This window comes from Ambystoma mexicanum, chromosome 1p (assembly GCF_040938575.1).
Source record: "Ambystoma mexicanum isolate Mex_15411 chromosome 1p, UKY_AmexF1_1, whole genome shotgun sequence".
NCBI classification, from domain to species: domain Eukaryota; kingdom Metazoa; phylum Chordata; class Amphibia; order Caudata; family Ambystomatidae; genus Ambystoma; species Ambystoma mexicanum.
The window spans coordinates 250,698,086-250,769,400 of NC_090921.1; the positions used below are offsets into that span (position 1 = coordinate 250,698,086).

The 71,315-nt window shown below is 48.7% G+C and overlaps 1 protein-coding gene across 2 annotated transcripts; it reads left to right on the plus strand.

Moving 5' to 3' along the window:
• Positions 1-11,341: 11,341 nt before the first annotated feature.
• Positions 11,342-55,567, plus strand: PER1 (period circadian regulator 1). Of its 2 annotated transcripts, none has more exons than XM_069646470.1 (23): positions 11,342-11,488; positions 21,917-22,466; positions 23,059-23,157; positions 23,246-23,400; positions 24,387-24,508; positions 25,050-25,251; positions 25,961-26,012; positions 30,552-30,694; positions 32,266-32,344; positions 32,951-33,057; positions 33,186-33,339; positions 34,007-34,115; positions 34,275-34,406; positions 34,567-34,675; positions 35,156-35,312; positions 35,541-35,668; positions 36,540-36,740; positions 42,396-42,644; positions 44,233-45,053; positions 45,397-45,577; positions 46,201-46,396; positions 46,824-46,974; positions 54,367-55,567. In XM_069646470.1, exons 2-23 carry the CDS (start codon positions 22,147-22,149, stop codon positions 54,559-54,561), a joined length of 4,062 nt encoding a protein of 1,353 aa, XP_069502571.1. In that variant the 5' UTR covers positions 11,342-11,488; positions 21,917-22,146; the 3' UTR covers positions 54,562-55,567. The 2 variants fall into 2 exon arrangements, with proteins under 2 accessions (XP_069502571.1, XP_069502572.1); XM_069646471.1 differs by having other exon boundaries at positions 11,347-11,488; positions 22,077-22,466.
• Positions 55,568-71,315: the final 15,748 nt, after the last annotated feature.

The following is a 71,315-nucleotide window of genomic DNA, read 5'->3' on the forward strand; positions in this document are numbered from 1 at the left end:
CACTGTGGGGGCGCGCCCCACAATTTGGATACTGCTGGTCTAGGTAAACAATCATGCGAATACCCCTTTCCCTCATGGCTACCGTTACTGGTCATGACTTTTCTGAAAGCCCAAGGTGCTGAGGTGAGACTGGATAGAAGGCATTTGAATTGCCATACTTCTTTGTTCCACAGGAAGCAGAGATATTTGCGGTGCTCTCGCGATCACATTCGTCTGATAGGCGTCCTTCAGATCTAACCTCACCAGCCAGTCCCCCTTCCGGATGATGTCTCGTAGGAGGTGCACTCCCTCCATCTTGAAGTGTCTGTACACTAGCCACCCTTTGAGCTCTTTCAGGTTGATCACTGGTCTCACTTTCTCTTTCCTGTGTACCAGGAATATGCTGCTTATGAAGGCTGGTGCTGCCCCATCGCTGCGCTCTATCGTGCCCTTGCTCGCCAATTGCCTTAATTGTCTCTAGGAGTTTGCTCTCTTCTCGCGCCTGCGCGAACCACCGAGGGATAGCACGCTGCACGGGTACACCTATAAACTCAGTCTGTAGTAGCCATGCATTGCTTGAAAGCATTCAACAACTTTATAAGCATAACAATGTCCTGCCCACCACTGGTGGGTAGGTTATTTTACTCCTCACCTGATTGCGCCCCTGGATGGTGATAATAACCTCATCCCCTGCATCCTTTACTGCTGCGCCCACACAACGGGAAGAAGGTGTCTTGTTGACTTGACTCCCAAAGATAGGCCGTTGGGTTCTGAGGCCTCCTTTGCGAGTGCAAGCGACTGGATGCACTTCCTCTGCTGCGACTGGCCCCGGCTAAAACCCTTTATCTCCCCATTTCTTTTGCAAAGGCCTCTCCAAATAAAAGTCCTTGGGCGGCTTTGCCTGCTTCATAGAAGGCCAGATCTTCCAGTTTTGTGTTTATTTTCAATAGTGGGCCTCTTCTCTTGGACAATAGGGCGCAATTTGCTTTCCCCAGAGTGGACACCGCTCTCTGAGCCCAGTTGGCTAGTGTGTCGGGGTCCACAGGCTCCCCTGTATCTTTGGCCCTTTCCGCAAGGTCCTTAATCTTGGCTGTGAGGTCGGAGGCTCGGCCCGGTCGCACGCTTCATAAAGGCGCCTTTCAGCTTTTCGAATGCGTCAACAGCCTCAGGAGGCTTTCATTTTCCCTCCTTGACAGGACCCGGGGGAGTCAAAGAGCACTTTCTCTTACAGGTCTGGTCTCTCCCCTTATTCGTTGCCTCACTGACAGGCAGCTCAGAGGACGTTCTGTTGTCATCTTCGAGACCTCTTTTCTTAAAGCCCTCCCCAATTAAATACTCCAGGAGTTCCAGCCTATCTTTGAGTGGGCGCACCCCTTGGGATACAGCATTGACCAGTGAATTTCCACACTCTTTAATCTGAGTGTCAAGTCAGAATCGTCCTCGGAAAATACCTGGTCTATGCTCCCAACGCTCCCGTCATCGGCCTCCATTGTATGGGTATCTATTATCAGTGCCTGGGTGCCTGGACTGAGCAGGCTGAAGGGCGTGTCCTCTGGGACTGGGAGATGGGGGCGGGGCAATGGGGCTATGCACTTATTTATTGCTTATGGGTGGTCTTTTTGGTGCTCATCCTGCAGGTTTATGCTACCCTTGTGCTTGATCGGCTTGACTTACTAATGCCCAGCACTCTGATGTCAGTTCTACGCTCCAGCCCTAGAGCTTCCACTGATAGTATGCTGATATCTGCTCTGCAGCTCCCCTAACTCGCTCTCAGCAAGCTGTTGTTACAATCCTAGGTGCGCGGCAAGATCCACGTGTTTCCTATGCGCGTGCTACTTGCTCTTGCAGGGGCCGGAAAACTGCTCCGTTCGGCTGTGGGTCGCCAGAGCCTGTGTAATGACTTCTCAGAACGCAGCCGAATACCCTGGAGTGAGTCCGATACTCACGGGCCTGCTCCGCTCACCTTTAACCTAACGCCCGCTACAGACTCTTGCGCCTAATCAACGCAGCACGTATCAAGTCCCAATATCACATTACAGCACAGATATAAGCGCATAACACACGATCAAGAACAAATACCACACAAAATCTCTGTGAGCAGAAGAACGTTGTATCCAAAATGCACATATAAACTATCACACACTCTCAATGGCTGGAGCTAAAAGATGTGCAACCTTTCTCATGGAAGAGCAGAAAAAGAAGAGGAATGCACCTGGGCAGGAAATAGCTCATAGGGCCCAGAGACAGGATATGGACATAGGACTACCAGAGGCACTGGGGTCCATGGGATATGACGTTTTTTGAAACATTTTCTGTTTTGACAGGCTGGACCAGTGAGCATTGCATGAGATAATGGTAGCTATCCTGTGTGAGAGTTGGACACTGGCACAGGCTAGGCCGGCCACTTAGCACATGTAGAACTTGATAAGGGGTTTCTCCTAGCTTAACACCAGATTTGGAACCTGGCTGAACTCCAATGTAGGTCCTGGAGCACATGAAAACAGATAATGGTCCTTTTCTGCGAACCGAAGTACATCATGGCAGGGGTGTTGCTAGGTCTGGAAGAGACCCGGGGCTAATGGCTGGTCCGTTGGGACTCTGGGCTAGCTAGCCTTTTGGTTGTAGCCAATGAGCTTCTATCCGGGGCTAAAATCAAAGACCCGGGGCTATTTCCCCCTCACCCCCGCCCCGCTAGCAACGCCTTTGTGCAGTGAGAACACAACGGTGGTTAGTTTTAAAAACCTTAATTGGCACCTTTTTGACCCAATGGTAGTTTGCATTTGGCAGACATAAATATAATAGCGCTCCATTCCTGATTCATCCCATGTTTTAGCACTGTAATATTAAGTGTTATCATTATACAAGGTAATGGCACTCCACTTATCGATCTTGGAAGGAGGAAGACCAGAGTGGGCTTTGCCTGTATTCGGATGTGTCCTGGAGGCTGAATACAGGTATCGGAGGTGAGCGCTTAACACACTGAGTTGTCTTATCACCTGCTGATTGGAGGAATAGTAATCTAGCGATGCTCCATTTGTAGGAGGGAGCACATCATCAATCCGGCATTGTTGTTTGGAGCAAGAGCTGAGTAGCCATGCACCAAGATGTTCCTTGCCCAGGAAGGGTCTGCAGTAACTTAACGCAATCCTGAGCAGCGCCGATGGGTTCTCATGGCCGCTCTCGAGTCTGCCCCTATTAATATTGCTGAATGGGGAGAAATAAAATTGCTTTATGGTAACCGTCTTCTCAGATATCAATAATAGTTTAAGCACAGTCCTTTCGGTTTGAGTCACTATCTTTGCTATAATGACAGTCTTCAGATTTGCCAGGATGTGAGTTCAGATCATCTTGAAAAGGACTTGTGAGGTACTGTATATATTCTCCATTCCCCTATGGTGGGCGTTTCCCATGCTGTGTGTGTCACAAGCCCCCCCACACTCCAGTGAACACAAACATTGTGAAGGTCATGATGGGATCCTCTGAGGAGCAGGAGTAGACCTGATCTGCTCCTGTGGAAATCATTGCTACACAGAAAGCCAGGCAACAAGGACCCACAGAGCCAAACATTCAGCCCCCATCCCACTACCTACTGCAGATCCTCAGAACCACAGCTAGTCTCTGACCTTGCCCGGGTTATACCCCGTTTTGCCAACCCTCTCAGGTCATATGTCTTTTGAGATTGTTTTGGTTGGGTTGCCGCCATTAAAATGGTAAAAGAACACCCTAACCTATGCCTTTACCTTCTGGGGTCTCACCTGCTTTGATGAGAATCTACACAGCATCCTTGGACTGGTCCTCACGGCAACAGGCATCCATGAAAATGTCAAACATGCAATAGGGCATTGCCAGGAGGGCCTGCCCCCACAGCAGGGATAGAAGTTAAGAGTTAATGAGCAGAAGCTAAAAGGAGCTCTTGGATATCCAGCATTAACAAGTGACTAGGAACCACCACTGGGGAAAGGAGGGCGGGCTAGTACAAAGAGTTCCTCAAATCTAGCTTCCACGTAAGATGCAAACCTATCATTCTGTCCAGTATTTATGAACCCTTGTGATTTTAAATGTTGTATAGATGTGTCCTAATGTTGATTTATAGATTGCCCCAAACACACAGAGTTAAATTCACATGGGTGTGTTTGTATAGCATCACTTGGCCTGGAGAGCCAAAGGTAGCTCCTGGTAGCTGTTGGTGTCAAGCTGACCAGGCTCTTCTAGGATACAAGCGGGAGCTGAGCCGCTCCGGCTGCCCTCAATTTCGAACCCTGCACATGCCAGTCAGTTTGGGGCAGTGTTTTGCCTGCGTGGGCCACTTCCCTAAGTGAGTGGACTGTGCAGACGCTGTTTAAACTGTAGTATTCACTCAATGCATCGAAGTGCGTCATTTACAAAATATGGTCCTATAAATACACTCTCAGGTACTACCTAAACAGCTGTTTGTGACAAATCATGAATTGTGATTTGTGAATGTGGATTCATTTTCTGTAACGCCTGGGAAGATGCGGGAGGGTGTGTTGTCCCCTGGCGCTCAATGTGGCTTTGTTAGATGAATATATAAGAATGTATTCAGGGGACAGAGTACAGGTGAACAGGTAGTACAGAGGCCGATGTCCACAATGCAGTGCATGCGTTAGTGTGTAGGTAACAGAATGCTCAGAGGGCACAGAGCCGGTATGTAAAGCAGTGCAGGTCAGCAGGCGCTCAAAAATGAGAGTGCAGGTCAGAGTGCTTTTAGAGAGCAGAGTCCAGGAAACCATTGCGCGGGACAGGGGGAAGGGGTCAGGGGGGAGTTTCAGAACACCTTGCAGTTTAGTGGCGCGTGCAGGGGCCACTGTGCACGGGACAGGGCAGTCACAGCGCACTGGGCAGTTTGGTGGATCCTCGGCGGGCACAGGGCAAATGAATGCCACTCAGAAGGCACTGTATACAGTATGGGATATTAGTCGCCATGTTGCAAGTTAGTGGTTATTCAGAGGCCATAATTCAGTTCGGAGGTTACTCAGATGGCATGCTGCGTAGAGTTGCTCCACACAGCACCCACTTTCTGTGCCAAGGGCCAAACAGAAATGACTAGAGTGAGCACCAGGGGCGAGGAGGTCGTTTGCAGGGAGCTGTTATGATAACAGCACATACGTTCTCTTCAGTATTAATGGTACGTGGTTGGCAATGTCACCAATTCCAGCCTATCAGCATGCTGCATCTATTCAGCCTCCACGGCCTCCCTCTGTCAGTCAATGCAATTATTCAGACACAGCCCAGGACGGTGCTCTCTGGCTACTGGGGATGGAACCTTTCACTTCCTCCTGTGTTGCTCACCCGCGTCCTCCAGCTTCCGCCTAGAAGGAACACTGCATGCCTGGAGTCATGGGTGGAGAGACCCTCCTTATGCAACGCAGGGTATTTTTGAATCAGGACTAGCATGCGCCAAGCTCCCAGTGATTTCATCTCCAGAGAGGAGAGCCCCAACCCAACCCAAGCCTCTTGAGCATTCTTCTAGCGCGTAACATGCATTTGGCTTCCGGAGGACCAGACTTCGGGGATGGTCTGCTACGGTGAAGGATTGTTTCTGACAAAGGAGCGCCACGCTCTAGCACTTCCTCGCGCAGCTACTCATCTCTTTAGACTCGAGTGACAAATACCATGGGCGTTTGTTTAGGTGATGTAACCAATGAGTGACAATGGCCTAGCACATTCTTGTGGGACGCAACAGTCATTTGGACTAAGGAGTGACAGGCCCTGGCGTGGTCATGTAGATTGCCACACTCCTTCACACATTCTCAATGCGCGCTACACTCAGAAGTGAAAGAAGGCTGAGTGAGCGGGAATATCAGAGCATAATATAGCCTTACAGACTGAGGGAGGGGTCTTTGACGTCAGGGAAGGGTCATTATCCCAGGCGATAATAATCCCTCCCTCTCTCTATAAGGCTGTTAGCACATGGTGGCAGTAGCGATACATGTTTTGGATTTTGGGTGGTAAAGTAAAAAAGGTTACTAAAAGAGTGAGTAAAGTAAATAGTTGAGTTAGTAAATTAAATGCGGTTTTATTTTGTAGTAGTAAAGTAACATGGTAATCTTCATAAATAAAGAATTTCAATTGCATCTTGGCTGAACTGGTACAGGTTTAACATGTGCGTTGTCGCGTTACATTGAGAACACTTTAAAACTGGGTAATTCCTTCCCAGCCCCCATCAAACAGCCCTGCAATACTGGTTTATGTTCTTTTGCGTTGCCCTTACTGAAGACTTATATAGACTGACACAAATCTCTAATCCCACACCCACCCCCACCCCCACCTCAGTGCCCACAGTGAGCCAAGAACCAGGCCAAAGTATAGGAAATATATTTCTATTTATTTGGATGAAAGGTAATAGAGATCACACTAAAACGATACATGCCACTTTCTTTGCACAAACTTCTTGCTACACAAATAAATCACACAAGTTGGTCCGGAAAACCACGAAATCACAATACTTTACTTTATACAGAGTACACTTCAAGAATTAATCAAGCTGGTCAATGAAGAAAAGCAATTTACATATGTAGGGCTGTGCACTTTCAATTTTCCTGCACACTTAAGGCTAGCAGATTGGTTTATAGATTGGTACAAATGCATATGGCAATTATGATTTCACCCATACTTTTGATATCAAATAAACAAAGGGTGATTTAGCTGTTTGTTTTCAGACCCCCATCACTGTAAGGTCTGTGTTGGGGAAGTTGTACAGTAAAAATGGAGATGATTTAAACATTTTGGATTTCAGATCCCCCTCCACTTATACGCCTGTGGGGAAGCTAAACAGAAAAAATAGGGATGATTGGAGAATTTTGGATTTCAGACCCCGCTCCACTTAAAGGCCTGTATTGGGGAAGCTGGACAGAAAACATAGGGATGTGAGCTTATAGCCCATTGGATAACGTGCATGCAATGGATGGGATGCAAAATAACTCTGACACCAAATAATCAAACCAACTCAGAAAGATAGCAGAGGTTTGCTGTTTTAACAGATATCAACGGAGGTTTGCTTGAGTTCTCTCAGTACATTTCACATAAAAACACCTTTATATACTAAAACGTTGTCATAAGTGACGTCATACTATGTGGCATATAAGGAAAAACCTATGAGGGGTTGTGATAGGCTCAAGGGGAACATCTAAGTATACGTTCTATAAGGGGTGGGATTGTAATTGGATATCTACTGTCAGATGGATAACTTATGCCTGCCTCTAAAACATGTCATCTTAAACAATATTAAGTACACTGTTTATCATTGGCTCTCAAACTGTAAGGCCCTTCATTATATGGCCCTCTACAGTTGGATGGCATGCTTGTGCCATGTCTGGAAAATTCGGTTCACTTAGCAGCATGTGAGCTCAGACCCAGGTGTCAGGAGGTGGACTTGACTTTACCTCCCACCCAATTAACCCAACGTCTCTCATCACCCATGCCTTCTGCCATGACGATTGTCTTTGAACTTGGCCTTGAAGAGTATTGTTGTCTCTGGGAATATAAGAGAGTGCGAGCACGCACTATCCTAGTTCTAGACTCCATGCTCAACTCTATTTCTATACTTGGCTCACGTGACAGGAGACCAAGATTTGGACTATTTTTCAGCATTTAAATGTCTTAAATGAATAAAACATGGCAGGCATGGTGTTCTTTCTTTGCACCTTAACTGCCTTTGAGAATAGATAACCAGTGTTGGCTGCTTTGACTTTGACTCCAGGCCAAACAGCTTCGCCCCACATATCCACGATCTGAGCTAATTCCTGCAGCGATGCAGCTCTCGGCCTTTCCTTTCCATGGTTCCAGGCATACTAAATTCATGACACTGATGTCTAGCTCCTATACAATGGCGGCTCCACCTGCAGTCTATTCACTACATATAGCCAGCTTCTAAATTCACTTAGTCTACTTGCGTTGCTGCATCTGTACAGTTATTGAACGGCTTGCATTTTCTGCAGTGCGTCACACACGTGAAATCTTCCTCTCACATATGAAAGTTTACTCAATTATTAACTTCGCCATCAGTTCTATAAGGTTCATGCATTCTCTTCAGCCAGTGTTCTTAGTGCGTCGTTTGTCTCTTTTAATGTCACCAGCTCCTCTTTTACATGTTTCATATTCCTTCGGGGAGTTCCTCCCTCAGATTATTGTCTCTTCGAGAATACATCTGGTAGGGTTTTCTCAGAGGGTACGTTCTTTCAAATATTCACTGTGGTATGGTCACAACTGCTGGTGTCAAGCAAGGTACAACCTCAGGCTTCCAACATAGAGGAGGTAGGGGTGGGATTTCCTGCAGAGGCATTCAGCTGCTCCTCTACAGATGATTTGAGAATGTTGGATTTCAGATCCCCTTCCACCTCTGGTAGGGTAACTAAGAAATAATCCTCTAGTTAGGATTACCCAGTTAAATTACAGTTTATCGTTTTCAGCGCACGCTCGGATTGAGTTTTGTTAATTTCGAATTGTAACAAAAATTACCCTGTGTTGTTCTGCCAAGGGTAAATAATTAAATTCATATTTTTAGTTAAATGGGCTAAGGATCTACACAGTTTTGCCTCCCACCCCGCCCACTAAGAAGGGAAAGGATTTAAGGCAAGCAGACCACCCCCACCTTTGGTTTCAATTGGCTCAATTCTACTTACATTGAAAGCCTCTGTTTAAAGTTCAGGAAAGCCAGCTGCATTTTAGGAACCTCTTGGAGAACAGTGCAGGTGTCCGGTCACTCCACTCTCAAGGATTGTCCCCAGCTCTTCACCATAGGACCCAGACACCATGTAGGCCTCCCCATCAATAGACAGTTCCACCAAGATACAAGCTCGGCAATCTCTTCTGGTGTTTCCTTGTGGCCGTCAGATCGTAATTTTCATCAGATCTCCCCTTTCCTCATAGTGCATCCAAATTATATACCAGTGGTGACATTATCAAGATTTCAATACCGGGCGATGCCCTGCAAGAATTATCGCAAACAGGATTGGACAGTTACCCTTCGCTCTACCACCAAGCCCAGCCTCTCTCTAAGGATTAGTTTAGTGGTCTGGAGCATACTCATGGGAGTTCCCATTTGCAATCCTCTTTTGTTGTCATTTCAACTTTTGGCAAAAATCTAGATATGTGTCAAAAACTTTGTGATTTACTAGTAACTGCCATAATATATATTATATATATGTATTCCATTTCAGCTTATGATGGGGAATATAATAAAACAACAGCCGGGTTTGCACCATGTTGCACGGCCGTTTGACAATTTTTCTGCCATTTTTACATAAGGCATAATAGTTAGGAACATGCAATTTATTCCCTACATTCCTAATTTTACCCTCCACCAGTTTGCCAACTCTCAAATTCACAACATGTTCAGAGCAGACAGGAATACCTTTTAGCTGGTCATTTCAATTTCCTAAGTTGTAGGTGGATGATTTCAACACAATTGCCTGGAAATTATCTAAAAAATGAAACATATGCAATTAGTGTGACTTGCGGTTTCTGGGAAAATGCAACAATTGTGATTGTCCATTTAAAAAGGGAATCGTCATATGTGCAAATACGAGCTCTGCTTCCTCTAAGCCATTTGCCATTCCTAGCCAGCTTGTGCTCTACATTTTTTTATTAGCCTCTTTGTTGCTTGAATTCACAGTTCATCCTTGATTGCAGCCCTTGTTCTCACACATCCCCTACATTCCGGTCATGCACTGGCTTCAATATTTTGCCTGCACAGAACTGCCCTCAGAGACAGCAGGTCTAGGGAAACTTGGCTTTCAACACACTTTAGGGAGGCCACATTTTATTGCAGTTGTAAACAGTTGGAATGAAAAAAAAAAGGATTTCGGTGTGGGGGATCCTTTGTGAAGTTAGCCCAGAGACCCACAATATGTCCTTGAAAGGAATTCACATATTGCATTTTCTAACTTCAGCTTTGATTCTTTGTCATACGGTGTGTATTACTGATCAGGGTTCACTTTGTTTTTGTGCCAAAAGTGCAGGGCTGTTTCTCTCAGTCATTAATAAAATACACTTTTAATTATCTGCGGTGTGTTATTCTGCTGAAAAGTGGGTCTGAATTGTCACAGTGCATCACCTTTTGATGGATGGCAGTTTCAGTGAAAATGTGGCATTTATTTCTCAGCCAGTAATGTGATGTGATTTCCAATCTGCCCACATAGTCTGCCTAAATAGGCCCCTTTTCAGCGTGCAGGTTTATGAATGCTGGAAATCCATTTCCCCAGTGGGCCCTTCAGTTCTGTTGGCTTGGGGCCTTTGATTAAACCCACAGCATGCATTTGGTGTAATGTACAAGCAAGTATTAAATGGCATGCTGCAGCAAAAAAGGCCTCCCAGAGTGAGTGTCTTCTTGAAAAAAAATATTGCCTAGAAATTGCATTGTTCTTTCCCTGGCTGCTTCTGAAGACAGAATATTCATAATGCAGTGAATACCAGTAGTTATTGAATGCACCCTAAACATTCTGATTGGCTGAGAGGTCAATAACGATCTCCATGAGCTAATAGTCATACTAGCTTCAGAAGTGAAAGGCTGAGTGAGATGCTATGCCAGTGTATAATAGTGCTCTCGTTACCCACCAGCAACAGGCCATAGCACGCTCATTGATATACATACCTCTTGGCAAATGTGCCAGAACTCAATCATATTAAAACAGGGCAGAATATATGTTTACTGTGGAGCGGGGATACCCCTAAACAGCTCACATTGAGTACTATAATCGTTTTGATGCCTCTGCTCGGGAGTGGCCACTCCCTTCCCCTCCCTCTTTCCACCTTCCTGTAGAGACTGCTACTGGGGCATATGCACTGATCCTTGACATTTGTTTGGGGAGTGTAACAACTATCACTTTAACTTAGGCGTGACAGACGCCTAGCACATACTTTTATACTGTACTATTCGTTTTAAAACTGGGATGACAGCGCCCTGGCCTCTGTGAAATGCATATGCGGCACGACACTCGGATCGAAAGGCCCGCCCCGCCCCGCCCGCTCTCCCCTCCTAGTTGAAGCATTACCGAGACTCGGCTCCCTCGGGCTCTGGGCTCTCTGCCGCAACTGGCGCGGGACCAGGGAAAGCGCATGGCGAGCCTGCTGCCGCGCTGTGCTTGTTGTTCTGCTGAAGCTCGCCCGCTCATTGGCGGACACAGAGCAACGCCCCACCCCGACCGTGCCGCAGCTCCTCGTGGAGCGGTGCCTGCTCGGAATTCTGCGTTCTGATTGGTCGCGCTGGGAACCAATGAGCGCGCTGAGAGCCCTGCACCGGGCCGCACCACGATCCACGTGCGGCAGGCAAAGCCAGGCGCTGACATCACCTAAAGGAGTAGACCAATAGGAAGGTTGGACGGCCTCTTATGCAATGAGCCTGGCACATGTCTGCCACGGCGGGCACGGCAGGCAAGAGAGGAGGTACCCGAGCTCTTGAGACTCATTCGGAACCTGGTGCTTCTACTGACTAGACGTGCCAGGAACACAGCTAGAGACTGCCAGAGAGGCGAAGAATGCCAGAGGACAGGTAGGAATAAGCTCTGTGCCCCCTTCGCCATCAGCACTCTACCGTTCTCCACCTGTTTCACATTTCGGCCAGCACCCACCTCTCTCTCTCAATCCGCCTTCCCGTCGCTGCGAGCACACCGCCGGGCTCCACCTGCGGCTGCCATGCGTTCCATCTGCTCCCCTGGGCCACTGCCAACACACTCCATGTCTCCCCATGGCCCTTGTCCCTGCTCCCTGCTCCGGTGGTGCCTGGACTGTGCACACCGCACCCACCCACCTGCCCCTACGACCCGCTGCACTGCTTCGTCAAGTCGCTGTAGGCAGGCACAGACACCCCCCCCCCGCAGCAGGCACAGACACCCCCCCCTCCTGCAGCATGCAAACTCGCGAAGCCCCCTTCACTGATGATGGCGCGATTTATTGTGTGCTTTTCTACTTTGAGACTGTAACTGTGTGTTGTTTATTTATGTTAATTTGTAAATGCGCCATATGCCACACTAGCCATCGGGTAAAGGATGGAAGGGTGGGGGCGCAGGTGGGTAAACAGATATTTTAACGGTGGTGGACTAACCCCATACTGACAAATAATAGACACGATAGAATAAGCGCCGACAAAGTGATGTACTGTCAGTACGAGCAGTAGTTGTGCATAGTCAAGGCAGTGTCATTGTATGTGTTTGTTGGAAGGTGGTATGGGGCCAGAGTGCTGTACTGTCATTATGAGTAGTAAGTAGCTGTGTATAGCCAGTGTCACTGTATCTGTTTGTTGGAAGGTGGTATGGGGCCAGAGTGCTGTACTGTCATTATGAGTAGTAAGTAGTTGTGTATAGCCAGTGTCACTGTATGTGTTTGTTGGAAGGTGGTATGGGGCCAGAGTGCTGTACTGTCATTATGAGTAGTAAGTAGTTGTGTATAGCCAGTGTCACTGTATGTGTTTGTTGGAAGGTAGTATTCGGCTCTCTTCGTGTGTGGCAGGGGCCAATACTATTGTGCATCTCACCAGCGCAAGGCTCCCCAGAGAGTCACCACTGTCCGTGCCTCCTTAAGCAGCGCCGATCTTCCTCTGTGCGGCCGTGCCTTTACTCTTCCCTTCTCTAAGAGGGGAAGAGACGAGCCCAGCCGTACAGATTCCTGGCGCTGCTGAAGCCTTGTGTGCTCTTGGCATTTTGGCGTGTTGATGTTTTCGACACAAGTCTACCTAAGAGCGCCACCACCTACCTCTGTGATATTGATTCTCCTATTTAATTAGTTACATTGAATAGCACTGTCCTCTGAATTTAATTGTATCTAGGCGCTTTATGCGAGGTGGCTAGTTTGGTGATTGAGCAACTTGTGAGTGTCATTGTGTGCAGGATCTAAAGCACTAGATGATGTTGCAAAAGTGGAGCTACACAACGCGGAAGGGGACTGTCCATCAGAAGATGGGGGTCGACAGGTTGGGGGTGGGGCGCAGCGGGGCGAAAAGCACAACATGGTATACTGTACTTGAGGATGTGCAGGAAGCGATATGCAGTCTAGGGGAAGCTGTGCAACCCTGGGTGGGGCTGTACAGGACTCATAGGGGGTGCACATCACTGCAGGGGGCAGTACAGTACGCGGGACGTAGGTGCAGTAATCATTGGGGGTGTAAAGCTTAGGAGGGGGACTGCAAAGCATAGGCTGCCCATCACAGCAGAGAATGGTACAGTACGGGCGGGTCGAGGGGGCGGATGTACAGTAATGGAGGAGCTGTATCATACGCACGGGAGGGGGGCTATTTCAGAGTAGTCAGGAGTGCTCTGTCGTGGTGGGTGGAGGCGCTGCAGGCGCCCTGCTGTAATAAAATGCGCCCCGCTCCTGTGCTGGCGCCGGGGTTCCAGCAAGAGAAAGGGGTGCTTTTTTCACACTAGAGCACTGATGCCAAACCAGCATGGGGGCAGCCTTTCAGGGGCATCGGCAACTTCCTGCTCCACCATGGGAGCGGTGCCACTGCTGGCTGGGCAGCTGGGTCAACTCAGCCTTTCATCCTTCCTAAGTCCGCTGTGTGGGCTAATAACGTCTCCTGTTATGTCAGCGGCTTGAGACCTATGGATGTGTAGCGCTATATGAGAACTGCATGAATATTATTATTATGAGGGTGTAAAATGAAGGGTTGCGCTGCAGAGGAGGGGGGTGCCGGGGTGTTGCACTGAAGGGGTCACCGCAGGGGCGTGGCTGGGCATGAGCGGGCGTTGCGTAGGAAAGCACAGGCGTATTGTACAGCGCTTGCACGTGCGGGACGGCATGGGTTGGGTGGGGGTGTTGTACCCTACTGGTGCTGCAGCATTTTTCTCCTCGGCATTGCTATGTTTGTCTGCCATCCTACTTCTGGCTCGCGCCTTCTCTCCATCCCTCCTATGTATGTAATGCTATCCCCCTCCTCCTGTTTTGCGATTCGCGCTCCTCCTTTTCTCCTACTGCGCTCCCGCCACTCCTTCCCCCCGCTACCATCCTCCCTCCTCGCACAATGTTTACCATTACCTTGCTGCATGTCACACACGACAAGGCACCCACCCGAATGGTTCCAATATACAACCAAGCTATGCAGAGCATGTACAGCAGACCAACACACTTGCTTTTTCTGGACTGACACTGCCCCACTCCTTCTAGCACTCCGTCGTGTAAAAGTGCGCCTCTGTACTGCTCCCCACATATAGGACGGCCTCCTTTTCATATGCCCCGCGCCTGTATGAATGTCCTTCCTGTGGAAAGCCCCGCCCGCAGAAGTGTGCCCTCTCGGGGTTTCTAGACCCTTCTCATGATGGGGTGTTGTGGTGATTTTGCCTCGTCGTTGTGGGATTGTCTCCATGCGACTTGTTGGCCCCTCCCTCGCAGTGCCATTGGATCGTTGTGCCAGGAATGTCACATTGTGGTGGCATTCATGTATCGTGACTGGATTTGAGGCTAATGATAGGTTCGGCGTCTCCCTGTTCGAACTGGCCCACCCATGTCTTTAATAATAACAATCCGGGTATTATATAGCGCCTCTTGTCAGATTTCTTCGCTTCTATGTGATGCAATAATGGGTGTTATGTAATATACAAGTGTATAAATCGAGGCTCAAACTGCACTCGGTCGTAAACACAGGCCTCTCATGAGTGGCGGGGGGGGGGGGGGGCAAAAGAGTTGCTTTGATTGCTGGGCGGGTTGCACCGCTCACTGAATTTGCACTGCGGGTTGTGATTTCTGTTTGAATTCCGCCGGACCCCGCCCCTTCTGTGGGCGATGAATTCAATGCTATTGTGAGGGATACATAGAAGTGATACGTGCTATTTAAAGCAGCGAGGGTGGGCAAACGCGCGTTGGCGGCATAACGCGTATTGTTATTATTTGTCATGTGTTTATGAAGTCACACTGTTGTTAGCGGGGAGTGGGGGGATGGGGCGGCTGCCCCCCTCCCCCCCGTTCTTCATGGGCTGTGAACTCTAGTGCCTCATTTCTACTAGCTTGTCGCATACGTGCTAAGAGAGCCGCTGCATCTCAACTAGACCCCCTTGAACCCCCACTTCACCACGTGACTTTGCGCTGTTCCGTAGTGGAAGCCGCGAATAGGTGCGGTTGCGTATTTTCTGGCTGGAATTAGAAATAATTGCTCGTGCAGGCGTGCGCGTATCTGCGCGTCTACCCTCCCAGCGCATGTGCAGGATCCTGTGTTTACACGTGTGTAGAACCCAGGCCGCTATTCTTAATGCACCCCCCCACCCACCCCTCTTCCACCTTGATGCATATTACGCGGTACAAACCTTGCCCCCCGGCCCCCCCATCATGTGAGATGTGATTTATTATACGTGTTGCCGAGTCGGTCCTTTGTGTCCCGGTTCCACTTTTCATGTAACTTGCTCTTCATCGCCCCCATACTGGAGGAGATGCCCTGTCCGACTGCCCACCTGTGCAGTGTGGCAGAAGACCAGCCCCAGGATATTTCCCGAATAGCTGGTTAAGTCACTGCCCTGAATCATGGGGTTCCCCCAGCCACCCTCCCCCGGCCCCTCATTTATCTGGATATCGGTGTATTTTCAGACCCCTGTTTGAAGCCCAATATATTAACAGATGAAAGCGCTCCAGAAAAAGCTCTGGCGGGGCCTTTGGAGCTGAAGGTCAGAGGCTGGGCGGGGAGCGAGCTTTCTCGTGCTTTCAATGACCATCCTTCTCCGCTGACCTTTCTTTGCAAAGGGTGACCTACTGGATGCTTCAGGGGCTCCCCCTGCGCCCCCACTGGGGGCTTTGCTAGCCAGGGGGTTTGTGCAGGCGAGGCTGAGTAGCGGCTGCATTCTGTGGGGCCCTCCGGATTGAAGAGAGCCCGGTGGCCATCCCTCCCTCCCTCCTGACCCACCTCTGATACTATAGGCTCAGAGTCTTCGTAATCTCAAGGAGCTGCGTGCGTCCCTTCCTCAATCCAAGGGACGTAAACTCCGCGGCCTGCCCGGTCTCAGGGGGCCTGCCCCCCCTGTTTTGTGGGGCGTGCTGCTCTCAGTGAGCAGGCCGTCTGCCTCAGAGCCCTCTTCTATTTCCTGTCCCTACTCCTCCATCCTCGGGCCCTCCTTCTGGGCCTGTCGGTTGTCATGGAGATGGATGGCTGCCTCGGCCTCTACTCGCGTCTGCTGAGTGGTACCCGCATCTGATTGTTTGATTAGCCGTGCCGTCTGCTCCCCGACTGAGACAGGTGTTTGTCCCCCCCTTTCCCCTCCCTGGCTGCTCAGCCAAAGTGGGCACATCGGATCTACCAGTGGGCCTGGTACTTGCCCACTCCCTGCATAGATGGGCTCAGTAGGAGCCCATGTAATCGCCCAATGTGCTGTGACGCCTCTCCATATCCCCTCGGATTTCTCAATGAGTTGGGTACCCCCCGCCCTGTGACCCGGGGCGCACTGTCAGCAGCTCTCTGGCATTCTGTGAATCACGGTGTGTCACAGGACAGGACTGCAGCAGCTGAATGACCCGATAAGCAGGGCTTTGCTGTGTTGCTAAGCAGGTTAATCGCTGCTTCCTGGCACTCTTCCACGAGGCCTCTTCATGGCCAGGTGTGGCACGGCAAGTGTTTGGGGCATGTGAAGCCGGTGTTAGTTGGTGGCATAGGAAGTCTGGTCTTTGCTGTGGGTACTAAATGAGTACTAACTGGGATTATATGCGGGCTGGCGGTGTGTGTGTGCGGGTGGTGGAGGGTTCTTTCGCTGTGGAGTGACTGCTCTGTCCAGTTCTCTTAGTTCCTGGATTCGTGTTCAGGGGTTTCAGGTGTATGGATTATGACCCATGTGAGTTCGCCCAGAGAAGGCCATGATGGCGGCACATCATGGCCGGTGCAAGCTCCCCCAAAGCAGGCCAGAGCGACTTGCTGGCTGATGAAGGTAGCATGGCTGGTGTTCTGCTATGAGCGCCTGCAAGAAGGCCAGTGTGGCTTCTTATGACTGAGCGAGCTCTCTGGGGAGGACTCCCGGGCAGCTCATTATAACCCACATGGCTCATTATGGCTGGTTAAGTTCCCCTTGGCTGGGCCCGAGAGACTCTTCATTGTTGGTCTGAAGTCCCCAAAAGACCAGGCTGGCACATCATGGCAGGCCTGAACTCCTCCAGAGGGTGGCAGGGAAGCACATCATGGCTGGCGTGGCCAGGATGACTCATTCTTGGCAGAACTTGGGGCACATTGACCAGTATTTGCTTCTCCAGAGGATGCCACCGTCTCTCAGAAAGTTGTGGATAAGCTCCAGAGAGAGGCAGAATGGCTCATTAAGGACCGCATGAGCTCCTCCAGAGGAGACCAGAGTGGCACATTATGACTTGTATGAACTCAAGAGGATGGCAAGGCGGCACAAGAGGAAAGGCTGATGAAGCCAATTAGAAAGGATGAAAGTCTTCCCAGCCCCCATGGGTTCATTTCTCCCAGTCCCTGGAGGCGCATTTCCCAGTCTGTGGTGGGAGGGGGGGGGGGTTAATTGTTCATGCCCTTGGAACAGTCGCACCAATTGAATGGTCCAGACCCCCATGGCGAGAATGCCAGCATGTTGCCGAGCCACGCTCTGTCTCCAATATCTGCTAATGGCCCACTAAGTGATGGCGCCTTGACTTAGTCATGTCTGCAAGCAGGGGCACAGCTCACCTGGCTAGCTGTGCATCAGCCCAGGCCAGCAGAGAGCATCCTGCAGTAAACGGGGGCGAATTACCAGCGGCAGCGTCTGTGTTGGTTGAACACAAGGGTGTTTCCTGGAAATACGCCTCGGCCCAGAAGTACCTTTGTCCAGGATGCAGAAGCTCTAGCTACGGCATCCTCCATGGCTCACGACTGCCTTCTTGGCCTGTGGGCTGCCTCCACATCTTCCCTGGTTCGTGGGCTGCTTCCACATCCTCTATGGTTCTGCATCCACCCCCTCCATGGTTCAAAGGCTGCCTCCAAGGTTTGTGGACACCCTCCATGGTTTACGGGCTGCCTCCACATTCTCCATGGTTCGCGGACATCCTCCATGGTTTACGGGCTGCCTCCACATCATCCATGGTTCATGGGCTACCTCATTGCCTTCTATGGTTGATGGGCTCCATCCACCACCTCCATGGTTCACATGCTGCCTCCAAATTTCCCGGGCTGCCACCAAGGTTCCCTGGCTGTCTCCACATCCTTCATGGTTCGTGGGCTGCCTCCACATCCTCCATGGTTCATGGGCTGCATCCAACCCCTCCATGGTTCACAGGCTGCCTCCATTGTTTGCGGACATCCTCCATGGTTTACGGGCTGCCTCAACATCCTGCATGGTTCATGGGCTACCTCATTGGATTCTATGGTTCATGGGTGCAATCCACCACCTCCATGGTTCACGGGCTGCCTCCACATCCTCCATGGTTCGCGGCCTGTCTCCACACCCTCCATGGTTCGCGGACTGCCTCCACACCCTCCATGGTTCCCGGGCTGCCGCCACAACCTCCATGGTTCCCAGGCTGCCTCCACACCCTCCATAGTTCCCGGGCTGCCTCCACACCATCCATGGTTCCCGGGCTGCATCCACACTGTCCATGGTTCCCGGGCTGCCTCCACACCTGCCATGGTTCCCGGGCTACCTCCACACTCTCCATGGTTCCCGGGCTGCCTCCACACCGTCCATGGTTCCCGGGCTGTCGCCACAACCTCCATGGTTCCCAGGCTGCCTCCACACCCTCCATAGTTCCCGGGCTGCCTCCACACCATCCATGGTTCCCGGGCTGCCTCTACACCCAACATGGTTCCCGGGCTGCCTCCACACCCACCATGGTTCCCGGGCTGCCTCCACACCGTCCATGGTTCCCGGGCTGCCCCCACACCGTCCATGGTTCCCGGCTGCCTCCACACCCGCCATGGTTCCGGGGCTACCTCCACACCCTTCATGGTTCCCGAGCTGCCTCCACAACCTCCATCGTTCCTGGGCTGCCTCCACATCCTTCATGGGCTACCTCCCCATCCTCCATCGTTCATGGACTGCATCCACATCCTTCATCGTTCATGGGGTGCCTCCACATCCTCCATGGTTCCCGGGCTGCCTCCACACCCTCCATGGTTCCCGGGCTGCCTCCACACCCTCCATGGTTCCCGGGCTGCCTCCACATCCTCCATCGTTCACGGGCTTCCGATGCAGCCTCCATGGGTCATAGGTCGCCTTAATGGTACCTACCCTTCCCTCTGCCCGTTCACCCTTAACCCTCTGTGCATTCTGACACCCGGACCCCTTGCAGTTGGCCTTTCCATGCAAGCACAGTGGTAGGAGACGGTTTGGCAGCACCTCCCTCACATATGCGTTCCAGCTAGCACCTTATGCTCTTTCCAACATGTAGATTTAGTGTCTACGATGGATACATTCTCATTGTATGCAAATTAGACTAAGTGAGTTTATGAAAATATATTGTATGAATAAATAAAACACATAATTATGATACAGCACGATAGGCACGCACACAATGTGACAATTGGACACACAATAAAATGTACAAATCAGGAACGTTTAGATGGAGAAACGGGTACTGTCGAAGGCTTTAGCGAGCAGTAGCGTGCTTGCTGTGGCCTAGTCCGGGACCATCCAGGGGGCCTGAACAGCATTGGGAAATGATTTTGCCCCCTGATCCAGCACCCTGTTGGAGGGAAGCTCACACTAGGATCGGGAAGAGATGGCTCGTAGTAGCAGCAGTAATTTATATAGCGCCTTTTCCCATTACTATGGTCTCAACGCGCTAGTGGTGGGAACGCCTCGCCGACCGCAGTCCAGAGTATGGGAGCATTCTCATAAAAGGCTTAGAATGCGTGCGTGCATTTGGGCAATATAGGGAATTAGGTGGGCTGGCCGGGTTCCAGTTAATAACCCAAGAGATCAAGCATGTAGACGGGTGCTAAGAGAGGTCAGGAGAGTGCGCGAGTGCAAGAGACTCTTTATGTGTCCAGCTGGACCGAATTTATCTTGTAGATTGTCGCTGTATTCTGATGACAGAGGTGTTGAGGCTGGTGGTCAGTCAAAATGTCGAAAATAAAATGTAGAATGACAATAATGTCAAAAAATAAATGTAGAAAAAAAATGTCGAATTCCCTCTTTTTTAATTATATATTTATTTTGGGGTCCGGGAATAAAAAAAAAATGGGTAAAACAAAAAAAAAAGAAAAAAAGGGGGGGTTGGGGGGGAACCCCCCATTTCGAATAAAAAACGTCATAAAATAAAATTCGACATTTTTTTTTTCTACATTTATTTTTCGACATTTTGACTTTCTACATTTTGACTTTCTACATTATGACTATAACCGTTGAGGCTTAATCTGGTGTAAGGAGGCAAAAGGAGGCCCAGCAAGACCGAATTTGTCGTAGGTCATTGCTGCATTCTGATGCGTGCTTGTGGGTTGTCATGCCTGCGGCAGATGTCCACCGAAGTGTTGCATTCATACGTACCTTGAGGCCGGGATGGACCTTTCTTATTTACGCCGCTGTTTCATCAGGTTGTCTGTGTGAGAGTGTCCTCTAGGTGCACTAGCTGGGTTGCCATAATAGGTTTTCTAAGCGTCGTGAACAAGCTATCGTGATGCATCTTCTAAGCGTGATAGACCTTTTGCCTTAAAAACATGTAAATCCAACACATTTCCTACTAAAGATCTGCTTTGGGCATAAGCAGCTTGGCCCCAAACCTAATTTTGTTGAACCGCTGTGCAAATCATTTTATTATAAAAGAAAAATGCTGCAATGTGACAATCGTGCTTGGCTTTCCAAGTGTTACTGTAAATATTTAAATTATGGATAAAGACATTTGGGGGTGATTCAAGGAATTTTTAGTGCAGTGCAAAGTGACTTTTCACTGGTGCAAAATGACTTTACAAAAAGTACTCTTCGCCGTGCTAATTGGTCCTAAATCACGGTGAAAAGAGTACTTTTGCAGTGCAAAGCGACTTTGCACTGCAAAAATACACTTTGCATCGCTGTGTGAATCAGGGTGTTTGTTGGCAGCGAAAAGTCACTTTGCACCACACTAACAATTCCATGAATCAGGCCCTTACAATATGAACGCCAAAAGGGGGCTTTCATTTGCAGTTAAAGAAAGTAGACAGACAGAAATCTGATTAGATTAATAGTCAATGGGAAAATAGTTTTGGTGTAAAAACCTTCTTAATTTATTTATCTGACCAGGCGTTTCTAAAGTAAAGCCAGGAGCAAAATAAATGTTACTTGATATTGTGAAAGTATTGAAGGAAACCATGTGAGTTCTTGTATAACGCGTCATATTCCCGGTTCCTTCTAGTTCTAAGCACTGCAGTAAGTAACTAGTTCACCCAATTTAATGCTGCTGGTCGTTTTCCCCCCACTATTAAATCGAATATTGACAGAGTGAATTTATACGGGCTAGATTATCAAAGCTTTGCACTTGTTCAAAAAAGCAAAGCAAGTCAATTTAGTGCCAAATTTGCTGCTTAGATAATACGAAATTAAATCGCCCCCTGTATAGCGGGATCGTTTAGTACTACAACCCCCCGAATCCCCAAACTTGGAACGTCCCTTTTTCAACCATTCATTGCTTTTAGGAAAAGAACAAGGACAGCATGGCCATTGAGGGCAATGACTGATGCCCGGGAAGGGTGGTGGTGCCACCACTTTAAGGTGACAATGTAAATGCGTCTAGCCTTAATCTTGGGCACATCCGATGAAAAGGGGGCACCGTGTGAGGATCACTTCAAGCTTTAGGGCAGCGGGTAACTATCATGTTTATAACCCCCCACCTCCCTGGAGTAAAAAATGTTGCTTCCAGGGCCACCCTATAAGCTAGAACTAATATGTTCTATTAATTGCAAGGCTAGGGGTCCACTGTGGGTGGCACCAGCAAATGTTTGGGAGCTTCAGCATTGCCTCCGCCCCCCATGCCCACGCCTTGTCTTAGTTGTACCTTTGTCTGATCTCTGATCTCTTGCTCTTTTTCTCCTTCCCCCTTCTCTCTGATATTGCAGGTTGCGCTCTCGTTCTTCTTTGACTGGATGAGCCCCACTGTCTCCCACGTCCAACCTTCTCTGTTTGGGGGTGCAGGAATTACTAGGGAGGGGCTGTGTGTCTTCTCTGCTTCTCATCTGCCCACGACTATTGCCTAAGCCGTGTCGGTTCCTTTTCCAGGTGCGTTTCTTACAGTACCCATTTCTCTTGGAACAAGGATGCCACTGGTTGGCACCGGCCCAAATAAGTTATGAGTGTAAGCTGTGAGACAGGAAGTGCCCACGCTGAACTGGCAGGACATTTTGAGGTCAGCAATGGGGGCACTGGTCCTCCCAGTAGTGGTCGTCGTCCGCGGCCACCCCGCGAAGTGGTGGTGGAGCAGCAGAGCCAGTCCAACGATGATACAGATGCCAATGGCTCAAGTGGCAATGAGTCCAACGGCCATGAGTCCAACGGAAACGAGTCCAATGGTGCAGAGTCGAGAGGGCGGGATTCACGCTCCTCCCACAGCAGCACAAGCGGCAATGGCAAGGATTCTGCCCTGCTGGAGACCACAGAAAGCAACAAGAGGTGAGCAGGTGGGGTTGTGCTGGGATAGCGGTGGTATGATATGATATGATGGGTTATTTACAACGCGCTTAATAACCAGAGGTTTCTAAGCGCGGGCCAGGGGATCGAACCTGTGGTGCTCCGCGTCGTCATGCTTCCAAGGCGAGCACGTTGCCCTTGGGCTATACTCCCGAGTCAGGGGTAGTCTCAGCCAGGTACTTACCTGTAGAGGACCTCTCAGCATCCAGTGCACAGTGTGGCTATTCTAATGGGAATGGGCATATTCCACCCTTGGAGGGAATCGAGAGGTGAACAGGGTGGCATCTGCTGGAACGGGCATCTTGGAACACTGAGGGCTGCCACCCTGCTGAGGAAGTGTATGGTGCTGGTGGCTGGATTAGCGAGGTGGGTTCGTGTAGTGTACATCTGAGTGTAGCATGCTTTACACAGGGCTCTCAGTTCTAGGTTCTCCGCGTAATGGAGTCCTGGAGCAGTGTGCTTGTGTTGGGTATTGTCTTTGGAGATTTATTCTATGCTCACTTCGGATTTCTCTGTCTACCCTCAGCAGTTCTGACTTCACTTTACTGAAATCTCTGTCACCCCTTCTCTGCAGCACAAACTCTCAGAGCCCATCCCCTCCGAGCAGCTCCATCGCCTACAGCCTGCTGAGTGCCAGCTCAGAGCAGGACAACCCTTCCACCAGCGGATGCAGGTAAGCAGACCTACCTACCCCCCAGATATGCAGGATGTACCGCTGCCAGCACTGTGCTGACTCTGCTCCCCTCTCTTCCTCCATGCAGCAGTGAGCAGTCTGCCCGCGAGAAGACCCAGAAGGAACTCATGAAGGCTCTGAAGGAGCTCAAGATCCGACTGCCCTCCGAGAAGCGCGGGAAGGGCAAGTCGGGCACGTTAGCCACTCTGCAGTATGCCCTGTCCTGTGTCAAACAGGTTCGAGGTGAGTCTGAGCCTCTTCCCTTCAGCCACGACCTATTAAAGTAGTCTTAAGGGATAAACTGGGCTTTACAATAAGAAATGTCTAATTTATTAACACCCACGCCTGAGAAATGAAAGTTTGGTACGTTTAGGAAGTCAAAAGTATTCTGTCTCTTAAGCTTGCCTGCAGCTGATCCACTCTGACCATAAGCAGTGCCCAATACTGGCACCCTCAACTGCTTTACCAAAGGAATTAGTCATGACCTAGCAGTCTGCCAACATTAGACAGCAGTGGCCTGTACCCTGTTGCCTCACCAGGCATCCATGCCACTTTATCCCTGGGCAATGTCTACTCCTTAACCCACAAACAATCAGTTCTTGCCCCATTTAGAGCTACTAGAGTGAGATGACTACTGCCATGTCCCTATCCAGCGTGTCTCAAGCATCTCCTTGGTCATTGACGCGTAAACTGATATGTTCCTACTACCCCGATCAAAGTAGAGGTATACATTCATCTGTTTCAATGAGATTCCCTATTTCATATTGTCCAGGGATTCCACAATTAAATGTGTCAATTCTTTAAACACAGGCATTTCTATGACTTACAGACACAAGAGTTGACAAGGGAACTGTGGTCCTGTGCCTCTTTTAGCCCAGGATCCTTTGAAGGCAAGGTGTTGCCATCTGCATGAAGCTGCCCACTTGATGTTCCATATCAGTCCCATGGTCCAATAAGTTTCGACATTATATCCAACTTGGCCAATGCTTTCAGTCTAGCAGTATGTCAGGACATGACCAAATATCCTGTGGGGAAATATTTGAACATAGACTCGGGCACAACTCTCCTATTGCACCTCAATTCTGCCCTGCAGCGCCCTATGATGTTCAAGCATCCTGTTTAAAGTGCTGCGTGGCTGGGCGGAGGGCGGGGCGGGGTTTGCCTCTCTACCACTGTTCCAGAAATGTAACTCGTTTGAAAAGAGCTGGGCCTTGTGTCTCCCTCTGCAGCCAACCAGGAGTACTACCAGCAGTGGACGGTGGACGACAGCCAGCCCTGCTGCCTGGACATGTCCAGCTACACCATTGAGGAGCTGGAGAACATCACTTCTGAGTTCACGCTTAAAAACCCGGTGAGTATCCTCTAGAAACCCTCCCTAGCCCTCTTCTCAATTGATGTCACTGACCGCATACTTTATAGATGCATTGATCTCGCCTGGTTTTTGGGCAATGGTGATATTTCCGGGTGATGGGCTCATTTATGTGGGCGATGTAGACATTTCTAGGTGGTCTTTTTTGTTTCTTGATGATGGTGGTGTGCATGGGTGATGTTCACATTTCTGGGTGATGGGCTCATTTATGTGGGCGATGTAGACATTTCTAGGTGGTCTTTTTTGTTTCTTGATGATGGTGGTGTGCATGGGTGATGTTCACATTTCTGGGTGATGGGCTCATTTATGTGGGCGATGTAGACATTTCTAGGTGGTCTTTTTTTGTTTCTTGATGATGGTGGTGTGCATGGGTGATGTTCACATTTCTGGGTGATGGGCTCATTTATGTGGGCGATGTAGACATTTCTAGGTGGTCTTTTTTTGTTTCTTGATGATGGTGGTGTGCATGGGTGATGTTCACATTTCTGGGTGATACTGATCATTACTGTTTTGCCGCACACAGGACACATTTTCTGTGGCAGTTTCCTTCATTACGGGGAAGATTGTCTACATTTCGGACCAGGCAGACTTCATCCTACGCTGCAAGAGGGATGTTTTCAAGGGTGCAACATTCGCCGAATTCCTGGCACCACAAGATGTGAGCGTCTTCTATGGCTCTACGGCACCCTTTCACCTCCCCTCCTGGAGTGCCTGCACGTCTGCCGGTAAGAACCCACGTATAGAAGGAAAACGTGGAGCAAGAGCTGGAGAGGAACGCTCGGGCTGGGAAGAAGCTCTAGATGCTTTCTAGATCAGCCGATCTTTAGACGCGTGTTCTAGAACAGTTGGAGCACTGAGTTCCCAAAGAGCTGGAGGAGGGGTAACTCATTATGCGGCACTCCAGATCTTTTGGATGTCAACTCCCATCAGCCTGAGCCTTCATACTCAGTGGTAAGGGGTGTTGGAAGCTGTAGGCCAAAACATCTAGAGGGTCAAATAATAAGGAACTATTGATCATGCTGGAAGGGGGTGTTCCAAACAGAGTTTGAGGGGACTCTTTCTACTGGGAACTTATGGATTTAAAAATCACGGTCCATGGAACAATTAGACTCGGATAACGGAAGAAACTCCTGGAACCCAAGTAGTGTCTGCATCGCCTGGTCACTCTTGATGACACAGACCCTTCCTGGTCTTCGATTTTACCGGTGGTTCTCAGTCCAATGCTCGTGGACTTGGATCAGCCTTTCCCGGAGTGGGCTAGAAGGTAGCTGGAATTCTGGGGCAGGCAAGAGTGAGTGAAGCCAGTTGAGGGACGTAGGCAAAGGGGAGATAAGACGAGGGATTTCGAGGTAGCATTCCTGCACCGTTGTAAAAATGGCCGATGCATTTTATAGTGTCAGGTTTTCTGAAGCCTTCTGCCCTCTGTTTCCACAGATGCTGCCCCCATGGACTACACCCAAGAGAAGTCTGTCTTCTGCAGGATCAGGTGAGTGTCTTTAGGAGGGTGGGAGTGGGAGATGGGAGTCCTCGGGACATGAGGAAGTGTTGGAGGGCAGGGCATAGGAAGAAGGGCAGACAGAGGTGGGTGCACACTCGGTCTCTTGTCCTAGTATCCTCATACATCTCCCTGATCCCATAGAGGAGGACTGGAGGATGAGCACAGATGTGTGCACCGTAGACTTTGTAAGCAGCAGCAGAATGTGCCACCTTTCATAGATCACACATGTGAGGGACATGGAGATGCTAGGCCCTCAGGTGAGAAAGGATTCCGTGCCCCCTCATTAATGGGCAACTCAAGGTACCTCCCCTCATGAACCATGCATGATGACCTGCACTCATGTGCCCCAGCGACTCGCTAGTGAACCACAACATATATTCACGGGATGCTGTCCGTCAGACACTGTAGGCCCCCCATCTTAGAACTGATAGATGATGCAGACAGTGTCACTAGAAGCCATGGCTCAGATTGCTGTCCTTCTGGTAAGTTGTGCACACGCAAAGGCAGAGCGGGAAGATCTGAGCAAGCGTATGAGCAGAACTTCAAGGAAGCAAACATAAAGGCATGCAATTGAAGTAACACGTCTTTAGTAGAATCAAACACACAACGGATTAAAACTGGGCCTGCTGCTTCCCAGGAACATGTTAATAAGATTATGACTGATACAAAGTCATAAAGTCTAGTGTCTCTGCCACGCGGCTCCGGCCTGTAAGAATCTACCGTAGTCACATGTTTCTAATGTACTTAATGCTCTTTGTAGAGAGGTGCATTTTGGGTCAAAAAGAGGATTCTTTCAGTCGCACAAATGGGGTGGCCCGCTCTCAGGTAACAGAGTCAATTCATTGTATTTAGCCAGAGAACATTACAAGGGCAACAATTCTCCTTCCAAAACCAAGCCCATGGTTCTAGAATTTAGCCTGGTGGATTACCAGTTCAGATGGGTGGGGAGGGAGCCAATAGATTCTGAAATCTATTGGTCTTCTGCATAAGACACATGGCACGCAGAGGAGATAGAAAAAAGAAGTTCTGACATAGCGCCCTGTAGCCTTGCCTATGGTCATCTGTCAGTCAAGTCAAACCATGTCAGCAAGCTACCGGGCTCCTGGCTGGCCCCCATGCACATGCCCACTGGAGACTCACAGAGAGCTGCCCCAGAAGACAGAACCTCATAGTCACACTGACTCTTTCTTTTCTGGGACCAAACCCTTGCTCCTGTTGCAAGATGGTTCCTGCTTAACAGTAAACACATTTAGCGTTGGGGTGCTGTGATATCAGGGTAGGCCGCAAACCTTCATTTTGTGGCTCTCTGACGACCACACAGAAGCAAGGGGGATTGTCAAAAGAAGTGGGCAGAGGACCCTACCTCTACAGCAGCAATTGAAGCATGGGGTTGAAGTCCATGGTGAGAAACAAGAACAGACACAGAAAACAGGAGATAGCCATCCTTTTTGCGGGAAATATAGATTAGTGACTGGCAGAGTCCAGAAAGTGCCGGAAAGCCCCCATCAGGGCTCTACACTGGACAACAAACTGCCTAACGGGGACAGATAACAGATTTTAGATAAATGAAGCGGCGCCAATGCTCTTATGTTGCCCTGCTTAGGGGTTACACCAATAAGAGACTGGTCTTTCCATGCAAAGAACTTTATATGTTCCCCCTCACACAGCAAATAGCCAAAACAAAATAATTGGGACGGGGAACCACTTGAATTGCCCTCCAATGGGTAGCCATGAGGCTTACAAATGAGGCATGTATTGCACACTGGGCACCTCGGCCTTTGGCCAGCGCGCCTCTCTTCTCTCACTGTGTTGGCATAGCGATGGACTAGAGGGTAAACCAACTTCTCGGGGAATCGGTGAGCTTTCTCTTTCTGTCTCCTGTATGTTGAATTATGGTCACCCTCTCTTAACCCCCCCAAATGTATTTTCTCACCTCCAAAGGCACTATGGTTGTCCTAATCCAGCACTCATCCTTCGGAGATGAGAGTTGTACGAGTAGTCGTGTTGCTTCTAGAAGTCCAGCGCTCGCACTGGCACTGTCACACCCAACCCCCGGCGATGTCATTGTGCAACATACATTTCTTTTACAGCTTGACTAAAAGAGCTGAATTTTCACTTAAGGGGGGTGGGGTGGGGGCTTTCCAACGCAGGAAGAAAGTTATGTGGGCCAATGCACGCCGCGCTGCTAATGACACCATCAGTGTGTTTCTGGTGCTAGATTTAATCTGAAGAACCAAAAATACAATTTATGGTGAATACATGATTTAGAAACAAACCCTCCTGGTTGCACTTATCTTCACAGATGAGGTACAGGAGCACTCCCCTTAAAGAGTGACCCTCATCTCCCTTGATTCTTATGCATTGCCATAACGAGTGCCCTCCCCGCTTCAATTTGTGCCATGCCAGTTTTAGTCCGGAAGTGAAACAAACACATTAGCCCTGAAGGGAAACAAACACATTATCTATTCTTAGAGGATTGTGTACGTGTGCGCGGCTTGGGGCTTCTTGTGCCAGCCCACCCTCTACTCTGCGTCAGTGCCTTCATTGGGAAAATTAGGAGCCGGAAACTGTGCTCCAGGGGGTGGGGGCCAAGAGAGCTGCGTGGGCAGCCGAGGGGGACAGAATAATTGCCCCCTTTATCTGCCGAGCGGTTGCGTCACGCACTCTGTATCAAGCCCTTTGTGGCGACTGATGGGGCGGGTGATGGGAAGGGGGGCTTCCCCATGCCGGAAGTGGGAGGGCAGATGCGGCTCGGATGTCCGGCCACGTGCTAGCCTCACCCAGCTGTGCCGGCTGACGCAGGCGGTCGCGCGCTGGGCGGAGGAGATCCTGAGAGGTCCAGATTTCTTTGTTGCAAAAGAGCCTTGCGGGTGGGGGAGATCAATGAAATTCATTTATAGAAGATATTAGTTAAAGTAATTGAGGGGATTCCAAATGCAATCTGAATGGGACCAGCGGGCGGATAAAATGAGGCCACTTAAGTGCCATGGGAAATGTCAGCCCATGCACAAAAGGCAATGAAGCTGCGTTGCTCTAGCGGGCCCTGCTAGTTTTTGCTCCAGGCAGTCTGTTTCTTGATTAAGGGGAAGGATTCTCATCTCTCAGAAGGAATTGAAAAGAAGTGGTCTAATTACCAAGCATGGGCTTGGCCTGCTGGCGTGTTACGCCATTTCACAGCCCTGCCCTGTTACCCCCACACAATACAGGCCAACTAGGACTCTCCAGCTATTTGTATGTGCAGTCCTGTCCCCTCCACAGATCGCCCACTTCTGCCCATCATTTGGTTTGGACCCAGGTACACCGACGTCGTTCAAGTGGTGTTAAAACTCCTGTGTCCTGTCCTTGGACCCAAGTGTTGGAGGTCAGGCTTTGTGCGAGATCTATGACAGGTCCAGCCATTTCACAAAACCGGTATACTCTTGCAATGGGAACAGGGTTGGGGAATTAAATCAATTCTCCACCATTGACTGTGGGCTCCGACTCCATAATTGATCCAGGGGCTGATGCTAGTCGCGTCAGGGATAGACCAATAGTCTTCCCCCGGATTTTGAACACACTGGGCAGAGGAAACTCTGCAGCCTACATGGGTCTGTAGACAAACTCCATGTTTTCCATGCTACCCAGATTGATGGCTGTAGATTAGGCAGCATCAAAGCATAAGGAGGGCTCTCGGTGTGTGTCGAGATGCACGGCCTGACAGACCCAACGGGGAGCTGTACTTCCCCCTCGCTGCAAGAGCGGAGAGGGGATACTAAAAAGCCAATTCACACTTGCAAACCCACTATGTGGGCCTACCAATTCAGGCAAGTGGCTTCAGGCACCCAGGCTGGTGCCAGGGATCCAGAGTTCACTGCTTTATCTCTAGGCAAGTAGCCTTCCTAGCCTCCCCTTGACAGCTTGCCTTTTGTGGAGGAATACAAACCAAACACACCACCCCATTGTACTCCATAGCTGGCCCGACATCCAACACTGGTAAAGCTTGACACAAATACAATAAAAATAGCTAGAAAGGGAGTCAAGGAGATAGGAAAACACAGTGGGCCTGAGCCTGCTGTGGCTTCCAGGGCCAATGACATCCAGCACATGGCACTAAGTGGATTGGTGTTTATATGCCCAATACAGCAGCCATTTTGTAGGTATTTACAAACAGGGACTGCCCTTTGATCACTGTAGGGATCAGGTCTGGTGGGGAGCACCTTGCCACTGTCACGGCTGGGGAGGGTGGCAGAATATGTGATAATCATGTTCCCAGAGGTATTATTTCCAGGTAAGCTTCCGAGAGTAGGTGGAGATTGGCGCTTCTCACCAGGTGTCGACCCCCACTAGCTCCGTTAGCAGCAGTAGTCATTGACAGGGTGAGGGCGGCAGGTGGTGTCTCAGGGGGGGCTTGTCATCGGGTGGGTCAATGACTTGAGAACCAGTCCTGTGCCTCCCATGCTCTGAGCACCTCTGCTGTTCTACTGCTCCCCTGCTGGCAGCCCTGGTCTCCTGTGGCCTCTGGTCTTATTGCAGGTGTCTGTTTCACAGCGGAGGTCGGGGCCGCGATCACGAGCTGCGCTACTATCCCTTCCGCCTCACTCCGTACCTCACCAAGGTGCGCGACTCGGACAACGCTGAGGGACAACCTTGCTGCCTGCTTATTGCTGAGAGGGTGCACTCCGGCTATGAAGGTAAGAGGATGAATATTAGAATATCCCATTTCTATATTGTGTTTCATGCTAGGTTCCTCCAAGCACTGTAATAATGTGTACTATGAGTGGATTTAATGGCACTTGATGAAGGGATGGTTCATTTACTGGAAGAGACTTTACTTGCGTGAGTTAGGGCTAACACCTGGGAGGGTTTGGGGGAGAAGGAAGTGGTCTTTGGGAGTGGTTGGGGGGTGCAAGGATCTTTACCTGAGAGAAGCTAAGATACCACCGAGTGACTAGTAATTGAGAGAGCAAGAAAGCAATAAATAGTGTGGGATTGCAGGAAGAGATGGTGGAGGGTGCCGGAGAGCAGTTCGGTGATGGGTGCTGGAGTTCAAGGTATAGGGTTAGAGGTGATCGGTTGGGAAGAAATAAGCAAAAATGGGGGGCACATGACTGTGGTCAGAGAGGAACACAGATATCTTTGGAGCAGTTTAGATCTGTGTAACATAATGCTAGCCTGCTGCTTGAGACCTATACAATCTGCCCGTCCAGGCCAATGTCTCCTCAGCTTGAGGCCTGGGCCTGTCAGTTCTTTGAAACTGAGGTTGGCTCTTCGTCTTGCACTCTAAGCCTGTTGGTCCTCTGACACCTGTGGGATAGCTCCTCTGCTAGAGGTGTGAGCCTATAAGACGTATCTAACTTGGGGGATAGCTCCTCTGCTAGAGGTGTGAGCCTATAAAATGTATCTAACCTGCGAGACAGCTCCTCTGCTAGAGGTGTGAGCCTATAAGATATATCTACCTGGGAGACAGCTCCTCTGCTAGAGGTGTGAGCCTATAAGATATATCTAACCTGGGAGATAGCTCCTCTGCTAGATGTGTGAGCCTATAAGATGTATCTAACCTGGGAGATAGCTCCTCTGCTAGATGTGTGAGCCTATAAGATGTATCTAACCTGGGAGATAGCTCCTCTGCTAGATGTGTGAGCCTATAAGATGTATCTAACCTGGGAGATAGCTCCTCTGCTAGATGTGTGAGCCTATAAGACGTATCTAACCTGCGAGACAGCTCCTCTGCTAGAGGTGTGAGCCTATAAGATATATCTACCTGGGAGATGGCCTATAAGATATATCTAACCTGGGAGATAGCTCCTCTGCTAGATGTGTGAGCCTATAAGATGTATCTAACCTGGGAGATAGCTCCTCTGCTAGATGTGTGAGCCTATAAGATGTATCTAACCTGGGAGATAGCTTGGCTGCTTGAAGGTTGAGCTTAAAAAGACTGCCTAGCCGCAAGGAGAGAGGAGAAGACTCATCTGTTTGAGGCTTGAGGCTATAGGTTCTCTGAAATTTGAGGGATGGCTCCCTGCTCCTTTGCCTGAGCCTATAATATCTGTGTAGAGTTAAGAGTCTCTGCTGACAGTGTGAGCCTGTAAGATCAGGGACAGTCCATCTTGTAGGAGGACTGAGTGTTATTATAGGCATAGCTCTGCACTCTGTTGTCCTGATGTGCCTTGCAGAGAAAGGCTATTGTAGGGTAGCAGGTGTTGGATAGTGTTGAAGTGCCATGTGTAACGATCAAATTTATAGATGCCCTGCTTTTCTGCAGCTCCCAGAATTCCAGCTGATAAAAGGATATTCACCACCAGACATACGCCAAGCTGCATGTTCCAGGAGGTGGATGAGAGGTGAGTGGCGTGAGATTGTGAGGTGGGGGCAGAGGTGCACAGGGTGTTGGGTCTATATGGGAGAACAAGAGACCTCTTACCCTAGGGTGCATTGCCTATTTGGTGGGAGGTGAATTCCCTTGGTGTAGAGGGAGTGCTCCCGGGGGCAGTTGTAAGAAATTGAAACCCTGTGTGTGGGGCTGTCTTGGTTGGAAAGAGATGAGAAATCTGTCTGTGAGCTGTAGTCTACCCCGGGGGTGTGAGCCCTTGGTGTGGAGGACAATCTGGGAAAGGGAGGGGTGAGAGACCTAGGTGTGGGAAACCAAGTGCTCAATCTATGGGAGTGTGAGGTGAGTGCCCCTCGTGGTGGTTGCAGTGTTTGGGTGTCTGTGCCTATATACCATGCCCCCCACACAAAGTGTGATTTATTTGTTAGAGAGTGGCTCTCTTCTGTAAACTTGCAGTATGTGGTATCAGGGCATGTATTGCCAGAGTCCACCGTGCCACTGGTTTGTGCCATGTGCAGGGGGTGATGATATGGAGGTGAGTGTTAGGCTGTAGGAGGGAATGAGCTCCCTTTGTTGGCTGTGCTCCTTCTTACACACATGACATCATCTTTTCTTCCAGGGCTGTCCCTCTGCTTGGATACCTGCCACAGGATCTCATTGGCATGCCTGTCCTTTTCTTCGTGCACCCAGAGGACCGGCCGCTCATGCTGGCCATCCACAAGAAAAGTAAGTTGGGTTTACGTTGTGGAGAGGGCTTTAGGAAAGACTTGAATGACCCGAGGCGTTGAATGGTGGTACAACCGATGGGCATCAGCTCTGCTTCTTTTTCTCTGACCTTTTTCCTTTTTGTGCAGTTCTGCAGTACGCAGGTCAGCCCTTTGACCACTCACCCATCCGCTTCTGCGCCCGCAATGGAGAGTACGTCACGATTGACACCAGCTGGTCCAGCTTCGTCAACCCATGGAGTCGCAAGGTGTCCTTCATCCTGGGCCGGCATAAAGTGCGCACGTAAGTAATCAGTGGACATGTGCACTTAGGAGAGGTATCAGAGATGACACGTTGGAGATGTGCAAATGAATTACAGAAGTAAAGCCATGTCCTGAAGAGAGGACGTTCAATGTGTTGAAAGTTGGCTGTGTGTGCTGATAGCTGCCTGCAGTGGGCTGAAGGTTAGATACTGAGGACTGAAGGTTGTCTCCTGGCGGTGACCCCCATATGCTGAAAGTTGTTGCTGAAATCTGGACTAGATATTTAAGTTTACTTGTGGGTGCCGGGGCACTTGAGTGCTAAAGGTTTTCCCTCTTTTGAAGATTAACCCTCCATCTTGAATGTGGTTATACGTTATTTCGTCGATCACATTTTCATCGTGGGACTTTTCATCGCCGACCCTTTCATCGCCAACATTTTTTTATTTTTTTAAAATTTATTTATGGGGGGCTGTACCCCCCCAAACCCCAGCTTACCTAAATAATCATACCCCAACCCGCACAAACACCCCCCCTAAAAAAAAAAATCTAAAAAAAAATTTTGCCGATGAAAGGGTCGGCGATGAAAAGTCCCACGATGAAAAAGTGGTCGCCGAAATGCGTGTATACCCTTGAATGGGAACCGTGTATGTTAAAGGTTGCTGTGCACACCGTCATTGACTTCCATATCTATATTCTCATGTTCTCAGGGGTCCCCTCAATGAAGATGTCTTCACCGCTCCCAAGGGGTCAGAGATGAAGCCCTTGGACCCAGATGTGCAGGAGCTGTCAGAACACATTCACCGCATCCTACTGCAGGTGAGTTCACTTGTAGTTACATTTAGTAGGGGGATTTGGGGTACTACTCAGAATGGTACACCCAGTCAGTTCTTTTGAGGTCCCGTCACTTGCCTGCCATGCAGTAATTGGAGTGTGAACATCCTCTGGTCCTGAAAACCGCTCTCTTCTTCTTTGTAGCCTGTGCACAGCACCAACCCCATGGGCAACGGCAGCGGGGGCAGCAATGCATCGCATGACCATCTTCGCAGCAACGCCTCCTCCAGCGATGGCAATGGGCTCCCAGTGGAGGATCTGAAGGCCCTCAAACCGGTGGGTATTCTTACCGGCCATGCAATGCCATTCTGTTCCCAATGCCTTCTGTGGCCCTGCAGATTAGTGGTAGGGGGAGGAGAGACGGGAGTAAAGTGTGGAGTTCCAGTACACCACTGTTGGGAGTGACGAACCCTAACCTTTGTATATTTCTGCACAGATGACCTTCCAGCAGTTTTACCAGGACGTACACACGGTGAAGCACCAGAGCCAGCAGATCTTCATCGATTCCCGGGTTACCATGCCGCCACAAAATCCCCCAATGCCAGGTATGCACAGCAGTGTCAGAAAGAGCTAAAGGTGGCATGGTGCAGGATGCCACACGCCCCCATTGAAGCAGTCCAGACCGCATAGATTCCTGTTCATGGGCTCCCCAGCAGAGAAGGACCTAGAATAAAATAGGACACATAACTAAAGTGTAGTGCACCTGTATAGCTTGCGAACATAACTTCTATTTTCAAAGTCTGTATCTATGTGCACAGCTTACTTCCGCTTCCTTACTTGTGTTCAGTGCACATCTATTTATTTACCAGGCTGTTCATATTTCTGTAAATCGGCGCAGAATAGGGGTTTGCCACCTCAGTGGCTTTTGCGCCTTTTGTTAGTCTTAAGCTGCTCTTGCTGTGTCACCCTGGTGGACGATCCAGACCTCAAGAACGGTCAGGTCGCACCTGCTCTCGCCCTGTTCTTGAGATGTGAACTTAGCCCAGGAGGACATTTGCAATGGAGACTTCCGTTTTTCATTTCAGTGTTGGCACCCCCAAAGCCCATCGTTACCCAGTCGATGGCAAGCCGGAAGGAGACCACAATCAGCTTAGGAAAAGCGGTGACGTCTGAGGAATCGCTAAGGAAAGAGCCTTCTAACTACTCCTATCAGCAGATCAACTGTTTGGACAGCATCATTCGGTGAGTGTTTAGTGGTATGGGGATGGGAAGGGATGGGAAACAGGCAAGTGGGGAAGAATGCGGCATGGCTGAGACCTGAGTGGGTGGTGTGATGTGTCTCGCCTGCATCCATGAATTGGCCACTTCCCTGGAGCTTTGGAATGCTCTCTTCCCTTACCCCACATTACCAGTGACCCTTTCGAATCCTGCCATCTCTGACCCACTCTGTTACCATCTCTCATTACTCAGGTACCTGGAAAGCTGCAACATCCCATGCACGGTGAAGAGGAAGTGCGGTTCATCATCCTACACCACTTCCTCTGCATCAGACGATGATAAGCAGAAGGCTGTCAAGGAGGCCACTGGCACCAAGAAAGGTAAGATCCGCCACGGGACCTCTCTTTATACCCTCCTCTTTCATGCATCTTCCTTCCCTTGGCAGCGAATGGGTGGCAAGAGTGGCTTGGCTTGCTTTGCGCTTCCATGGCTGCGGCTGTCCAGCATGTGAATATGTTCATTCAACCATCCCCTTCTGCAAGAATCGGGCAGTAGTTTGTGGGAGGGGGGAAGATGCTGTTTTCTGAGTTTAAGCCCTTTTCCCTTCAAACGCCAACCATGTCCCATACCATTGTAAGTTCACTGACCTGCTTAATTCTTCATTGTAATGACTTGCTGGATGTGCTTCCCGCATCCAGCCTTGTATGTGACCTCAAATACGGCCTCTCCCATTCCTCTAAAGCAATACAGTTTCTAAATGTAACCCCCACTCCCAGCGTTGAAGGCATAATGTCCTGGATCCCAATGCTTTGCAACATCTCTGCCCGCATCGGAGGACTGTTAACTCCTACCATAACTCGTTTTGCTCCCTCTGTTCATGAATGTAGTCCTTTCACACCCAGTGTAGGTTTGCCACTCCTGCCAGAGCCCAAAGGCTACTTATTGTGCATCCCACAGTCTTGGGATTGTGCTTTTGCCTGATGACTATTGATGCGATTTGAAGGCCCATCCCCTTTGCTCCCACTCTTCTTGATGTCAAAGGTGTTCCCAAGATGGTCTGGAGGTCATGGGTGAGGACTGGCCCCGGCCGCACCACCAGCAACACCCCGGAAGGTGTGGATTTTGGTTCAGCAAAGGGGTGGGCTGGGAACAGAAATCTGAGGGACCGCGTCGAGCGGGAGAACATCTTTGAACATATCCATCCATCCTGCCGCTCACTCTCCACTAACTGGTATTTGTCTCTCTGAACAGATTCCACCGAGGAAGGATTGGCTGCCACGGATAGCCCGTCCAAACGGCAGGACCCTGAGACGTCGGCAGCGGCAGTGGTGGGAGCTCCGCTCACACCGCTGGCCCTGCCCAGTAAAGCCGAGAGTGTGGTCTCCATCACCAGTCAGTGTAGCTTCAGCAGTACCATCGTCCACGTGGGAGACAAGAAGCCCCCCGAATCGGGTACTTCCTTCTCCTTTGGCCTTGCCTACTGGGGTTGGGTTTGGGGAGGAGTGGGAATGAGGTGGATGGAGAGGACAAAGATGCTGGGCCCTTCTTGTCAGGGAGAGTCTTGCCCCCGGGCATGACCCTCCCTGCCAACGGGGGCACAGGGCTGAATGGCAGCACGTAGGCCCTGCTGCACTTCTCTCGGCTTTAAATACCAGTGCTATCTCTCAAGGATGTGTGCTTCTCTCACTTGTACTCTGCTAACAAGGCTTCGCGGAGCCCCTTCTGCGGGCACCTGCACCACCCAACACGAATCGAGAAGGCAGCGCAGAGGCTGGCTCAGAAGATTTCAGCCACAGAAGCACCAGGACCTGAATGTGACTAATCTTTTTGAGCACCATCAACACCGTCAACACTATCACCATTACTGTGATTCCGCGTAGAAATACCGAATTTAAAATAACGAGGCTGAAAAGGACAGACTTATTTTGGTCGAATTTTGAAAATGCCTTTTTGTTTAAAAAAACACCCCCACTGCCCCCCACATTCCCCTTCCTTATTTTATTCCCTTACTCCACCCCCCATCTGTTTTTACCATGAAAAAGTACAAACAAATCGAAAAATTTGATTTAAAAAAACTCTGTGTTTTCGGCCTTGTTATTTTGTAATTCGTTTTTATGGGGGATTACCATTACTGTAAGGGGGAAAATATTTTTTCTAGATACTCTAATGGATTCTCCCTCCCTTCTCTCTAAAAGAATACATTTTTTAATGAAACTCATTTATAATAATTTGTTATTTATATAACGTTTTACATAGAGTATATCTACATACATTAATCGACCTCGGAAGGATGAAAGGCTGAGTTGCCCATACTGGGATTTGAACCTGCGACCTGCAGATCAAACACAGATCATAGCAATGAGCGCTCAACCCACTGAGCGATCTTACCGGCGTTTGATTGAGGAAGCAGCCATTTTAAAGAGTTGTCTTTTTCCAGTGCTTTCCTTTGGAAAGCATTGGTTTTGAATAGTTTATCGCCTTATCGTATTAATAAACACCAGTTTTACTTGTTTACATTTGGCAACAATTTTAATGTCTCCTCAAAACATACATTTGTAAAAGCACTTCTTGTTTCAAAATACGTTCCACTCCACAACATAGATTTTCATGTTTTTCTTGTTATTTAACTGGCCTTCACTTTTCTTTGTCCCAGCTTGAATTATTGGAAATCCTGAGCCATTTTTCATTACCTCTTGAAGGCCTGCTTTCTGTTCCACAATGCACAGTAACCTGGGCGACAGCCGATTCAGTGCCCTTCCGATATAATGAATGCTAAGCAAACTTTGACAGAGCCGGCATGGTGACCTATTTTATCTACAATGCTAAGCAAGTGATGATAGAACCGGCAAAGGGACCCTGTGCTCCATAAACAATAACCAAGCTGGGACACGTAGGCACTATGAGCATCTGATCCAACAATGCTAAGTAAACTTGGGCTGATTTGTGGATTTTTTTTAATTTTTTTTATTTGTTTATTTATAAAGTTTTAGATAAAGATAATCAAACAATCAGAACAATTAATACTCAGCAAAAATACACAGAATAACAGAATATTATATATACATAAACTCCAATAAATCAGTAAATACTCAGAAAGCCATCCCACACCTTTCCGTACAAACTCAACTTCCCTTGCCTCTTGAAAACCACCCTTTGTGGATTGCTGGTTAACCATCATGCCTTTGTTATGTGCTGGCCACCAGACAAATCTAAATCAGTTAATTCTGGTATACCGACAGTAATGGGTATGTACTGTGAGTTTTGCTGAGCATTCTCTCAGAAGATAATCGTGTGTATGCTGTCACAGCTTACTTAATCTTGAGTGATTCATTGGTAACCATACTTCCTCTGTCAGATTTACCCATCATTCTTCGATCTAACCCCTGCCTGCTCTGTCATGGCTTGCAGCAGAATTTTTCGAACAGAAGTTATTGAGACCTACTTAGTCGTCTGAGAAAGGGATTTAGAAAAAAGATGCCATTTTGCTAGGTCATAATATGGAAAAAGAATTGAAGATTTTTCTAGTTGGGACATGGAGAAGAAAATAGGATGCTTTGCACACCTTTGAAGGGCTTCTGCAAGTTTTGCATCCCCATCAAAACTCATCCTTCCCAAGCCATTTCTTTTTATATATAAGATCCCTCTTGTTTTTGAAGAACATCCCTTTCTCCCCAAATCACAGATTCTGAAAGTGTGTTTGCTTCTGCAAATCCCTAAATCTTTCCCAGCTCATTGTTTGTACAATCTTACGCCACAAGGTCACTTGTTTTCAGGGGATTGTCTTCTGTGCTGTGCTAAATCTCATTTGTAAGTGATTCTTTGAACGTCCTCATCCCTCCCACTCCAGATCGTTTTGGTGATTCTGTTGCCCTAGTAAGCAGGAAGAGAGCAGACTTGATTTCTTTGCCCACATAGGACTGCCTGTGGGAGCAGCTCATTGTGCTGATGAAACACGGCCTGGGGACCCCAGCCACTTGGGATATTTAAAAGCAAGGGGTATCTCTTGAGCTGTGTGTTTGTGTTTGTGTGTGTGTATGTATGTGTGTGTGCGTGTGTGTGTATGTGTTTATTTTCAGTTTTGATATATTTTTACGCTTGGTCAATTTTCTGCTAGCCCTAGACTGAGCCTCCATTGAGTGTGGAAAAAGTCAAGGGTCGGCATTTCATCACCAGTCAATGGTCACCGTGGGGCAGTGCTCCCTGCTGCTTCGGTCTCTCTGTCTCCTCCTATCTGAAGGGCAGTGTTTTGTTTTTGCAGGCGCGGGTCTCGTCCGTGGTGTGGGAATGTGCAGAAGTTGCTGCCCTTTGCTCGCTGGCCTACGCGCAAGCTTTGGTGCGCCCCTTGGTTTCAGGTCCGGCCCGTGGTATAGTGTGCCTCCCTGGTGTGGATTGGAAGTCCCTTGCCCCATCCATAGAGAAAGGGAGGGACGGGCTTGGGTGGTAATGGGGACGTGTACTGGGAGATTTTTCTGAGGTCACCTTTTCTCTCACCCCCTAACATGCCACCAGTCACGGGGGCACATCTTAATCTTTGTTTACCCTGGTGGTAGTGAGTCATCAGTTCATATCCTTGCCCTAGCTGTCATTTACTCCCATTATCTTTTCTTTCTCACTCTTTCATCTCTTTTGCTCACCTCCCATCTTTCTCTTACCTCTGCCCTTGCTTCTCTTCTCCGTTACTGCCTTTTTTCCCCAGTCTTCCATTTTGCCCTGTTTCTCTATTTTATCTGCCTATTGTGTCTCCTTTCCTCTCGCATCCAGTTTTATTCTGTTTCTCTCCAGTACTTGCTTTCTTCTCTCCTTTGCTCTTTATACTTCTATCTGCTTTTCATTTGTTTCCAGGCCTCTTCCTGTCGAAATCGAGAGTAGAATTGATGGTGGTGATGGGCGTTTGGCGCTTCTGCTGGGAGTATGATTGTTGGGGTGATGGTTGTAGGGGGCTTGTCTCTTTCAACAGGAGCTGCAAGATCTGCGCAGTTTCTGCACTCCCTCACTAATTTTCATTCACACATACGCCAATACAGTAGGTGGGCACTTCTGCCAGCGCTTATACAAATCTGCAATTTCCTTTAAGCGCCCAGTAGCTTCCAGCCATAGACCTTTCCATTTCTCCCTCTTAGCCAGTGCATCAATTCCAAGAATGAGCAGAACCAATCTCCCCCAGGGCCTGCAGGCAGTTTCTTCATCTAGTCACTCTGGAATTTCTTCCCTAGCAGGGAGTTTCCACCTTGCTCATCTTCCATCATTTTCCAAATGGTGATGGGATCCAGAGTGATGTCTAACTTTCTGTTGCGCTCTTCAGATTGATTTTCCCATGCAGAGGAAATCGTGCCCTACATTTTTAGCAATATTTCCTAAATTGTCACATAAGGGGCACTGCAACTCCTTGAGACCCTCCTCCACACCCCAAGGAAATGTGTCGAAAGGCTCAGCTGTGATGTAGCACCTTTTAGTCATAGTTTCCGCCAATTTATAAAAGTGTTTTTTAAATTTTTTTTTATTATATGGTTAAAATGACCTTGAACAAATACATACATACAGAGAAAAAAGCAAAACAGAAACAATATATGTAAAAGAAAACATCTAATTATTTATTGTTAATTCATCACATTCCAAATCGATTTAAAATAAGATCTTGAATAAATATAGGTTTCAGTACAAAAAAGATAAAATTATCTTTACACAGTTAAAACTTCCTTTAAAAAGTGCATTGCTGCAACCATCCATGGATTACGTCCTTAAGATACCATGATACATTGCTATAACACTTCATCAGATAACAATTCATATTGTTGAAATAAATGACCGAAATAATGATGGCGCTGATCATTCAATGGCTGGCTATGTAATAAGATCTGAACATTGGTTTTGACTTCTTGCCATGCACGTATTTTGTGTCCTGGTGCTCAGTAGTTTGAACTCTGAATAAAGACAACTTGCTGTACCTTGAAACAACAAAAGGACTCTGGATGTACCAAATATTTAATGTCACCCTCCCCATTCTTAGGTGAGGTGTGCCCTGTGTTCAGGCAGAGAAGGCCACTCCTTGATGGCTCTAGCACCCAGAAAATAAATGGCTTTAGAATGAGACTATTGCCAAGTACACAGGCCTCGCACTCTCACATCAATTTAGGCAAAATCTATGGCGTCCATAGTCATAACATAATTATGTCTGTCTCCCCAAGAAGCCTATGCATTTATATGTATGGTTTACTGAAATATGTTAAGAAATCAGAGAAAGACAAGTTCCTTTAACAATGTTAAGGTTATCTACACAAAAATGAAGTCTCTACATGTTGGGAATGCCAATGTTAAAGTTCTGGCACTCAAATCCAAATAAAGCAATTCCATGATTTAGAGAAAGTCCATCATGTTATAAATTAAACCTTTAGTCATGCTAAAGAGGCTTCCACAAGAGTCACTTAATCTATTTCAAGAGATGTGATCAACCTTCTATTTCAAGCAAATGCTGTGAAGTAGTGTTGTGGTGTGCTGGACTTTGTTTTATGGGATTTGTTCATTTGGATTGGAGCGTTGCTTCTAGGACAGTAGCACTTCCATTGTTTGGAAACGTTATACATAGTTACCTTTGGGCTGTTTGAAGATAACATTAGGCGTGACGCGGATGCGCCTACGCACACACCCAGAAGCAGATCACACACAGACTATCAATGTTCAAAGGTCGCACACATGCTATGACATCTCTCACACATAATACAAAGTCCATTACCCACCCACACACACATTGGGGGCAACTTGATAGAGGCCTTTGCAGTGTCTGTGTAGCATGGGATATAACTAACCACCCCCAGAACAACAATCTAGCGGTGGGGGGTGAAGGCAGTAGTCTTCTACATTTTCCCTGGTTACGCTGCAGCTCCCTTGAGATTGAGATGGGCCCCAGCGCACCTGGTGGCTTAGCTTCCATGATTCCTTGTTTGGATGGTTACTTTGACGAGGGCTGTTCAGTTCATGGGCGTCTCAATGTGCATTGCTCTTCTGCCTTCTTACTGTTTACCTGTGCATTAGGGTCTCTGACTCCATTGTTTCGCTTCCACCCCTGCTCTCCTGTCCTGACACTGTTCTTTGTCCTTCTTCTCTTTCTAGATATTGTAATGATGGAAGAAACACCAAGCACCCCAGTGCCTGCCCCACCGCCCACTCCCAGCGTGGCCCAAGACAAGGACCAGTACCGCAAGGTGGGGCTAACCAAGGAAGTGCTGTCCATCCACACGCAGAAAGAGGAGCAGGCGTTCTTGACTCGTTTCAAGGACCTGAGCCAGCTGCGTGTCTTTGACCCACCAACGGGACTGGGTCGACAGGAGGCGCGACATTCGGGACAGCACGCTGACAAAGGTAAGCGGTGCAGGAAGAGTGGGAGGGATAGAGTGGGGCTGGGGAAGTATGTTAGGTGAGAACAACCAAACGATAGGGAGTACACCCACGCAATGCAAACGTCATTAAAGGGAACCTGAGGGTTGATGCAACATTATCATATTTTGTTCCTTACTGTTATTGATTCGTCTCTTGCCCATTTTGGGGTTGAAAAAAACGTCCCCATCTAATTTATTTGCCACATATTTGTGCACACGTTTCTTGTTTTTCTTGTTAGGGTTTTCCTCCATTTTGTGAGCTGCTCCGAAGTCCTCAAAGAGCAAGTGACATTAGAGGAGGAGTGAAGTGCAGTCCTCAGCAAAGCGGAAACATACTATTCCGGCCCACCAAAAGTAGTAGCACCAGAAGTAGCAGTGCTACTAATATAAATAGTAATACACAAACAGTAATACCACCAGCAGTAGCCCTACTACCACCAGCAATAATAATGCCATTAGTAGTAATTTTAGTAACACTAGTATTACTACTAGTGGCAGTAATTCTACTAGCACTTGTACTACCCACAGATTTAGTAACAGTACTGCAAGTGGAAACAGTACTACTACTTTTAGTAGTAACATTAGTAGTAGTGCTCCTTCAGTTGCTGTTCCACAGCTGCCAGGCGGTCCATGTCATATGTCATTGCTTGCGCCAGTCCTGATTTTATTGTTGTGTGCTGGAACCTTTAGGGCTAAGACTTCTAATTGGAAAAATGAAACTACAAGCCAAGCATGCTAAGTGAAAGGTTGGTACTGACTCAAGGTATCGCACATGATATGCTGTAGTACCAATACTGCTGCTACTGGCAGTAGTAACGATACTTGTAGTAGTAGCTTTACCAATTTCACTACTACGGGCAGCAATAATACTATTGTTACTAAAATGGCTACTGCCAGTAATATGTTTGCTACCAGTGGTAGTGCTAGTATGCTGATATTAGTAGTAGTAGTACTATGCATGTCTGCTGCTACTGTTATCGGTGGTACCGGATTATTAGGTATGTTAATTTGTTGGTGTAAATTGAATGAAAATGCAACCTTTAATTGTATCCCTTTGCTTCTATAAAGTTCAGTATAGTCACTTCCTCTCCTCATCTGATGTCACCTCCTCTTTAAGGGCTTGAATTCAACTCACACAATGGAACAAGAAAAATGCTTTACAAAAATGTTGAAAATAAGAAATATTTGAATAAGCTCAAGGAATGGCTCCTCCCTAACACCTAGGCCCAGGAACCCTCCAGTCCCTACCCTCGCTGTTTCCTCCCCTAGCTGCTTGTAGATCCCTTGCTGCCAATTGTGCACCCTCTCCTGTTGTTAGCTCCCCTCTGCTTTTTATCTCTGCTTTCCTCGCTGTGTTCTGCCCCATATGTCTGTAAAGTGCTCCATTGCTTCCCAAAGCTATGTCCGCAATCAATAAATATTATAATAATACTTCTAGCTGAAAAATAGACAGAAGATGAACAATCTGTTATAGATAATGTATGTTCCCTTTAATGGGCGATCCTGGTTACTGATGTTAACCCGACTGCTTTAATTCCTCCAGTACTTGACACCGCCTTTCTCTCCTCCAGGGCACAGGGGTTCCCGTTACAATGGTAATGGAAGCGGAGGCCAGGGCAGCAGTCGTCGAGGGAAAAGTGGCAAATCAAAACCCAAGCGCCTTAAACACCAGAAGCCATCTGAGAGCACTGCATCCCCGCCGAATGCCAACTCCCAGCACCCTGCAGTGGGTATGGCCAGCTCGTCGTGGCCCCCTTCTGGGACTTCACAGGCCAGCCTGCCTACGATGCCTTATCCTACCGTCATGCCTGGGTACTCCATTCCTATGTTCCCTACACGCACCTCCATGACCCCTGTTTCTGAGCCAAACCAGGGTGCTTTTAATGGCACGCAGAACTCTCAAGGAATGCGGTACCCCCTGGCGACACCACAGTATCCAGCACCATTAGTGACGCCCATGGTGGCTTTGGTGCTGCCAAACTACATGTTTCCGCAGATGAACAATGGCTTGCCCCAGCCCTTCTTTTCTAGCCAAAGCTCCTTTGGTGGACCAATGTTTCCCTTCAACCCCCCACTGCCACCTCCAGTGCAGCCACAAAGTGGACCAATGCCGACTCCTACTGAAGCAGTCCATCCAGCCTCCCGTTCTACCACACCTCACTCCATGAGCCAGCCTGATGGATCCGAGTCACCACTTTTTGAGTCCCGCTGTAGTTCCCCCCTGCAGCTCAACTTATTGCAGATGGAAGAGACACCAAAGTCTTCAGATCGTCTGGAAGGAGGAGGTGCAAGCAATCAAGGTGGTGGGACAGGGAGTAATGCCGATTGGAATGGAACCAGCACTGGTCAAGTAGCAGGAGGAAATGATGTCAATCAAACGGAAGCCTGCATGGTGAGGACTCTTCCCTCTCTTCGATCTTACATGCCTGTCCACCCTCCTCAATCTGTTCCCTCTCTATCCCAGGTCTATTTCGAAGTTTTGCAAAAGTGTTACTTCACCTCTCTACTCAGATGTCTCTTCCCTCTCACTACTCATGTGTAATCTTCCATTTTTACTGAACTGTTTACTGCTCTCTACTTAATGCTATCTTCCCTCGGATGCACATTTTACTACCACATCTTTGTACTACTTCCACAGCTGTCACACTTACATCATCCACACCATGTGTTACTCTTCTCGTCTTATTCCCCCTACTCACGAAAGTCTTTTTTTTTCTTCTTTTTAACTTGGCCAGGTGGAGGTCCACGAATCCTCGAACAATGATGCTCTCTCTAGCTCCAGCGACCTTCTTGATCTCTTACTCCAGGAAGACTCCCGTTCAGGGACTGGCTCTGCAGCTTCTGGCAGCGGCTCCGCTGCCTCAGGCTCCATGGGATCTGGCTCCAATGGTGGCAGCACCTCTGCATGTGGGACAAGTGAGTCAAACTCGGCGCATGGCCACACTATTCTTGCCTTGTCCCTGTGCACGCTCCCTTTGCCAAATCTCCTGGAGCTCTCAGGCCCCTGAGCATGGCATTCATAGCCTAGAGACTGACATCCAGCTAGTCCTTTCACTGAATATATAACAACTTCATTATGCAATCCGATGTCTCATAAAGTGTCAGAACGGAATTACACAAAGTTGATTGGCCCATGTTGGGAATGGGGAGAGGGCGAATTCACAAACAGCAAAACTTGTTTTCAGATGGGCCTCGTTTAGGAAGAGTTAAAAGTGAAATTTCACATTGCCTAATGTATTGGAAAACCCCCTACTGACACCTTGCAGCTCCTACATTTGCCAGCTTGGTTACTATGAATGACCCTCTAAGCCCATTGGCCAACACAACCTAAATAGATGAGATTGGCTCAGATTTGGAATAGCCAATTAGTGGCATAAAGGACATCACTAGTGAGACAATTCTACTGTATTAAATACATTGTTAGATTATCTCTTTTCAAGCCTGATCAAAAGGGCTTACACTTATGTTGGAATCAAACATGGTGAAAGTACACACAGGTTCTGATAGTGGTGTTTTTTTATCACCCTTCTTCCCCAAAGGGAGCAGCAGTAGTAACACCAGCAAATACTTTGGTAGCATTGACTCATCAGAGAATGACCACAGCGGCAAGAAGCAAGTGGGTGTCATGAAAGAGGACGAGAGAATGCTCATCAAGTACGTCATGCAGGATCCCATCTGGCTGCTGATGGCCAATGCTGATGAGAAGGTCATGATGTCTTATCAGATCCCCACAAGGTGAGATGGGAGAAGAATTAGGGTTTTGGGTGTTGTTGATGGTCTTTGCTGGTGCTGTTGTTCTTGGTTAAATGGTCATGCACTTATTTTATTAGCCTTGGTTGGTGGGGAAGATTTTGGGTGCTGTTGATCATTGCAGTCCGTTAAATTGTCTTGCTGGGTATAAATGGGCTCAGTAGACTTTAGTGGTCTTGGTTGTTGTTAATGCTCTTGCATTATTAGAAGGGTCATGATTGGTGTTTAATTGATTTGAAAGAGGTTGGAATGGCCTTGATTGGCAATGATATTCTTGGCTGGTTTTTGATGGTCTTTGGTTAGGTCTTTGGTTAGGACTGATAGCTTTAGTTAGTCTTTAATTATCTTTAAATTAGTCATTGTTATATGGCGGTTGTCTGAAATGCAACCTCTTCTTTGTTAATGAACACAGGGACATGGACAAAGTGCTCCAGGAAGACAGAGAAAAGCTGAAGCAGATGCACAGGTTTCAACCGAAGTTCTCTGACGATCAGAAGAGGGAGCTGGCAGAGGTGCATCCATGGATGAAGAAGGGACTCCTCCCGAAAGCCATAGACATCACAGTAAGTGTTGAAACCCAGATGAGCAAGAACGCTGCCATGCTCAGAAGAGTAAGAGTTCTGAGACGGCTTTCCTAAATGCATTGATGATTGAGGTGCTGCCGGGGGAAATTACCCTTTTTAGTTTTGATAATGCTCAATATTGATAGTAAAAGTGCTGACCTCTTGTAATGATGCCCGCTCTCCACATGAAATTCAGCCCCTGCGATACATCCCATTTTTTGGGAGAGGTGCTTGGCTTCCCAGCTAGAAGTGACATGTCCCCAATATGACAGCTGCCTCCCCTAGGCACAATTTAATACTCCTTTTTAAATTACCCACTCACCACAATGAATAAAGTAACAGATCCCTGTGCTTTGAAATAACCATGGTCACATAATAAATTCCCCTGTGGTAGACTTGGAACGTGACATGACATGACTTTGGTACACGAAAAGAGGAGGTAAAGAACTCAGGAGTTGTTCTTGAAGGCTCCCTCACTTTAAAAGGACAAATACATGCTGTAACCAAATCCTGCTTTTTCCTGTTAAAAAAAAAATAGACTTATACTTCCACTACTCTCCTTCTCTAAGCAAGAAACCATTCCAAACTCCCAGATTCTCTCCAGGTTGTACTTCAGTAATAGCACCTATCTAGGTATATCAGTCTTTGCTCCATTACTTCCAAAGAGTGCAGTGGCCAGAATACTACTGAAAATGAAGAAATGTGATCACATCACCCCTGCTCTTAGATCTCTAAACTGGTTGCCACCAAGAAAACTGATAGAATTTAAGAGCATGTGCATCATCTTTAAGACCCTGAGATGGCACACCTCCCCCTTCACGACGAGGCTTAAACTTGGTACAGCCCACCATGCCCTTAGAAGTAATGTGATGTAATATGGCATTTGTATAGTGCCTAGTGCCATTGGTATGGCCTCAAAGCGCTGTAGGTGAATGCCCGTGTAGGACCAAAGTACAAGGTATGAGTGATCGGTCAGATGGATTTAGAATACAGTGTATGCATTTTAACCATTATGAAGGGAGGCATGGGTGGGTAAGTCCCTGCTAGCGACCCATGTAGAACTGGCTTGTGGATGCGTGCTGTGAAGGCTGTCGGGAGAGTATGTGAGTGAAGGAGGCTGATTATGTGTCGAATTTATATCGTGGGACTTAGCTACATTCTAGTGGTAGAGGTGATGTACGATATGAGTTGATGTAGCGGATGATTGCAACTGTATGCGGGTGGTGGCAATGCCTTGGGAGGGATACAGCTCTCTTCCACCGAGATGGAGTGCGATATGTACCCGTGAGTCATGGCAGATTACTTGTTTCATTGTCTAAGTGCAGGTCCTGTCATGCGGGTCTATGGAAATCCTTTCTGTGCGTTCTCCGTAATTTCTTGGATCTCCTCATATGACTCATTGATGCCCTGTCAGATGGTGAAGTTCACCGAAGATGCAGATTAGGTCAGTCAAGATGCAGGTCGGAAGAGCTAGGTCTTGAGTGCATTGCGGAAGATGAGCTGATTCTCTATCCGGCGGATGCTGAAAGGAATAGAGTTCCATTTTGTGGGGACATGGACGGAGAAGTAGGATCCCCCTATTCAGGTTGATTTGGCAGAAAGGATGACCAGGAGGACAGCTGTGCCTGATCGTGGGTGTCTGTTGGGTCTGCAGGGGCTGAGGTTGTGTTGTAGGTATTCTGGGCATGTGTTTTGCAGAGGACGGTGCGTGAAGCACACAGCCATGAAGGTGGACCGTTGCCTGACAGGGAGCCAATGCAGGACACAGAGGGCGAGTGTGATGTGCTCTCTATGGCCTAAGGCCAGGAGGAGCCTGGCTGCAGTGTTATGGGCCTGTTGAAGTATTCTGAGTTGCGATGCAGCATTGCCCAGATTTAGTGAGTTGGCATAGTCTAGTCGAGCAAGGTCAACAAGAGAGAGATGATGGTCGTGATTGTGGCAACTCTGTGAGTCTAGGTGCAAGATGCATCAGAGAATGCGTAGCTGTAGATAGCATAATTCTGACACAAAGTTCATGTGATGTGATAGTGTCAGATCTCTCTCCATGGTTCATCAAAGGTTCCTTACTGTTTGGAGATGGGAAGGGAGGGCCTGGGGAGGACGGCCAAGGAGTGGGTTGGGGGAAGAGGGCAGTTTCCCGTAGATCATGATCTCTGTTTTTTCTGGGATTGAGAAGGAGGTGGGTGGCCGTCATCAATTGGTTGATATCTGTGAGGCATGTAGCGAGATCGAGGAAGGGGTTGGAGGTGTCCTCTGGGACCTTTGGATGATATGGGTGCCATTATGTAGTTGTAGCAAGACAGGCTGTGTGAACGGATAAGAGCAAGGAGGGGGCCCAGGTAGAGGTTAAAGAGCAGCGGAGATAGAGGAGCACCCTTTTGTACTCTGTTGGTAACACGGTGTGGAGTCGAGGAGAAGGGAGGCATGTGTGTAAATGGGGATCTGTAGGAGAAGAACGAGGATATCCACTTCAATGCTGCATCCCTGATGCCGAGTGCGTGGAGTCTGTCAGTGAGGGTGTGGTAGTCACTGGTGTCAAAGGCCACTGAGGGGTCAAGAACAATGAGTGCAGCACAACCTTCTGAGCCTGATCTTTTGAGATCATCCCAGATGGAGAGTAGGGAGGATTAAATTCCCCATTGGTTTCTGAAGCCAGATTGGACTGGGTTGACGAGACTGTTGGGTCCTGTGAAACGGCATAGCTGGGAGTAGGCTGTTCTGTCATTTAGTTTGGCTAAAAAACGGTTGTTTGAGCTAGTTCTGTAGTTTGCTGGTAAAAGGGGACGAAGGGAAGGTTTTATGAGCAGGGGTTTGATATGAGATGTCTTGAAAACGGCTGGGAACGTGCCTGGAGTGAAGGATGTGCTAATGATGGATCTTGCCATGCTGCCGGCACAGGTTAAGGAAAGGATATCTTTTAGGAGAGAAGGCGGGTAGGGATCTTCAGGAGAACCTGACAGACAGCTGCTGGCTAATCGCTTAATGAATTCAGGATGGGAGAGAAGGTAGAGAAGAGTGGCTGGGTGGTGGGTGGGTCTGTGAGCCAGGGCATGGGTGCAAGGGAGCGTGGCCAAAGCCCTGCTAATTTAGAGCCGATGGTGCGGGTTCTGTCCACAGCTATTTTGTGGAAGTGGTCAGAGAGAGTGTCACAGAGTGCTTGGGTGTGTGGATGAGCCGATGGTGCAGGTGCTTTACACAGCTATGGTGTGGAAGTGGTCAGAGAGTGTCACAGAGTGCTTGGGTGTGTGGATGGGGGAGGATGTGCAAAGAGGGTCCTTACATTCTGAGATGATCTTATGGAGTTCCCTGCTGTTGTTCAGGGTGTTGGAGATTCTATTCCAGTAGAAGAATTATTTGGCCTTCTGAGTTTCTACCCTGTAGGCTTTGATCTTTTGAGCGTACACAGTTCTATTCTGAGGTGAAAGTTCATCCCGCCATCCGTGTTCCAGGATGTGATTTGGGTTTTTGAGGGATTTGAGGGAAGGGGTGAACCATCTGGATGAGAGACCTTGTCTGATGGAGGAGCATCTGACTGGGGTGAGAGATTGTAAGAGCTTTGGAGAGCCATTGGTCAAAATGGCTGGTGGAGAGCTGACACACCTGGAGTGGGAGGGAGGACAGGGAGGCAAGCTGGGTGTCAGCCAAGTCCGGAGTTACTTTGACGTTGTTCCATAGTGGGAAGTGGTTGGATGGTCCTGGGTTAGTCGGAGGGGGAAGGAGGGTCTGCCTTCGAGAGCATGAAGAAGATGGCAGAGTGGTCCGTCCAGATTAGAGGTCAGGGGGGGGGCGTGGATATCAGTTCAGAAGAACTGAAAATTGCATCAAGGGTGTTGCCTGCGGAGTGTGTGTGGCCTGATACCAGTTGAGTCAGGTGGAGGGCTTCCAGGTTGTTCGGGATAGATGTCATGGGGTAATGCGGGACATCACACTATATATTGAGATCCCCTAGCATGGTGAGGGAGGGGTGGGTAACCAGGATGGCTGCTCAAGAGTCACGCAGGGTTTCATGGGGTCTGTATATGAGTAAAGGGCTGTGGGTTAGAGTGGGGGCAATTTCACTCAAAGAGATTTGCATTCTGCGTTGCAAGCTTGTTCCTTGGAGTGTGAAGTGGTGAATTTGTAGAGGATGGCAATTCTGCCTACCCTGCTGGTTCGGTTGTTCATGATAAGAGTGTACGGAGATAGGGTTGATAAGAATAATGTCAGGTGTAGCCCAGGGGAATGGCATTGTGCGCAATGGGTCGGAAATCCTTGGAGAACCAGGTTTCTGTGAGGAAAAGAATTTTGGGGCCTTCAGAGGATATTAAGTTGTATTTGTTGTGGGAATTATTAGCGACAGACCTGTCGTTAATTAGGCTGCATGATACGCTGTTGCTAGTATGGCTGGTTGCTGTGAGCGGAGGAGGTTTGAAGGGAGGACTGGGGGGATGGTGGTGGATGCCCACAGGTAGGGGGTGCAGAAGAGGGCTGGGTGAGGGGGTGGATGAGGGCTAGAGCTGAGATCCTCTGAGGGGATGGTGGTCCCCATGGGTGAAGGTGGTGTGAAAATGGAGCAGGGTTTGGGTGGGGTAGAGTATAGTAGTTGTGAGGTGTGGGTCTACTATGGGAGGGTCTAATGTTTCTGTTATGGTGAGTGTTGAGAGATGCTCGGTGTATTCTAGGTGTGTGCGGGAAGAGGGCACGTGAGGTGAGGGTCCTTAGGAAGTTACCAGGTGTGGAGATGGGAGGAGGGTGTGTGTGTGTGTGTGTGTGTGAGGGTAGCAGGTGGAGTCCCTGTCTTGAGGAGTGGAAAGGGGTGTGGAAGCTAGGATTAGGGAGAAGGAAGGGAAGCTGGGTGGCGACTGGGGCGCCGTGGGTTGAGTGGGATTAATCTTGTATAGGAGAGCTCAGGGTGGAGTCTTCTATGGTCGGGCTGACATCTAGCAGAGTGTCTGGTCTGGTGTCAGGAGTGTTGTAAGATATGCTGAATGATTTCACTGGGTTGGGTGAATTGGGTGAGGCAGGGGAAGGTGTAAGTGAGGGGGATGTCATGGGTTTGGAGGAGAGATAGGGTGAGTCGTGCAGAGATCAAAGAGCCTGGGTAGTGCAGTGTCTGTGTTTTAAGGGTTTCTAGGGTGCCAGAGGTGTATGTGTGTGCGTGTGTGAGGGCCAGCAGGGCAGCAGATTGAGAGGTAGTTGCTAGGGTAGCACGGGCCGCGTGACAGTGGCGGCTGGTGAATTAAGTAGAAGGGCATACATATTTCACCCAGTTATGCCATATCGACCAAGCAAAGCAAGGGAGCTCCAGCCTATCAAGGAGGGTTTGTGGGATTCTCCCCCAGCACATTTTTTTAAATAATCAGTTAAAATATTGCATTTTAGAGCATACACTTTTAAAGCATTTTCCATGGGCTATGCAAGGCTGGTGAAACAAAACGCCCCCAGCCCTGCCTGGCTCATTGAGCATGTGCGCCTGAGGAAATGAACGGTCAAAGGGAAACAGCAGCGTTTCCCTTTGACAGTTCAGCCAGCCCTGGAGCGCTCCCACAGTTGGAGAAAGTAGCTGAGGGAGCGCTCAATGTTTCTCTAGGCTGTCACTGTGTTGATGCCCCACTCACCCATTATGGATGAGCAACTCCTGCCATGAGCTCCCTACCTGCCCCACTCCTCCCTACCCCACTCTTCCCTACCCAACTCCCTGCATAGTCCCTGGGCTCCACCTAACCCGCACCCTGCATAGTCCCAGGGCCCCCACCCACTCCACAAATAACCCCAGGTCACCCCCACCCACTCCAAAACGAGCCACAGGGCTCTCCCAGCTGCTCCAAAATCAACCCAAATGACCCCCCCACACCATTTCCACGAACAACCCTAGGGCTCCACCACCCACTCCAAAAATAATCCCTGGGCACCTTACCCGCTCATAGAATCCTGGTCCTGTTTTGTTCCTGCAACTGGATTCGAACACACTGGAAGCACGCTCTCTGGAAAGGGATAGAGAGTGTGCTTCCAGGGTGTCTTATTTCCTGGGTTAGCCACTCCTGTTGACCCTAAGCCTGGTCCGTCACACTGAACATGTGTTGCGGGGTCCATGGTAGGATGGCCTATTCAAAACACGTGCAGGCCCATCCCACGGCAGCTTTTTCTTTCCTGCCTTCAAAAAAATATATATTGTTTTTTAATGCTTTTCCATTTCAGGCTGGGGTCCTGCACACCCTGCCACCACCCCCCACCCATGGATTGAGGCCACATCCCAGAGTTTGAATACCACTGGCCTAGACCCTTAGCCGGCTGCCTGGGCAAGGCTGCCCTGGCGGAGATCTTCAATCAGCGTTTCTGGTCACATGGCCATGCTAACCAGCCACTCCAGGTCTATGAGGGCGCGGAGTGGGAAGAAGTGGGTCTGGGTAAGGTTAACAGCAGTGCAGTCTATGGGCGGATTGCACAGATAACAATACAATTCAAGGATTGCTTTGAAGTTACTCCTCCGGACATACATTTTGCTTGTGAACCCTCTGAGCGCAGTGAAATAGAATGGAAGGAAGGAGGATGTGAAAGGGCTTTCCTTTCCGTGCCTAATTAGTTTTCTGGTCATATTGCCTTGCTAACCAGTTGATCCGGGTGTATGAGACGGGCAGTAGGAGGGTAGAGAGGTGGACCTGTGGAAGGTTGGCAGCAGTGCAGTTTATGGGCGGATTGCGCAGATAATAAAATGCATGGATTGCTTGGAAATTGCTGCTCATGTGTTGCTAGTGAACCATCTGAGCGCTGTGAAAGAGACAAATCAAATGCACACCATAACCACCCCACTGTATAAAAGGCTAAGAAAATGTGGACGCTCCTCAATGCAGGTGGTGAGAATGTGGAATAACCTGCCGCAAGCGCTTCGAAGTGAATCAAAACTGCTAATATTTCGGAAACCGCTCAAGACTTATCTCTTCGATCAGAACTGAGCTCATGTGCCCCCGTAACATGCACTAGGCGTCTCCCAGAGGCTTTGGGTGAAAGCAGCCCTTTATTGAAACACATAGAATAACATAATGATAATTTCTGCTGTCGGAAGCCTTTCTGAGGTTACCTATTGGTATTGCTAATCTTTGCTAGGAATTGATCGCCTGCGCTGCGAACAGTCCATTTGTCGATAAACCAAATGTAAAAATGAAACATTGGAAATGGATTTCCTTCGTTGAAAAGTATCCTCTCTAACTATGTGTGCAGTGCAATAGGGTTTGGCTGCCCTTTACAGTGATAATGCTCTTCAATAATCTTTATTGGGATTGGTCCCCAGTGCTGTTGGTAGCCCTGCAGTTGTCTCTTCAGAGGTCTGGTAATCAGGGAACCCAGCACTGCAGTGCATATATAGCCTTGGATGCTGTGATAGTGACCGTCTGCTGTCTCTTCTCTCTCTTTCAGGCATGTGCTGGTTGTAGCAGCAGCCCATACGACTACGACATCGACATGACGATGATGTTGGAGGCCATGGAAGAAGGGGGCTGTGGGCCTTCCCAAGGTTCCACTTTCCCGCCAGCCTCGGAGGTGGCAATGGAGGAAGAAGAGGCTGGTCACAAGCCTGGTGGTTCGCAGCAGCAACAGCAAGGAAACTCCTGACCACAAAAGCTTCTGGATGTGGGCGCATCCGAAACTACAAATTCGAACCAGAGATGGACGCCTTCTGCTCCTCGCACTGTGAACTTTCAACGGAACTAATATGAGTACATTTTCACATGGGGCACAGAGCTGCGAAGGCAGCGAGGGGAACAGAGTCCCATGCGTGAGCTTGGCGATTGTGACTGCCATAGGAAGCTGCGCTCGGACACCGCGCTGTGCATCAAAAGTAGCATTTCAGGGGCAGACGCTAGAATGCGTTTGCGGGAGGGACCAGAGATTGTGGACCTTAGGTTGGAAGGATTCTGTGGGAAATCTCAGTGGAATCGGAGAAGCCGGTGCTAGATTCCAGAATCATCTACTTATCTGTGGCCTTACATGGAGGCTAGCTGGAGGGGGCAAGGCTTCCTCCACGATTACATGTTTGCGGACATCGTCGACGACGACCAGGGAGAAGCAGCTCCGATAGACTGCAGGTGTCCTCTCCGGTCGGAGACATTGGAGGCACCTGACCACAGTGAAATAAACCGAAGTATGGCTTGCATTTTCTTGACTCTCAGTAAAGCTCCCTCCCCTGTACCCCCTTAACATTTCCCTACAGGGTTCCGGCCCTTGTACCTCTACCTGTCGACTGATCAGGAGAAGTCAAGCCACAGCATCATGTTGATGCTGTCCTCGTGTGCGTGCACGTGGGTGCAGGTGTGTAGATAGCACGTGTTTGTAAATATGTGAATATGTGAAATACAGAGCTATTTTTGTGATAATGGGGTATTTTCTGTCCCAACAGATGGGGAGGGGGGTATTTAAAAAGGGTCAAACAATTCAAGGGCGACAGTGTCTGGCAGTATGAGGGGGTCAGTGAAAAGTGGCTACTACAGGATGTAAGCCGTGAAGGCCACAAAACCCTACTGCTGGCACCTTCGCCTTACAACGAAAACACCGACACTTGACAAGAGGATTTTTCTACGATATTTGTCAATATGTATTTATTAAAAAAACAATTATTGATCTGGTGTTTTTTATCTGTTCTCTTGACTTGGTATGTTGTTCGTAGGGGTGGTGGGGACGATGCCGTCTGGTTGGAGAGCATTACAGCAACCCCTGCTCTCAATTAGACCCATATCAGTCAGGTGTGTTCTAACCCATCCTGTCCTCGCGATATCCTTTGCATTCCTGACTACAGGCAAAACGTGTAACAAAAATACTGCCAACTGAAAGTGGGAACCAACAAACACGCAGGAGAGCTGCACCCTGCCTGTGCCCACACAGCAGCATGGGTTTTCTCTGCTTAGCGTTACCAGAAGAGCAGAAGAGTTTCTCTAATACAGTCTGCTCTTTAGAGGAAAGTTAATGAAACTATGTATCTTTTAATTAGCTTTAATAGCTGGGCGCATAGAATATTTTTACATGAAGGTATGTTTTATCGTCTAAAAAATAAATACTGCCACTGGGAATAGGAATTACTTTTTTCTCTCCACAAAGATTTTACTCACAACTTCAAAAAATAGGGAGTAAAATACCATAACTTCAAAATCTTATCTGTAGACCTGCATCTTTGATGAAAAGTAAAACAGAAGTAACAGAATGCAAAGAAAAAGCACACCAACCGTGCTACATCTGCCTGACATGCATCCTGTTGAGTGCTAGTGTAGTTTATGAGGGCCATTAAACCCGCTACCATTGTAGTTTACAAAGGGCTTGAGGACCCTGACCTGGCCAGTGCAGCATATCGGGGCACGTAAACCATGGACAAAGGAGTTGGCAGTTGAGCCTTCGGTGGTCGGGGTACCCGGGTTAAAACCTGGGCTTTGGCTTGACCATCATCTGTGGTGAGTGCCTGCCACAAGCCCCTCCAGCTACCGAGTTGCTCCAGTTAAAAAAGAAAAAAAAAGGGAAAAAAATAATATATATATATATATATATATATATATATATATATATATATATATATTTCTGAGGCTTGTGGAATCTTCTTATATCACGTGCTGTGCATAGGCCGACATCTAGTGGAAGCTAAGTAATACTATTCCTAGTGTGATGTCAACTGTACTCATGGAGGTTCACGCGTCGAGGTTCCTCTCATTGTTTTCTTTCCACCAACATTGTCGGCCGCTCAAAGCGTAGTTCCTTCTGGCTATCGGCTTTACTTACAAATATAATTCATCCTAGTTTACTCTTGCTGTCCTTTGTTAGCCGTTCTCCCGTTAGACCGACGGCATCGAGGAATACTTTCGACTACTTTCGTCGACGACTACTGCAATTCGACTCAACAAACTTTTCAGACAGCCTTGGTAAGCCGTATTGGGCCTCGGCCCTCACAGTAGGGAGAGTTGGGGGTGGTTCATTCGTAGTTTCCCTAAGAGAATGTATTTTCCCCTCTTTACCCACTTAATTCACCAGGCTGCCTTCCCCATACACAAGGGAGAATACACCACTTAAATGTGTCTGTCTTGCAACCGTAAATTCCCTTGGAAAGACTTGCACCGGGTATGCAACCTTTGTCTCCCAAGTAATCATAATGAGGGTCACTGCAAGGGTCACACTTCAAGCCCAGGATTCGTAAGCACCGCAAGAAAAAGCACTGGGCCCACTACACCATGCAATCTGAAGCTGCCATGGACATTGAGAGAGCCTCCAGCGATGGCAGCATCAATGTCTATAGTGACGACGAGGATGAACAGGATCTGTTGGACGCCCACGTGTAAGCCCTCGACCCCATCAGGCAGGCCGGCGGCTCTGCTACGGGGACGTCACCCAGTGGCACTGGCACAAACAAACAACACCACAAAGCACACATCCCACGGCCAAAGGTCGACCTCAGCGCTGATCGGAAGGCCACTTACGGCATGAAAGGGGGGGTCCGACAGTTCCCTGTCCTTTGGGCCATCGCGCTCGCTTTCGCGTTTAACTCACGATAGGCTCCCAAAATCGAGTAGCAAGTCCGGTTCTGACGGTGTGTCCAAAACCTCAAAGTCCACACACGCCGACGACCGTGCGTAGAAAGACGCGTCAAGAGCCCACATGCATGCCAAAAATCAACCGTTGAAAGACGTGTCGAAGCCCTCAAGCATGAGAGAGGTCATCAAAAAGACGTCCCTGACACATTATTGAAAGGTTGGATGTCGAAAAAACACAAGTCCTCAAAAACACAGAATAAGGGCTCTGGTTTAGGGACTATGACCCTTGGGGAGGGCACTATATCAGGGGCTATGAGGCACAAAAAACACCCTGCAACTGTACCAACACTCACCCTCCCACCCCCAAATTATCGCACGTTCTTCTCAATGGTCTGCAGAGGAAATTGATAGAGTCATGGGACACATGTCTTCCTTAGCCAATTTCTTTGATAACCACCCCGAGGTCTAAGCAAACCCTTAGGGTACTCCATACCGCGGTCCAGCTTGCGGGGCCACAGTTACACAACCCGCCACCAAGAGAGCCTGCACAGACACACAAGCGCCCACCTCTCAGCAGGACGTAGGGCAGCTTGCTTATGTTGACTCCATGCAAGACTTCCAAGACACTGGAACTTACACTGACACTGAGGACCAAGGGGATATGGGTGATGATGACCTATTTTATGATGACAACGATGAAGACGTTAACGTCATACAGTAGCCGGATCACTCAGACTCACTGGTCGACAATCAAAATTCAATACAATGACCTGCTCCTCCTGCTCCTGAAAGCAGCAGAACATTTCAACATCGATACACAGGAGACACAGGTAGACAAGGACTTTGTTGAAAACATACTGAGATATAAGAAGTCTGCTGCCCAATTCATCCCCATACTCCAATCTGTACAGAGGCGAATACAACCCTCTCTAGTTACCCCAAACCTAATACCGGCTGTTAACCCACATATTGAGAAAAACTTCCGGCCAGCTCCCTTAGACCACCTTTACATCATGGGCCGATTAAAAGCAGACTCCTCAGTGGTTGCAACCACTAGAAAGAGAGCAGGAACACCTCTAGCCTCTTCAGAAGCACCTCAGATAAAGAAAGTAAGATTTACATTTTTAGTAGAAAAGTAGCCTCTTCGACAGTTTACCAGGTGATAATTGCCAATAACACCACCTTACTGGCTAGCTACAACTGCCATAAGTGGGACGAGATGGCCGTGCAGATAGCTTCAGCCCGAGAGCCCCTGAAGACACAACTCTCTCCATTTCAGAGGGTAAAGCTGTTGCAAACTGCATCCTTAAGAACAATTTAGATGCAGCAGAAATGCGGGGAGAATAACAGCTGAGGGGACATTTATTAAAAGCCACGCGTGGCTACGCCACTCAGGGTTTAAACTTGAGTCTCAGGCTACCCAGCTTAATATGCCCATAGAGCCAAACATGTTCGGCAAGGCAGTGGAGGATGCTCTCGAGCGCCACGGTGAATATGATACCCTAAAGTCATTAGGGCAACTTACTAATAAACCCTCCGGGAAAAGAGGGGGCTACAACTTTTGCCGCTTTAGACGGCAAAACTCACAACGGGGGTCAGGTTACAACCAGGGTCAGAGCTTGTCCTCGGGCTCACCTCAGAGCCAGTCCTCTCGGTTTTCCAAGAGGCCAGAGAAGGTCTCGCATCAGGGGTAGATCCTCCTCTTTCAGAGGGGGCTCAACACCCTCCAAACAAAGACCACCCGCTACAGGTTTATTTTATTTATTTTATTTTATTTTTACATTTATAAAGTGCACAAAGCAGTCCTCAGGCATTGTGCTTACTTAGTTACATAATACATAGCAAATACAGCCTATCTAAGGTTCGTGGTTACAGGGAACATAAAGCCAGACAGGTAAATGGTGAAACGTAACAGGATTACAGCCGGATGAGGGCTCTATGGTTCAAGGATTACAGTGGAACCGGCTACAGCTCATAACTACTAAGTGCAGGTGTCGAGGGGCAAGCCCAATGGTGTGAGGCTGACTAGTTAAAGAGCCTTGTTTTGAGGGCTTTGTGGAAGGACATGTGTGAGATCTCATTCGTTAGGGTATAGGTAGGGCATTCCATTGTTAAGGAGCTATGAACGGGAAGCTGGAGCCCCCTGCCTTGGCCCGTTTGATAGCTGGGATGTTTAGTTGGTTGGCATAGCATGCACTTATGGGTCTGGCAGAACGAGCTATGACTGTTTTCTCTGAGAGGTAGGAGGGGGCAGTGAAGGAGAGGCATTTGTGAGTTATGGCTAGGGTCTTAAAGATGATGCATTCCTTCACAGGGAGTCAGTGGGCAGCTCGCCTAGCGTGTGAGATATGCTCCCTCTTTGAGATGTTCTGGGCTGCTCTGAGTGCATTATTTTGAATAATTTGCAGTCTGTTGAGATTTTTGGCAGAGGTACCAGCAAAGAACACATTACAATAGCCCAGTTTTGCTCCTATGGTAGCTCTAGCGAAAGAGGTAAGGGTTGACTGCAGTAATTAGTTTTGTTGTGAAGGATGCCGAAGAGGCGATGGTTCTAACTTGGCGTGTCGTGGAGAGTGTGGAGTTGACGTACACCCCCACTGAAGGTGAAACCATGAATTGTGTGTTGTCAATGGAGGAGTTGAATTGTTTGTTAAGTTTATTTAGGATTTCCGACTAGGAGAATTTTGGTTTTGTCCCTGTTAAGGCAGAGCCTGTTGGCTGCCATCCAGGCTTGGATGGTGGTATAAATATTTTGAAGTGTTTTGGCATCAGTTTCGTAGGACCCAGCGAGTTTCATCGGCATAGTTTGTGTATGCTATGCCTAGCGCACCCAACTTGTTGAAGAGCGGTTTCGTACAAGGTTGGGGAAGTGCAGGAGCCCTGGGGAACTCCACAGTGAATGGTGGTGGGTGTTGCGCAGGCCTGCATAGAGAACACCTTCATGGCTCTTCCTTCGTGGAAAGAGGTGATCCACGTGTTGGCTATGGGAGTGAATTGCGCAGATGCCATGAGATGTCTGCAGAGGGTTTTATGGTCCACCAGGTCAAACGCTGCAGATAAATCAAGAAGGAGGAGAAGTGCAGGTTTGCCTTCGTCCATGATTTCCGCAAGTTGGTTTTCAAGTCTAATAGTGCAGATTCCGTTCTGTGGCCAGGGTGGGAACCTGATTGCCTCTTCCACAGGATACTATTGCTTTCCATGAAGTGCTGGATTTGGGAGTATGCCGCAATTTCTGGTAGAAAAGGGACAGTAGTGATTGGCTGGTAGTTTTTGGGAGAGGGGGGGGTCTAGGAAAGTTTATTTTTGTAAGAGAGGGTGTACCCAAGCCCCTTTCAGACATTATGGAACTGTGCCAGGTGCAAATGATGCATTTATGAAAGCTGTCAGTAAAGGCGCTTGTGTGTCAGCTTTGATAGTTTTGGCGGCACAGATTATCACCTTGGCAGTAAGATGGTTTTATGTTATAGAGGATGGTCAAAACCTCGCTTTCTGTGACGTCTCTGAAGGAAAAGAGTGTCTTGTCGGGTTGGGGGTGGTGATGGTGGAGGGCGAGCTTGGGCAGCTCAGAACTACTCAGAGAGTTCTGGTGAGGTTGAATTTTGCCCTGAAGGAGATCTATTTTATTGAGCATAGCTGATTGAATCTCTTCACACCAAGATTTATCCCTAACTATGTCTGAGGTACTTCCCTGAATATGGCAAACATCTCTTCGGTTCCTGATTTTGCATCAGAGATTCTTGTGTTGAAGGAGTTGGATTTGGCTAGAATAATGTCTCTTTTGTACATGGTAGATAGATTTTTTAATTCATCTTTCGTGGAGTGTTTAGGATTGGTTATCGACTTGGTGAGTGCGATACGCTTGAGCTTGAGTAGTTCTAGAAGTTCCTGTGTGTGCCTAGTGGTTTTAGCTTTCATTCTTTCTAGGGGGGCTGCGGTTTCAACTGCATTTTTGAGCATGTGGCTGTATATTTCAGCTAGAAACTCTGGGTCATTGGAGAAGGGGGGGTTTGAGGGCTGGAACCTCCAGATAAGGTAATAGGTCGTCTTTGGTTAATTTGCTGATTCTCCTTGCTAGTGTTGGTGGTGAGGGCATGGTGTGCTTGGTGGCACTAGTGGGTGTTGGGATGGAGAATTGAATGAGATGATGGTCGGTCCACGGACATGGATTGTTGGAGCTAATGGGGGCTGAGCAGTTATGGTCAGCTACCCAATCTAGGATGCGTCCTTTGATGTGCGTCAAGTCTGTGACTCGTTGTATGAATCCCATGTTGTGTAGTGCATTGGCAAGCAATATGGCTTGCTTGTCTTTGGTGTTGTTGAGGACTACGTTTCGGTCCGCCAATACTAGGGTTTGGGTGGTGGTTTTTAGATTCTCTGCCAGTAAGTGGAGTACATTTTCTTGAAAGTCTACAGAGGGGCCTGGTGGTCTGTAGATAATGTGTAAGGCAATGGTGCAGTTGGGGGAGAGGGAGAGTTTGATAGCGATGGCTTCACTATTTCCTTCCAGTGTGGAGTTTGAAAGTCGGATAGGAAGAGATTCTTTCACTATGAGAGCCACACCCACTCCTTTCATATGTGGTCGGTCCTACTGGTGTATGATATAACCTGGCGGAAGGGCTAGGGCGATGGTGGGTCCTGCTTGAGGTTGGTGAGAATTGCACGGATCTCTGTGGCATGCGCTGGTAACGAGCGTGCGGTAATGAGTGCACATTTAAGTGTGTGGTGGGAGGGCTAGGTTTAGTGGTGTAGCGCCCAGGGGTGCTATTTGAGGAGCGAAGTGAGACGCTGAGTGTGTTGTGGGAACTGTATGGTTGGTGGTGCATGTTGCAGGTATCTTATTTTTGGCGAGGTGGGGCTCAGGGGTCTGAGCGGGTGGCAAGGGGCCATGTTGCTGACTCTTATTGAGTGGTGTGAAGTGGTAGCGGGAGTCAGACGGCCAAGTTTAGATGTTGAACCCAAGCAGTAGGAGGCTATAGTGTGTGAGGAGCGCAGGCCCAATAGCTGTTTTTTTTATCCGTCGGCCTTGGGAGATTTTGGTGCTGCATGGGTTTGCTGAAAATTCTTAGCATAGTTATTCTGCGGATCAGGTAATGGCAGGGGCTGGCTTTAGCGTGGATCTTCTGAATGTGTGCGGCCATAGGAGCGCAGAAGAACACAGGTAGGAAGGGAGTAGGGAGGATGTCATTGGAGTTGGGCAGTTTCAGGGCCATGGCAGGGATGATGGTATGGGGGGCATATGTGCAAAAATGGCAATGTGTTGCCGTGGTGCGTAGGAAGGGGATGGGAGCCCTAGGTGAGTGCTCTAGCTGATAGGTGGTCTTCCTGCTTAGACTATAGGGGGGTCGGCGGACCAATTAAGGATGTCGGCACTTTCTGGAGGCTGGTTGAGGATCGCGGCTGTGTGTTCTGAATTGCTAGTACACTACTACTTAAGGTTAAGGAGTGTGTGGGTGGGGTTCTCTAAGCACAGGACACACTGGGCCTCATTACGAGTCTGCCGGTCCGGGAAGTAAGGTACCGGCAAGCTTACCGGTGCCGTAGTTCCCGGATCGGCAGACTACGAGTTGTGCTCGCGAGTGTCTGTGTGCCCGCCTGGTCTGACCTGGCGGGCACACAGGCACCCACGAACACAACACGTTGGATGCACCGGCACCATTCACGGATGGTGCTGGTGCCTCCGGGTTCCCAATTCCCATTGAGCCCTATCGAGCTCAATGGAAATGGGGAAGAATTTTTTCTGGTGCCCTGGAATGGGCAATTACCGGGTCCGCTGGGGTTGTAATACCCCGGTAATTGCCCATTCCAGGGCGCTGGAAAAAAATGACTCCGGCGGCAGCCGTGCCTGTGCTACAGGCACGGCTGTCCGCCAGGGTCGTAATGAGGCCCACTGTAAGCGGCAGAGGACTAAAGTGGGTGGGCTGCCTGGCAGGGAGTCGCGGTGCTGTGCAAGTATGACAGTGGGTGAGAGGAGGAGACGGTGGGCCTAACAATAGAGTTGTCGCGGCACGGTTAGGGTAATTGCTATGGAGCATTGGACGGCAACCCTGGGTAGCCTGGCCAGAGGGGGATCGGCAGTAGGGTTAGTTCCTAATTGGATGGGGCCTTAATGAAGATACTGGTGTTATGTGCGGTCGAGGCCGTAGCCCAGAGGCAGATAACCCTAGGCTATGAACGTGTGTGCAAGCATGACAGGTTCCCTCACATGCCACTCCTGTAGGAGGCCACATTTCATACTTTATCCACGTATGGGAGGTAATCACCTTAGACAAGTGGGTACTTTCAACCGTGGCGGGTGGTTATTTTATAGAACTGCTACAGCAGCCCGCCAAACATCCACCAAGACAGAGGAACACCTCCAAGGAAGAACAGTGCATCCTATTGGAAGAGGTGACAGCGCTGCTCTTAAAGGACGCCGTCAAAGTCGCCCCGGCGAACCAGGGAAACAAGGGTATTTATTCAATGTACTTCCTTGTGCTAAAAAAAGACCTCACGATGTGATATGATATGATATGGCATTTGTAACACGCCTATACACAAGTGTTTTAGGGTGCAACGAGGCAAGGAAGGGGAACAGAGGGAGGACAGAGACAACGATCTTACTAGGCCAAGTGAAATTGAGATTGCACAAGTGCAGGGGAGGGGGAAGGGATAAGTGCCAGGGGAAAGGGGAGGGGACAGTGCTGTACATGGGATCAAAACAATAACAGAAGTGTGGGCAGCAGGTGGCAGGTGCTAGGGTAATTACAGACAGCAGTTGTCCAAAGGTGCAGCTAAGGGGACTGTAGGATTACATATACAGACCCAAGTGCAAGGGTTGCCGGGAGGCAGTGCGGGTGTGCAACTGGGCGGGTACGGACCATGGCCCAAAATCAGAGGGTAGCCAGGTGACCAGTGCAGTATCAGAGAGGAAATCAGCAGGGGAGAAGAAGAGAGAAGGCAGAAGCAAAGAGGAATGTCTTGAGGTGTTTCCGGAACTGGAGAAGGCTCTCCTCGAGTTTCAGAGAGGCAGGGAGGCTGTTCCAGAGGGAGGCCCCAGCTGAACAAATAGATCTACCACCAACTCATTGCTTGGTGAAGCGAGTGACCCTGAGGGAGTTGGAGGTGGAGGAGCTTGAGTAGGAAGGTATTTACAAACAGAGATTTGGAGGTATTGAGGGCCCAGGCCCCAGAAGGCCTTGTGGACAATGCAGAGAGCCTTTACCTTGATCCTTGCAGCCACTGGGAGCCAATGCAAAGATTTCAGTGCTGGAGAGATACAATCCCTGGGCTTGTGGCCAAGGACACGCCTTGCAGTCCTGTTCTGGATGAGTTGCAGAGGGCCGGAGAGTAGAAGCAGGCAGATTTAAAAAGAGGCTGTTGCAGTAGTCTAGCCTAGAGAGAACCAGAGCTCTAGAGACAGTGAGCTTCTGGCGGAAGGAGAGGAAAGGAAGAATACCTCTGAGGAGGTGCAGCTGGTGGTGTGACTTCTTAGAGACGTCAGAGATGTGAGGCGAGAAGGAGAGTGTGGAGCCGAAGATGACCCGGAGGTTTTTAGCCTGGCAGGTGGGAGCAGGAAGAGGGCCAAGGGAGCCCGGCCAGAGAGTGACAGGGAAGGAGGGTGCAGGTGTGCCGATGTGGAGAATCTCTGTCTTACTGGAATTAAGGCAGAGACCACTCCCGGATAGCAGACAGACAGTCAGAGATGAGAGAAGGAGAAGAGGTAGCAGAGGGGAGCATGAAAATGAGCTGAGTGTCATCCACATAGCACTGAAAGTCAGAGCAGAGAGCGGCAATGCAGTGGGCGAGAGGTGGCAGGTATTGGTTGAACAACCAGGAAGAGAGGTTACACCCCTGGGGAACTTCACAGGTAGAGAGTGAGCTAGATGAAAGGAGTACCCAAGTTGGACCTGGGAGGGTCGATCAGAGAGGAAAGAGGTCAGCCAGGCCAGGGCCTGATCGGTGATACCCAGGTCATCACGGAGACGATTGAGCAGGATGGCATGGTTGACCGTATCAAAAGCAGAAGAGGGATCGAGTAAGATGAGGACAGAGGGGAGATTACAATCAAGGTTAGAGAGCAGGTCTTCATGAATGTTCAGGAGAGCAGTTTCCATGCTTCTGGCTGCTCTGAAGCCCGACTGATGGTCATGGATTCAGGCCAACAAATTCAGTGTGAAGATTCAGCTGGGAGATGGACAGCTTTTCCAGGAGTTTGCCCAGGAAAGGAGTGATGGAGATTAGGCGATAGTTAGCTGTGCAGGAAGAGTCGACTGAGGGTTTCTTGAGAAGAGGGTGCACAAGAGAGGGGGGAAGGGAAGGCTCCAGTGGTGAAGGAGTGGTTGCAGAAGTCAGTCAGGGCATGAGCAAGGGTATCAATGTGGTCCTTGGTGGTTTTGGAAGAACAGGGAAGAACCTGTTTTGACAAGGCTTTCATAGATCGGACTTGTCTAGAAACTTTGTCAGGGGAGAACAGAGGAAAGGAAGAGAAAGAGGGAGGAGAGGTGGCCACAGGGGGGCCGGAGGCAGATGAGAGAGTAGAGGGAGAAGGAGGAGAGCACGAGAGGGTGGACAGGATGCCCTGTGCTTTAGAGACAAAATGAGAAGCCAGGGCTATGCAGAGGACCTGGGAGGGGACAGAAGACATAGCGACTGCAGCAGCATTGGCCCGCTCATTGCAGATTTTAAAGAGTTCGGCTGATTTGTTAGATGCCGTAGAGTTGTGGGCTTGGATGTGGGCTCTCTTCTTAGTGCGGACAGAGTACCGATATTGCCTTTGCAGCAGGCGGCAGGCCAGTTTGTCAGAGGAGGCGCAAGAAGCTAGCCATTTCCTCTCAGCTGCCCTGCACTTGCGTTTAAGGGTGACAATGTCAGAGTCATACCAGGATTTGAACTTGGCTTTGGGCTTCAAGCAGATACTCATGACGGGCAAGAACATCAAGAGTATCAGAGATAGAAGAGTGGAGCATGGAAAGGGCTGTGTCAGGATGTGAGTCAGCCACAGGAGGAGGAGGGGGAGAGAAAGTGGCGGAAAAAGCCTCAGCTGACACACACTTCATGGATCGGATGACTGAGAAGGTAAGTGGCAGTGCTGGAGTTGGCTTAACCTGAGGGGTAGAGGGCGAGAGATGGAAGGAAAAGATAAAGTGATCACTCCAAGAGAGAGTAGTGGTGAGGGGGATAGAGAGGGGGAGGTCTGAGGAGATCAGAACATTCAGAGTGTTCCCTGCAGAGTGAGTCGGGCCAGAGGGGAGAATCGAAAGAGAGAGAGAGTCACAGAGGTTGCGAAAGAGTCCAGAGGACGGGCAGGAGGCATCCAGGTGAATGTTAAAGTCTCCAAGAAGGAGGAGTTGAGTGGTCAAGACCAAGAGGGAAGAGGAGAGGTCCACCCATCAGAGGAAGGAGGAGATCTGACCAGGTGGCCGATAGATAGTAGCCACAGTATGGGAATGGCCAGGAGAGAGAGAGAGAGAGAAAGCGAGCCTGCAGATGCGGCATTCGAAAGAGGAGTAGGCTTGCGTAGGAGTGACAGCGGCAGAAATCCACTCGGGGAAGATCAGGGCTTCACCTCCTCCGGAGCGGGTGGCCCTGGGCGCGGAGAGGATCTTGTAGCCATCAGGGAGGAGAGTGTCAAAGCTTGTGGCAGATCTGGCCCTGAACCATGTGTCAGTGAGACCGAGTTCTTCCAGGAGCCGGCAGATGTCAGAGGAGTGTTTGACAGCTGAGCGAGCGTTGAGAGTGGCAATATGGAGAAGGTTGCCAACCTTGAAAGACTTCCGGGGAGGGGTACAAATCAGAGGTATGCCCTGCAGAGGTGTAGAAGGAGCCTGAGGGGGGGAGCAGAAGAGGAAGGAGGAGAGGGCAATGTAGCCAAGAAGGAGGCAGAGGGGGGAGGCAAGGAAGCTGAAGGACATATTGCAACAACAGGGTACATTCAAAAACATACTGGGAAAACTAATATCTTCCCTAACCATTAATCAAACAGCCTTATACCACAGCATAAACGGTTCTTCGGGAGAAAGGATGGATATGGACTGTATTGTCATGTGATTACGAGAGAACAGGTAGAGAAACTGTCCCTGGTGGAAGGACCCCCTTGACCCTAACAGGAGTACCTTGCCCTAGGTAGTGAGTGGTGCGCCGCCTATCTAACAGGGATAGTAAAAGAGGTAACTGTCCCTCATCATTACCAATTGAATGAGTGTGTCAAATTTTATTAAAATTCAAACAAAACAAGAGACAACCAATCTGCTATTGTGGACAACGGGATTGATTATTAGATCCTGGCGAAATAGCTGTTTGACTGGCAATACAACTTATAACCTTGGGATTTCTGCTCATAATTTATTCACACACAGGCGTCAAGTATACTGAATGCAATTGGTTGTACTCGAAAGATCAACTTATAAAACTGATCCCATATAAGTGGGACACCTTAAAAGGCTCACTTTGCATGAGTTTGGGTGCAATTTATGTTTCTTGTATCCCTCCTTTTTATTTAAAGGGATATCGAAATGGTCATGAGAACCCTCATGACCAATAGGTCGACCGGTTTCAATGGCGTGTGCAATTAAGCCGTCTTCTTCAGGACCATTATTTATATCAGTGATGATTCAGCTTCCAGCATGCCTCTGTATATGATAGTGCGGACGAGCACCTGTTAGGATACAAAAATTTAGGGAAATTTAGGGAAAGCTGGGTATTAGACAACCCATAGCTTAATGTAATCTGAAATTGACAGATGTTCCGTCACATTGTTAAAAAAGTTCTAGATTGAATCTGTATCTTGTCTTGCATAACTGTGGATTGCCACGTTACTAAGTGGCAGTGCGCTTGCTCTAGTACCCAAGGAGGGGAGGTGTTGGGAGATGTGGCGATGCGGGGATAAAAATAGGAAACCTTTGGATGCCCGCTGGTTCTTATTGTGCATGTCAAAAGAGAGTGATAGTGTTTGGATGCATTCCAGGTGCTATTGTCTCTATATTGGGGATCTGCCCGCTTGATGCTACCTCTGTAGAATTCATTATGCTTGCTTACGTTATTGTATTGAACAAAACATCATATACACCCACCTGTTTCAACACCCCCCCCCCCCTCCTTGGGTACTAGAGCAAGCGCACTGCCACTTAGTAACGTCTTATAACGTTGCTCGCCCTGGACGTTATAATGTAGGTACAAAAAATAGTGATATACCTTTGGTGACCGAGGTATAGCCTGTGGCCATAGGCAGAGGCCAAATTGTCTGGGTCATGATATAAGGTCATGACGCGGACAATCTGGCTACTGGCCATGACCGTAAAGGACGAAAAATTGTGTTAAAGTGGCCATGTCCACCTGGGACTGGCTATGTGGTAAAGTTATTCGAAAGTAGGATAGGTTTGAAAGGGAAAAAAATTTGCTCATGGTAATATGGTCATATGGTTCTGCAGGCTGCCATGGAAAGGGAAGAAGGGCTCTGTACGGAGCCCCACCTTCTCTTTCCATGGTGGCCAACTTGGAAAATGATTTTCCTTCATAAAGCTGGACGCCAAGGGCGCCCCGCTGTAGGAAGAAAACTCTATTTTCTAGAACCCCAGGTTTCCCCTTTCAGAACCAGGGGTGCTAATGGCCTTTATCCCCCATTGCAGGGGCTGCAATGGAGTATAATGGTCCAGAGCACTCGCTATTTATTTATTTATTTATTTATTTATAACGCACCGAAGCCCGCAGGTATCCGTGCGCCTACAGGCACACTTCGCTTGGGCCGAAAACCTGGGCTGCCGGGCCGTTATCCCCCATTCAGGTCCCTGGAATGGAGGATGAACGTCACATTATTCCCATTATAACACAAAATGCTAATGGAAATGTTGGAAAACGTATTGTGTCTATGTACTTTACTGCGAAATGTAAAGTAGATGGAGACTGTAAGATTTTTTTAGTTCTATTTTTTAACTGTGAAAGGTGGTCCCTAAAGGAACCTTGGTTATGTTGTTTTAAAAAAAAAATGTGCAGGAGATGTTAGAACGTAAGGTGAGGAGGGAAATGAGGGTGGAGGCACCCAGCACTAATATGGAGGGGCAGGCAGACAGAGGAAGATGTTGCACATGTGTTACTTCTAAGATAGCGGGCAGTGTTTCTCATGCTCCTAGATTACAGCTCCAACCGCACGTCAAAATTGCTTCTCCCTGCAGAGTGGTGTGTTGAAGTATATACAGAGGACTGTTGTATTCAAAAGATATGGATCAAAAGCCTCTTTTAATGCTTGCAAGGTAGCTGGTGGGATTTTGTGTCCCACCGAAGTAGGCTGTGTGATTACAGTATTGGTTGAGGAAGATGATGTGGAGGAAGACAGCCTACTACCTGCTAAGAAAGGAACAATCTCTCTGAGAGCATTACAGTAGTTGGATTTGGTGTGGCGGCGCTTGAAGGTGGTCCCGTAGGATTAATGTCCAGGTAGTCCATGACTGAGTACAAAGTTGCACTCAGTGCATTTTTCACTTTTGTAGCTTTAGCCTTTGGTACATTCCCATAGTGGTAAAGAACTGCCACACCCTTGATTCTCTCTGCAGGCTAGAGGTAGGCACTCATGTACCTAATCTTCTTGGTCCTCTTCATTGTCTTTGACAATACTGTGCTTTTTTTGTTGTGTGGGTCCTCCAGCTGGTGGTGGTGGCTCTTGGGCAAGCGGGATATCAATAGCTGATGCCATTTTTAAGATAAATAGCAGTTTTGCTAATATTCTTCTAAGTATGTGCTTTGTATTAGATTGGTAATGGATAATGAGTAATAGGTGTAGGAGCTGTGCAAGGGTACATTTTGAGCTTGAAAGTTTCTAGATCAGTAGAAAATGCAGTTCTGAACTGTCCTTGAAGCAAGGACACGAACGTGAAGTGCAAACGCGTTCATGGACATGTCATCATGCCGCTCGCAAGAACATGGTCACGTGGCACTGTCCGGATGTCCCACAATGATGTTAGATGTGCGCAAATCGACAGAAGCAAAAACAGTGGAAAAAGTATAGAAGTATTAAAAATGATTCCAGAAGGTGGGAAATGGCAGAGGTTTAAGGTGACACTTTGTAAATGGGACAAAAATATTGCCATATTGGGTAGGTATGATATTAGTAAGTTGTAGAAAAATAGCATGCACTGGTAAAAACCCATGAAATTCACTGAAAAAACTTTGTTAAAAGGGGCGTTATTGTCAAGTTGGACTAATAAAAACCTATGAAATTCAATGAAAAAACGTTGTTAAAGGGACGTTATGGTTAAGTTGCACTGATAAAAACCTATGAATATATATATACCTATATATATATACAGGGCGTGTTCTCCTGACTTCCTGTCCATCCTGGCCACTCAATGATTGGCTGGGATGGGACAGGAAGTCAGGTGACCAGGACCGAAAGTCAGGTGAGCACACTCCTGTTGTGTGGCAGTGCAAGATCGAATTTAAAGGTAAGTGAAGTGTCCTCCTTCCACTCACCCTTCAAAACATACAGGCATGGTTCCCCCTTCATGCTCCTTTCCCTGCCTAACCCCCTTTACCCTCACCAACATCCAGACTCTTCCTCTTACCCCAGGTGCGGCCAGTTCCCTTTCTCCCCCTTCTTTCCATAACATCCTAGGGTGTACCCATCCTCGTTTCTCACCTCTGAGCCCCATGTCACATCTTTTCTTGGCCTGCCCCCCATCCCCTTTTCTATGCCCCAGTCCCATCACACTGCTTTTTTCAGCCACCAGTTCCCTCACACTGCTTTTCTCGGCCCCAAACCCCTCCAACCCGATCCCGGGCACCATTGGCAATGAGGATCTCTCCCTCACGCGCCAGAGTCCTCCTTGCCGGCACTGCGCCATGCTTCCAGGTCCCTGGCAGTCCGCCAGGCCTCCTCCTCCCAACGCTACC

What these genes read in the sequence shown, in the direction of transcription:
- PER1 (XM_069646470.1), top strand. Translation starts at nt 22,147, where the DNA reads ATGAGTGTAAGCTGTGAGACAGGAAGTGCCCACGCTGAACTGGCAGGA. An exon ending in GGTGCACTCCGGCTATGAAG is followed by an intron (nt 30,695 to 32,265) that starts GTAAGAGGATGA and finishes GCTTTTCTGCAG; the next exon opens with CTCCCAGAATTCCAGCTGAT. An exon ending in TTCACCGCATCCTACTGCAG is followed by an intron (nt 34,116 to 34,274) that starts GTGAGTTCACTT and finishes TCTTCTTTGTAG; the next exon opens with CCTGTGCACAGCACCAACCC.